The sequence below is a fragment of the Doryrhamphus excisus genome, chromosome 1, assembly GCF_030265055.1.
Source record: "Doryrhamphus excisus isolate RoL2022-K1 chromosome 1, RoL_Dexc_1.0, whole genome shotgun sequence".
Lineage (NCBI taxonomy): Eukaryota > Metazoa > Chordata > Actinopteri > Syngnathiformes > Syngnathidae > Doryrhamphus > Doryrhamphus excisus.
This window is the reverse complement of record NC_080466.1, coordinates 44,229,429-44,301,280: the sequence shown is the minus strand read 5'-3', so window position 1 is coordinate 44,301,280 and position 71,852 is coordinate 44,229,429. Positions and strand designations below refer to the sequence as shown.

Genomic DNA, 71,852 nt, shown 5'->3' with positions numbered 1-71,852 from the left:
AGGAGAAGAGAAGTCCAGGGAAGTGAAAGGAAACCGTAAGAGTCCTTATCGGAGCTGAGATATCACGTTACCGCTCGGAGGACAGATTTGGTTGCGAGCCGCCGAATCCACGGGAGAAAAGGTCTTCTCACACCGAAGGTATCATGATATGATGCCCCCCCCCCCTGTCGGAACAGTCTAGGGACCCAGTCACACCTGTGGGGGGTCTAACAGCAGGTTATCGTACCATCCATTTTCTATACCGCTTATCCTCACTAAGGTATGCTGGAGCCTATCCTAGCTGTCTTGGGAGAGGCGGGGTCCACCCTGGACTGGTGGCCAGCCAATCACAGGGCACATATAGACAAACAACCATTCACACTCACATTCATACCTATGGACAATTTGGAGTGGCTAATGGTATTGCTACTAATGAAATAAATTAAAGTATCCGGCAGCTGCTGGAAGTATTTTATACTCAAAACACATGCAACACATGCAAGGAGCATTCAAAAGACTAGATTAGCATAAGACGAGCCGTTAGCATTCATCCATACACAGTTGACATATACAACTGGCCTGGATGGCCCTGATTGAAAGGACATAGGGACATGGGGACATGGGGACATGGGGACATGGGGACATGGGGACATAGGGACATGGGGACATGGGGACATGGGGACATAGGGACACGGGGACATGGGGACATAGGGACATGGGGACATGGGGACATGGGGACATATAGGGATATAGGGACATAGGGACATGGGGACATGGGGACATGGGGACATAGGGACATAGCCACCTGGTCATCTGTGTTAATTCTAAATGGGGGGGGCACAAGGGGGAAGATGAGCTGGACAGCTGTCTCTGCAGACCCCCATTTATTTAGGAGGACAGGAACATACGCACACACTCCGGACTGCAGCCCGTGTGCGTCGTCCACTCCACTGAGCACGGCGTCCCCGGGGTCCAACACGGCTGAAAAGTCCTCCAACTGAGCCAGGTGGAAGTAGGGAAAAGTTCAACATAGCAGCCGCTAAAGTCTTCTCAAAGCTTTTTCCATTTCTTTCTTCATTGGTGGAGGTTCCAACAACAACAACTGAAGACAAAATGTCTTCCTCGGGTTCATCCATCATCTTTGTCCAGCATTCTGCCTCAAGACGAGAGCTTTGATTTACAAAGACTTCCATTTGTCAGAAATGTTGGGAAATGTGCAAAAAACATCTTGTCACCAGGTCCATTTCAGAGACTTCTTTCCTAATTCACGTGGTGGAGGAACATCTTCATCTTCCTCCTTTGACATACAACATACAGGAGATGGTGGCCCTCCATCCAAACAACATCCTAATTCACGTGGTGGAGGAACATCTTCATCTTCCTCTTTTGACATACAACATCGAGGAGATGGTGGCCCTCCATCCAAACAGCAATCTGTCATGGCGCTGCTCCGCCATCCCTTGGGGCGTGGCCTGGTAGATGGCGCTGCCTTTAATTGGGATACCAGCCTTTCCAGAAACCTGAAACCTCACAGGTGGAACTGACGGACACACACGTGCACACACACACACACACACGCGTGGTTATGTCGTGATATGATGACACGCCACACGCCAGCAGAAGATGGAGTCAAATTGTCCACCAACACAGAGGAGAACATGAAGGCAAAGGGAGCCTAGAAATGGCGAAGGTGGCGTGATGTGAAGCAATACGTGGAGAAGGAAAAGCGTGCCGAAGGCGATGTTAGCAGACCGTGTCGTGTTCAACACGTACGCTTGGTGATGTTTCACTGGCTGACAGCTGATGGATGGAAGTTGACCATGGACGTCATGATGGTCATTTAGTGCTCCCCCGGTATAAAAGCCAGCAGGTAGGCGTCATGTAAACCATCTCTCAGGTTCCCCGTGTAGATGTGATGCACGTGGCCTCTTGTGGAAGCATCATGCCGAAGTCCAGACAGAAGCGAAACAGTGGAGTGAGGTATCGAACCTTTGGATGTAAGCGTGGTGTGGCTACTAAAGCCATTGGCATGAAGGAGCAACACGGGAGCCATTCATGTCCTCCTACTTTCTTCTTTCTGTCTTCTTACTTCAATTGTTTTCATCAGTTCTTTGCATGGACCGGTTGGTCCTAATTTGTATCGATAAACACCAGTCAACGCTTTATTATAAGGGCATGCCCCCAGACAATACAATTGTATCCATCCCTGTCAGCCTGCCTTCCCTGAACGATTTAGCAAAACAGGAATACGACATCAAAAGTGAGAAAATCATCTTCACTTGTTTGCTGTACTTTGGAGGAAGCGAATGTTTGGTCTACAAGTTGAACTTCCTGATGTCACAAACAAAACAGACAGGAAATGGGGACAGGAAGTCCTGGGGTTGATTGTGGATCCCAGGGATGAGTCCAGGGATCCGTTCACCAAGCGCTTAGCAACAATTATGGTTTTAGCGCAGTAAGGTGAACTGCTGGACTAGATAAAGACCGTGTGGGTTTGTGGCCCAGCCTCTGAATAGCCTCAGTCTTCACTGTGGCATCAGTGACCCCCAACTCCTAAGTCCGTCACTTCAAAGACGAGCTAGCGGTCTTGCACTATTAGCGGCACACCGTACGACCTATTTCATCATTCTATCATCAAACGCTGGAGACTTATTGCATTTCTGCGTGGGACAAAGCCGGCCGCTTGAACCTGGCTGGTCCCGGGTGCTGGCCTCAGGCCGGCGTCGCCAACAGCATCCCGCCAAAGATAAATAAAGAAGAAGTGGCGATCAGCCGCAAGTGGAGAGCAGCTGTTGCTAGCAGCGGCGAGCAGAACCAAGGGAAGGCGGAGGTGTTGGGAGTGCTGCAGGGAACACCGGGATGAAAGGGATCAGGATCACATGGTGTCCGGCCAAGCCTGAGGAAGTATCATATGTGACGCGTTCATGTGAGGTGGTCTGGACTGGAGCGGTCCCTGGGACCGCCCGCCGGGGACAAGCTGACAGATACGCAAAAGGAATCCCAAGCGGTTGTACGCACGTCAGCATTATGGATGAGATGAGGTGCCCCCCCCCCCCCCCCCCCTGTACGCTACGTGGGGGGGTACGGCTTGTCAGTGAGGCGGTACGACTTTTCCACCCCGGTCGCCGGCATGTGGACCGCCACAAACAAACCGAAGGTGGACCAGTGTCGATATTCATAATGCCTCATGCTTCATATTGAATTCACTAGCAAGATGTCATAATGTATATACTGCTCATATATTTCATACATACAAACTGTATTTGTATATAATTTGTCCGACGTCACGTCCTGTCCAACCCCCAGCGGAGCGTATTGATAGCAATACATGACTCTTATTTATGTCTGACATGGCTTATTTACTTTATTATGTCCGCTATAGCAGGTAATACAAGCATCACGGTGACTATAGGGGTGTTATTTTGTGTTTGGAGGTCTCTCAGATTGTTAAGTGTATTTAGAAGGTCGTAAACAGGTTTCACACGCTCAAACTAGGAACAGATTTGCTTTACGAAGAAGGAAATATGCCCTGTGGTCTGGAGGCAATTCATGGTGTCAAACGAGGGATAACGTCATTAAAAATGAAAGTAAAGAGAATTCATTCTCTCTTTTTGCTGTTCCCATCCTATTCAGCAACTCGTTTCAACACATCACATCTCCAAACGTCACCGCTCGTCACCGCTCGGTAGCCATCTTGGGAGGCCATTGTTTGTGGTTGGTCCCTTTTAATCCTTTTATCAGAACAACCTTACTCATGCTTTGGAAACCACAAGAGCTTAAAACAAAGCCATGATACAAAGCAGATGTTTTATAGAAGACAATGAAATCATTTGTTCTATCCCAACATTCCTCATGGATGAAAGGATTTCATGAATGAATCCAGAACGTAAAGCGTTCGTATCCATCATCGTCCTTCAAAGACATAAAAGGAAAAGAAAAATGTTGATGTTTTCATGTTTGTATCTTTTATCATCACACGCATCCTCCATCCTCGCTACACTGGTCCCATCGCCATGTGATGCTGTCAGACAGACCCTTAGTGGGGGGGTGGGGGGGGGGGGGCTGCTTCTCCATTCCACCTGAAGCTGTCCCAGCACTCGTGATTGACAGCACAACTCTCAATAATTCATCTGGCCTGAGCTGTGAAGGTCAGGGGATCATCTGTGAGGGGTGCCGAGGAGAGGAGACACGATCATCAAATATTCATAACAGACTATACAACACTGCCGATACGCCATCGCCTCCTCCCAACACAGCACTCCTTTGTCCCAAATAGCCATCATGCTAATACAGTTTCAGCGCATCCATCCATCCAACCATGCATCCATCATCCATCCATCCATCCATCCATCCATCCATCCATCCATCCATCCATCCATCATCCATCCATCCATCCAACCATGCATCCATCCATCCATCCATCCAACCATGCATCCATCATCCATCCATCCATCCATCCATCCAACCATGCATCCATCATCCATCCATCCATCCATCCAACCATGCATCCATCATCCATCCATCCATCCATCCATCCAACCATGCATCCATCATCCATCCATCCATCCATCCATCCATCCATCATCCATCCATCCATCCAACCATGCATCCATCCATCCATCCATCCAACCATGCAGCCATCATCCATCCATCCATCCAACCATGCATCCATCATCCATCCATCCATCCAACCATGCATCCATCATCCATCCATCCATCCATCCATCCATCCATCCAACCATGCATCCATCCATCCATCCTTCCATCCAACCATGCATCCATCATCCATCCATCCATCCAACCATGCATCCATCATCCATCCATCCATCCATCCATCCAACCATGCATCCATCCATCCATCCTTCCATCCAACCATGCATCCATCATCCATCCTTCCATCCATCCATGCATCCATCCATCCATGCATCCATCCATCCATCCATCCATCCAACCATGCATCCATCATCCATCCATCCATCCAGGCGGGGTCCACCCTGGACTGGTGGTGGGCACATATAGACAAACAACCATTCCCACCCACATTCATACCTATGGACAATTGGGGGGGGGGGGGGTGAAGCTGACATGTTTTTGGAATGGGGGAGGAAAGCGGAGTACAAGAAGAAAAGCCACACATGCATGAGGAGAACATGCAAACTCCACCCAGAGATAGCCAATGGAGATTCAAACCCAGGTCTTCCCATCTCCTGACTGTGTGGCCTGCATGCTAACCACTCATCCACCGTGTGGCCTCATACAAATTATGATAATTCCTATTTGGCATGAATAAATCATGTGACGGTGGTCCCAATACCAACGATGAATGATGGATGCCCACCAACAGATCCAGACAGAAGTGTCACCAACATTTGAGAGGCGTTTGTGGACATCAAGAATGTTTGGCATCTTTCAGTTCAGCTCTTTTCAATTGGTGAAAAACCAAAACGTTCGCCTGTAGACTCTGTTGCCCGCGTCTCCACTCTGCAGGACCATCAAGACTGTGAACACGGTCTGGACAGCAGATGGTTTTTAGCAGCTGATGGAAACCCCCGTCTGGGGGGAAAACTATAGACACACAGAATTTTTAAAAATGCATTCGTCTGCCAAAATGTGCAGCGGGGTTGAACCTGAAAGGTCTGATGGATTGCTTCAGTTATCCAGGAGAAAACAAGAGTTGGTCTCACACCCACAGAATGATGGAGAGAAGACCTGGGTACTTGGCTAAATATTTACTACAAACACATGTTTTTTAAACCAAATATGATGGAGTGGGACTTTTGGGGAGGATGGACAATGCGTCATAGAACAATTTGGTGAAAGTTTCTGAAGACATCATCCAATACTGCATCTTCTTCTGGGACCTATTTTTAGCTGGACTGACTATGGGCTTGCACAGACTTAAAGAGCCAATAGGCCTCATCTATGAATCCATCCATCTTCGCTGCTTATCCGAGGTCGGGTCGCAGGGACAGCAGCCTAAGCAGGAAGTCCAGACTCCTGGCCACGGATCCAGAGGCGTTCCAAAATCAATTGAGAGACAGTCTCTCCAACGGGACATTGTTCTTCCCAGAGGCCCCCTACCAGTCAGACGTAGCCCCCCCCCCCCCCCCCCCCGGGGGGGGGGGGGGGGGGCAAGCCGCCTCCACCACCACCAACTTCCAAGTGAAGTTGGCCCCACTGTTGGAAAAGCACTGCGGCAGAGGAATCGTGCTAGGAAGCTGCATACCAAGATGCACGTTCATGTGAGCTCCATCATTGTCGGAAAGCTATGCTAGCTAAGCTAGGAGAGTTTGAAGATGGAAAATCTCATTGGGACTGAGAAGAGACGTCCTTTATTTCACAAACGTCTGTGATCTCTGATCTCTTGTTCTTTCATTTGGGTTTCTGACTTAATCCATAATCCATAATCCATAATGTGATGATGGCTGCACACTGACGTGTCCGAAGAAGCACGCGTGTCGTCTGAGGGTAGGAGGAATCTAGGAGCAGTTGGCTGGGACTCAGCGATGGGAGCCCCAGGTGTTAAACAGCTAAGCGCTTTAGCTGCCCCGGGCGGAAAGATGTTATTGAAGCAGGAAGGCTTCTCAAACAACCCCCCCCCCCCCCCCCCTTTGCAGGCCCACTCAGAGCCCAGAGGTCAAAGGCCACAGCCAACAGCAATGGAAGCCATTTGTTTGGTTGTCACGGCTCAACAGGTGAGCCCGGGTTGGGGGCCCGGGCCCCTGGAATAAAAGAAAATAGCCCCACCACACATGGTCAGTCACTCACCACGTCCACGTCTCCACAAGCCGTGGCTGCTGCCGTTCACACGGCCATGTTTGTTTTGGAGGGAGGCGGGCCTTGTACAAACTAGCGGCGAGAAGAAGAAAAGCCGTGGCCGCCACCACCGATGTTTGTTTTTCTTTCAGTGTCACAAGGTCTGTGCCCCCCCCCCCAAAACACACACACTGCCTGCACCTGTGGACCAACGGCCCACCAGTGGTAGCGCCGTTCCAAAACAGACTTATCATCACCCTGAACAGGCCGCAATGGTTCTGACCGGGAAGGGAGGAATGACGCGATCCGATTCTCCCTCTGGTCTTTCTGGTCCCGGTGGTCCCTCTGGTCTCGGTGGTCCCGCTGGTCCAGATTTTGTCATGACTTTTTTCTTGAGACAAAATGAGAGTTTTTCTTGAACTTCCATCGGACGGGTCCTATTCTGAGGTGATCTGTGAAACGCGTCCACTAGCATCACAGTAAAAGAAGCATCAAGTGTTCATCGCGCCAGATGTCAACCGTCATGGAAGCAAGGGAAGAAACGGCATTCCAGACGATATCAGTCTCTGGGATTTTGGTAGGGAAGTCAATATGGAGCATCTCTACGTATCTGAGGCTTTTATTCACGGAAGGTTCCAGGTGACTTTTTCAAAATATGCTGGGCTTCCAAACCATTTGAGGAGAAATGTGTCTGGAACGGGACCCTTGCCTGAATGACGTACTTATCCAGAGGGACTGGAAGCTCCATCCCAGTCAGGTTAGCGGTCCAGGACGGGTCCCGGTGCTACCATCCCCCGGCGGCTGCAGGGGCGACACATAAAGACATCGTATGGACGCTGAGGTTGCTATCCAAACATGGGCTGTTTGTGCAGATGGTACTTTGGTCTACTAACAAGCATGGAGTCATGGTCCAAAGCCCAATGTGACAGTGGTTTAGATGAATCACCAAAGGGGATCGGTGGCACTTCCAAAGCTGTAAAAACAAGAGCAGACCTTCCAAACATCTGCTAGGTGTGTGGAGAGCAGGTGAGAGGCTGAAATATGCTGAATTACAGCTAAGAAAAATATGGAGAACATTATCAGCTTTTTCCAGGCTTGAGCGTACACACACAAGCACGTATGCTGTGCCCCCCCCCCCCCCCCCCCCTTGATGGGCCGTGCAATGGAGATAATGACATTTAAACACAGCCCTTTCAAGATAAAGCAGCAGTAGAAGCAATGATGGCTTATTTCCCATCTGTCCGTGCTCGGCTCTGCAGCCCAACCCTGAATGCTCCTCAGTGTTCCGAGCGCCGGAGCGGCTTCCCAGCCACAACTCATGGGACCAATTAGGTCAGAATGATACCAAGCATCCAAACCATCCCAGTAATTGGTAGAAAAACACAATCACAACTGGAAAGACCACAGCAACATGTGGAGGAACACAAATACACTCTTCTATACTCTTCTTCTTCTGTACTTCTACAACACTTGGCACAGCGCAGACGCACGACTCTAGAACCCTGACCAGCAGAACAGCGGTCAGGGGGGGGGGGCTCCATCCACCCATGCATACATCCATCCATCATACATACATCATCCATCCATCCATCATACATACATCATACATCAATACATCATCCATTCATCCATCCATCCATCATCCATCCATGCATCCATGCATCCATCCATCCATCATCTATCCATCATACATCATCCATCATACATCCATCCATCATACATCATACATCCATCCATCATCCATCCATCATACATCCATCATCCATCCAACATCCATCCTTCATTCATCCATCCATCATCCATCCATTCATCCATCCATCCATCCATCCATCATACATCCATCATACATCAATACATCATCCATCCATCATCCATACATCCATACATCCATCCATCATACATCATACATCCATCCATCATCCATCCATTATACATCATACATCATACATCCATCCATCATACATACATCCATCCATCATACATCCATCCATCCATCCATCCATCCATCATACATCCATCATACATCCATCATTCATCCATCCATCATCCATCCATCCATCATACATACATCCATCCAACATCCATCCATCCATCCATCCATCCATCCAACATCCATCCATCCATCATCCATCCAACATCCATCCATCCATCCAACATCCATCCATCCATCATACATCCATCCATCATCCATCCATTCATCCATCCATCCATCATCCATCATCCATCATCCATCATCCATCATCCATCATCCATCATCCATCCATCATCCATCCATTCATCCATCCAACATCCATCCATCCATCCATCCATCATCCATTCATCCATCCATCCATCCATCCATCCATCCATCATCCATTCATCCATCCATCCATCCATCCATCCATCCATCATCCATTCATCCATCCATCCATCCATCCATCATCCATCATCCATTCATCCATCCATCCATCCATCCATCATACATCCATCCATCATCCATCCATTCATCCATCCATCCATCCATCATCCATCATCCATCATCCATCATCCATCATCCATCATCCATCCATCATCCATCCATTCATCCATCCAACATCCATCCATCCATCCATCCATCATCCATTCATCCATCCATCCATCCATCCATCCATCATCCATTCATCCATCCATCCATCCATCCATCCATCCATCATCCATTCATCCATCCATCCATCCATCCATCATCCATTCATCCATCCATCCATCCATCCATCATCCATTCATCCATCCATCCATCCATCCATCATCCATCCACCCATCCATCCATCCATCCATCCATCCATCATCCATTCATCCATCCACCCATCCATCCATCCATCCATCCATCATCCATCATCCATCATGAATGAGATGAAAAGGTATTGTCATTAAGGTGAAGGGAACCCTTTTTCCCATCTTCCCAGATCAGTGTCCCCCACAAAGGTTCCTCCTTTTGGTCACTTTGACTTTCATCTCCCTCTTCAGTGAACCAAGTCCTGGACTCGTTGAGGGCTTCATCTCCCTCTTCAGTGAACCAAGTCCTGGACTCGTTGAGGGCTTCATCTCCCTCTTCAGTGAACCAAGTCCTGGACTCGTTGAGGGCTTCATCTCCCTCTTCAGTGAACCAAGTCCTGGACTCGTTGAGGGCTTCATTCTAACCTGCTCCTTTCCCTGGTGGATGGGAAAGGAAGGGAAGCTGCCTTTCTTCTTCCTGCCAGCACCTGCACAGACGGGGAATAACGATATGCAAACTCTCCATCTCCTTTGCCCCACGGTACCTTGCCCATGCCCCCCCCCCCCCCCCCCCCCAAACTTCCAGGCTCCTTTCACAAGGTCTCTATTGAAGCCAGGGAAAAAGGCTCAGCGGCAGCAGCTGGTCGCTCTTCAAGGCAGGTATAGAAGGGCTTGGGAGCTCTCCGCATGAGCGAGCCCGGCCCCCCCGCCCAAGCCCCCCCCCATTCAGCCCTGCCCCGGCCTCCATTATTCACCCAGGCTACTTTGTCAGGGGCAAGGCAGCACGGAGAGAAAGGACGGATCTCCTTTTTTACTCTTTGTGCTCCACGTCGCTATACAAGTGTTCCCTAAACCTCCACTAATGAACCAGCCCGACCCCACAATATGGACCCTTTCTTCTGGATGATGGAATGGCCGCCGTGGCCTGCTGGATGCTTTTGTGGTGTACCTTTACAATACCTTTACAATACCTTTAGAATACCTTTACAATACCTTGAGAATACCTTTACAATACCTTTACAATACCTTGAGAATACCTTGAGAATACCTTGAGAATACCTTGAGAATACCTTTAGAATACCTTTAGAATACCTTGAGAATACCTTGAGAATACCTTTAGAATACCTTGAGAATACCTTTACAATACCTTGAGAATACCTTTACAATACCTTTAGAATACCTTGAGAATACCTTGAGAATACCTTTAGAATACCTTGAGAATACCTTGAGAATACCTTGAGAATACCTTGAGAATACCTTTAGAATACCTTGAGAATACCTTGAGAATACCTTGAGAATACCTTGAGAATACCTTTAGAATACCTTGAGAATACCTTTAGAATACCTTGAGAATACCTTGAGAATACCTTGAGAATACCTTTAGAATACCTTGAGAATACCTTGAGAATACCTTGAGAGTACCCAAAGGAAGTCCATGACAGGGGAAGCTTCTACTGAATGTGCCTGTGTGCACGGAGCAAACTACAGCCTGATTCAGCCACTGTACATAGGCCTTGGGGGGGGGGGGGGGGGGGGGGGCAGTGGGAATCCAGCTGCTAGCAAACACACACACACACACACACACATTAGGATTTGACACGCAGCGACACACACCTGAGATAATGGAATGATGCCTGTCAAGGTCCATAACGTAACGCAGCCCAAGGGAGGAACCATATCACACTTTCTCATGCTGTCTTGATACCTGACTACATTCCAGCCACAGAATTCCACATCTGAAGGATCCACGGTGACCCACACTCCAGGGCTTAGAGTGTATTCAATTGGGGTCAAATCAAATGAACGTTTTGTTCTTCATGTGGAAAGAAAATGTTAGGACACCCCTGGTGTAAAGTATCCAAATATTTGGATATTCAAATTCATATTCCTATTCCCCAGCGTCCAGCCTCCCTCTCGGCATCTCGGTCACCGCTGCAGGCGGCAAGGCGTATTTTCTCCCTTGGACTGCAGTATGACTTTTGTACAAATATTGTTATGCTTTCATCTTATTCTCATGATATTTTCAATATGATAACTATATTCATCCAGATCTTCTAATATTACAATATTTTGTCTTCTTTGTTGAAAAAAGACTGCTCTTTTTCCATTTTTGCTGATGTTTGTTGAACAATTAGTGCACTTTATTACTCTTTTTTATTGTCAGCCACCAGTTGAAGACCTGCCTGGCCAGAGAACGAGCAGTGGACCGAGCGATTAGTCATATGGATCGTCAACGAAAGTCCTCAGCGAGCGAGGGTGAGAAAAAGACGTCAGGAGATGTCCTGGTGGTTGAAATGCATGTGCAGTAAAAACAGAGGAAGAAAGCGTGCTGGCAGACACAGACGTACAAGACAGAGGCCACCTTTCAAAGAGGGAAACAAGAACATTCCTCTCCTGGCGTGGAACACAAACAGTTCCAGGCCATCGCTTCTTTTATGAATCTTCCACTGACAGGTTTATGAAAACAAACACAGGAGATACACAAGAGATGGCCGTCCTCGCCGCCTTGCCGCGCCGCCGTTTGTCTGCGTGGTGTCGACACGAGTAAACACCTGCTGAAAAGACGTGGAAGGGAATGGGAATTCTGCTCATACCTTCAACAATGCATACCTTCACTGCGGCTTAAACTGTTAGCATAACACACAGGGCGGGCACCTACAGCCACGCCCGCCACCTGATGGGACAGGTCGGGTCCGGGATGTGGAATTGTTGTTTCTGTCATCACTCGCCACCAGGCCACCGAGAACCGAGTCCACCTGGAGACAGAACCTTGGTACAGAAATCATCCCCTCGTTAGACAAACCCTGAGAAGAAGCCCAGACGGAAAATAATGGCACTGACGGGGGCCAGCACTTGTGTTTGGACCCCCCCCCCCACATCTGCTCACCTCCGGCTACTATCATTCCATTCACCGCCCGGTTCAACCTCGGCAAGGAGGCTGAAATACGCCGGAACCTCTGAGGTTTGACACCACCCTGCGCCGCCCTGCGCCGCCACCTTTAGGGCCCTCTAGGGGGTCGAGACCCCAAGAGTGCTGATACAGCATTCAAGATTTAGACAGTACCAAAATGTGAAATGTTTGTTCTTAAACCTGTTAGACACCAAAAGATGCATTCAATGAGGCAGACCTTCTGGGAAATGTTTCCGTCTTGCTGGAAATGATATAATAACATATAATATAATAATAAGCTTATGGTAATAACATCACGTTAGTCCAATTATTTGACTGGGGGCTCATTTTATTCAACACACTCACTGAAAAGCTCAAGTGTTTTCAGGTCATCAAATGAAAGTCCAAGCCAAGTCCAAGTCACGGATGTCTGAGTGGAGACATTTGCTGATATTGTCAAGATGATCAAGTCCAAAGTCTGACTCCAGTCCAGCCATCAAACGTTCCCCGCTGCTGTCTAACAGACTGCGTCCCATTTGGAGGTGAAATATTCCCAATCCAAACATTCCGCATGTGTACACAGGATTGGCTTTGCATTTTAAGATGTCTGAAAGGCTTTTGAATTTACACTAGACTGCAATTAGCATATCCTGTCTGCGCCACACGCACACAATCCCATTTGCTTGCCTTGCAGGTAGGATTCTCTTCTTCTTGGTTGTTGCTCTAGTCGAGGGGTCGCCAAACCCCCGATGGCAATAAGACATTAGGAACGCCCTGCCCTCCCGCCGACATGCCGTCTCGTACGCATTTTGACCGCACCCCCCAGGCATGCACGGTCCCTGTGCCAGCTCAGGCCAGACTCTCGCCTCGTAAGCCGAAAGTGTTGCAAGATGCTCCTCGGAGCTGCGGCGACTCGGATCGTTAAGGCTGACAGTCGCCCGCGACATTAAGCCGTCACGCCAAATAAAGTTGGGCTTCGCTCACACAGCTGATGCCACCCCCCCCCCCCCAAAGAGCCACCAAAGCAGTGCCCAAAGTGCAGCCCAGGGCCATCGGTTGGACTTGGGTGGTGGAACCTGCCCAAGGTCATGAGCCAGAGCAGGCATCTGGGGCTCCCAAAGGTTGGCCCCCACTTCTCCAGCTGGTGTATGTTTGGGCTGGGAATTGGAGTTATTCCTCAGCTGGCTCTCCTTTTCGACAAAGACGCATCCTTCCCGTTTTAGACGGGAATTTTAACATGATTTCAATGTCCACATTTCCACTTTCACCCTGGCCAAATGGCAGCCACCCCTGTGAAGCGCCCCTTAGCAGGACCGGACGGACACATGACGGCTGCCATCATGAAGTATGGTCCTATCGTTCATCTCGCCTTCCTCCATCGGGAACACGGTCTCAGCAGGCCGTGTTTCTGCTTCCTGTTAGCCAAGCGTCTCCACGCCCCTGCAGCCCCCGTTAGCCGTCCCGCGGCAGGATGGTCGCTTGGCGGCCTTTCACGCCTCTCTCTTTTATAGTTGATGAACGGCCGCAGCAGATGCTTTGTTATCTTTGAAGATTGCAGAAAGACAAGCATGATGAATCCAGCTCAGGCCGTGCATATCCATCATCCATCCACTCGACACCGTGATGTCTCTAGCTCCCCTCCGCAGGAAGACCAAGCGTGAACGTCTGGTGGATTTGTTCAGCATTTTTATGGCAGCTTTGCACTGCAGAGGAGCTGCTGTTTACCCAGCATACGTCTCCCCCAGCTGTGAAAACACCCATACTGCCGCTGTCACAAAGCTCTACAAAGACCAGGGACCAGGACTCATCTGGTGGGGCCATTAACGTGGAGGACTCAGGTCCACTCTTCTCATCGGGAAAAACTCTACACAACACGCGAGCCTTGGAGTCCATGAGTGGAGTGGAACGTGTTATGGTGCATTCCTTTCCATGGGAATCCTGTGCACCACTCATGCGCACACGCTAATAAATCTACGCAACCATCACCTCAAGATGGCGGCGTGTGAAATGTCTGAGGCTGAAGGCAAACAGGTCCAGTTTGAGGGGAAGATGGATTCAAGTGTGGAAGACAGTGGACACACTTTCCATTCTATCATGGAAGGCTGAGGGGCTTTCTACCGGGGTTTGGTTCCACGCGGGTCATTCACTGGTCCCCTTGAAGGAGATCCCAAAAGCACCTGATGCATCTGTCTGTTGAAGGAGCATCAAATACTACGTTTTAAAGACCTCTTTTCATACTGCAGATACAAATACGATAAACTGCAAATATATAAGCTCTGGACATTCTAATTGTAATGTAAAATGACCATTTGGTATTTGCTGACGTTAATGCTAGTTTACATAGGAGCTGGTCCTCTGACACCGTGGTAGACCTACGGAGAGAGAAGGTAAATCCTATTCATCCGTTCCAGAAAGTCATACTGTACACCAGCCAGAAAATGTATGCCAGATTTTGGCAAACATTTTGAAAGTTGAATGTTGAAATCCTTGCGAACCAGGGCGGACACTAACCGAGGTTCTACTGCAGGTCCAGAATATTACCAAAGGCTACGCTCATTTGCAGGCAATTTGGAAGACGTTTTATGTTCTTGAAGCCTTCTCTCGTAGAAGCCTTCACTCAGCACGAGTAAGAACCTTCATTTGGGCAGAAGATTGTCCCCTGTCTTGACGGACAGCCAATGGGATCACTCTTTTGGGTCTACCACCCGAACCCGAAGCAGCACTGTAGTCTCGTGGTACACATTGAAGTCACGGTGTGAAAGGGTCTCGTTGCCCAGACAGTTTCCTGGTCTCGCCTGTGGCCCACTACTCCCTCGCACTTGTTGCAATGTGAAACCGTTGCTATTCTTTGGAAAAGGAACGAGGAACTGAGCAAGTAAAGTGCCTGCAGTGCTGCAGGTGTGAATATCTGAGTCCCTGCAAGCGTGATTAATAGCAATGAAATGTGGGCCTTCTCCCAACACGAAACAATCGCACCGGCTCTTATGAAAGTCAATCAATACAACGTGTCAGTGCCTGGAAAAAATGTTATGAAAAAAATGATTTGTAGGGCCAGGAGGCTGACGGGAACGCTGATTTATTGCAGATGTGCATTGCTGGGGCGACTCTCACCATTTTAGCGCCGTGCTAGTCTATGGCTATTGAAAATGTCATTTTGTTGAAAGAATCGCTTGCATGGGCGTGCCTGCATGTTCAAGTACACCGAGCACACTCAGGTGAGCACGCCATGCATGAGCAAATCATAAGCAAATAGAAAGCAGGAAGTAGCCTGCTAAGTAGCCTCGTGTATTTCACTATTCCATCCGACCTGTTTGGTTTGAAACGTTGATTTTGGATATGTCCTTAAAGGTCATTGCTACATGGACACAGACGCGATTGGATGACAATCTGATAAATTTGCTGCAATTCTAAACAGAGCTTTAGCAATAGCCCAACAATTCAGCAAAGTAACAGAATATCATGCAGAGTGTGTTTCCTGGTCTTTTGTCAACTTCATTACTCCAGCAACATAGTTAAATAACATAGTGGGGGTGTATAAAACTAAAACTAAATAACTGTGATTAAAAAAACAAACCAAGTTCCTTATTTAAGTACCGCCTTTGATGATTTAATCGTTTCTTTGAGGCCTCGCATTAAAAAGTAATGGCATTTTAAAACCGGTCGTGAGATTATAGCTTGTTATAAAGCGATTAGCGGAGCTGGCCCTTTAAGAAGCAGCGAGAGTGAGTGATAGGAGGCGGGGTTTCAGCTTTCACACCCCGGGTGGGAAACATGGGCGGGCCCTGACACCGCTGACTGACAGCAGCTCAAAAACGCTCCAACGCTGCGGTGCACGGAGAGCCCGAACCAACCAATAAGGGCAGAGCTCTGTGGACACGTCATTTGCCAATAGCCAATCGCATGGAGCCAAAGCAGGACCCTGGGATCGCTGTTGTGCTTCCAACGTGGGACTCCGCCGACCGAGCAGAAAAAAGGAAAAGTAAGTTAGAGGACAAAACTCACGGTGGCGGGACTCGGTCTTGTTACTGCTAACCGGAATGTTTTGGTTTTGGGACTACGGTCTTCCACCGAGACGCCGTTGGACCCGGACTGACCATCTATTGGCGTTTGGGTGCATTCCGAAGTTGGAGCAGGAGCTTTGGATTTAAGGAGTCGAGGCTGAGATTTGGACGTCAACTTATATGGGCTGACTTTTGCTGTGCGTGGACGTGAAAGCACACGGACACCAGTCACCGTGAAAGTTACCTTTGCCAGCGGTTATGGTCACCGTTCACTCTGTTGAACGTTTGCAAACATGTCACCATAAGTTGGTGGCCGCGCACAGAATGGTAGTTAACGCTGGTAGTTAAACTAGTTAGTGCTATAACTAACTACAAGTGCTAAACTCCGGTAAACCAAACCCGACTCTCGAAGCTGTGAACCACCTCTACGTTTGGAGCGCGCCTCGGACTGGTGACAAAGTTGGGAGTGCGTCCTAAGCGAACGCTGGTGTTGCCGCTCGGGTGTGGGATTTTAGAAACTAATGGACGTTTGTCATGTTTTAAAAAGTGTCTTTTCTCCGTGCGAGGCTGCACTAGCTCCCGGTTTGCGGGTTCGAGGACTGAACTCGCCCCCCGCTATTGAAACTGGATACAAAATGGCGGCCTCCCCGGGACGATTTGGATGTGCTTCTCGTGTTTTTTATTTATTTTTGGCACTCCAACTTTGTATCGCCGGTGGACGGAGTTCCGAGTTGCGGTGTGTCCAGAACTGTACCTGCGAGGGGGATTCGGTGGACTGCAGCAATCTACAGCTGACAGCTCCGCCCGTGGACCTGCCTGCCCGGACCGTCTCCTTGTAAGTCAACCTCTCCGTGCCTCGGCTATTTATTACTCAGCCCGTGCCGTCATTCCACTATGCCACCATGCCAACATGCCATCATTCCACTATGCCACCATGCCAACATGCCACCATGCCATCATTCCACTACGCCACCATGCCAGTATTAATGCACATGAAGTGAACCTTGCAATGGCCCTACTGGTCCAGGTCGTGGAGATCACCTGTCACTATTTGCAAACTACTTGCTGAGACCAGAGCCAGTCCACATCAGTCCATATTTGTCTTGGCATAAGCGTCAATAAAGAGCTCCTTGAATGTGTTTCTTATCTGGAGGTGATGTTCAGTTCCTTGTGTTTCTCCAGCGTTTGGAGGCCCCAGATCAGCCCATATTTAGTCCTGCGGGTGTACTGTTGTCCATTGCATCATCTCCAGATGCTGTTTTACATCGCTGAAAGTGAGCACGTCCAATAATGGCTGGAAGAACAATTTGAACCTTTTTGTTGCATTTGTGCGCAGCAACAGCAACCCAGAGAAGGTCCTGGGAATGACTGTCATTCCGATGGAAGTACCCGATGTAATTAAGCCTTTATTACAGCAGCTGTCGTTAGCATTACGAAGCACTTTGAGTCGCTTTGACTTGGTTGTGCTTGACGTCCTGCTCTAGGTACTAGGTACTCTAGGTACTAGGTGCTCTAGGTACTAGGTGCTCTAGGCACTAGGTGCTCTAGGCACTAGGTGCTCTAGGCACTAGGTGCTCTAGGCACTAGGTGTACTAGGTGCTCTAGGTACTAGGTACTAGGTACTAGGTGCTCTAGGTACTAGGTGCTCTAGGTACTAGGTGCTCTAGGTACTAGGTGTACTAGGTGCTCTAGGTACTAGGTGCTCTAGGCAGTGACAAATATAGACGTAGTCTATATTACATCTTCACGTAGAAGTGATCCTTTGGAAAAGTCCTCTTCAGCACGTGGACAGCAGTGCTGGCACCTTGGCCATGTTCAGGTCTTCATGGGATGTGGGGGCCGCTGTTGGCTACCTTATCCGTGACGGCTGCCTCCGGTTGAGTTGTTGGCTGCTAGCCTCTCGCTAGTTCAACTTTTCTTACCTGCGGCGAACCCTAACAGGCTCTGCAGCTTCAAGTGATTGTTTAGAAACGGCGCCTTACATGTTTACTTCATGGATCCCAGCCCTTTATAGGCTTTTTTCAAGTACCACAAATAGACAAGAAGGTCTTCATGAAGTACTTTAATGTGCAAAAACACTCATACAACCGGCATGTGAACAAATTATGATAATTACAGAATGGCTGGGGGGCGTTCCAAATCAGAAGTAAAAATATGATTTGTGTCTTTTTTTCCATTTTCACTACATGACTGATTTTGTTTGGAGATGTTGATGACCTGCGACGCCAAAGTGGAGTTTGCATACTTCCACAGCCCCCGAGCTTGGCAAACGGTGGCAAGTGACACCAAGGGGGGGGGGGGCCGGCTGAGCTCCGACAAACTAGTCAGTTCAGTTCACCCAAGGAGGCTCAAAGTGTGATCCAGTTTTGGAGTGCTAACAGATGAGAGAAGAATGTACGCTGGCTGTCGCCATGTTTTGGTTGAGCTAGTTTGTTGCAAAGATCCAAATAATCTCCATCAGCTACACACGCCGTCCCGTATTTCTAGCTACAGTATTTCTCTTTGCACGCCTCAAGTTGAAGCAGCGTGTCGGTCAAATGACGGAGCAGTTGTGAGTTCTCCTCATACCTGGAAGCGCCCTGCAGCAGCGGGGAATCAGGAACGGGCCAGTGGGAGTCGAGACCACTCGCCTGGTTCGCCTGCCTACGCAATCCAAAGTGCTGGACAACCAGAACATGATGAGGTTTTGTCTGGCGATAATCAACCAATCAATTAGTCACACAATGGGTGAAAAGGAGCCGGCCTCCGTAGTATATGGAGTACTACTACATGTACGTGTTTCCTTCATCTCTCGCCTCCAGGCGGCTAGCAACAGGCTTCGCTTCTTTGCCTTGGTATCTTTGCCTTGGTATCTTTGCCTTGGTATCTTTGCGATATCAAAAGGATGATTGAACGTAGTGTGTATATGCGTACGTTCTGTATGATATGAGAGGTAGCCCACCCCTGTCAATGTGCCCCTGTCCTGTGGTACAATAGTGCCTCTGACATCCAACGAGTGGACCACCACTCTGGGATGTTTGCCTGTTACTTCCTATTGATGCACTAATGCCATTGAAAGCAGGTTTCCTGTCGTGCAGTCACATATTCCTCTCAGGAGTGGCGCCTCATCTTATTTTCGGCCATAGTAATGTGGATAAAAAGCACTTTGGCCACGGCACCGCTGGCATAATGGGATTTTGCCAGTTAAACATTATGAAATTTGACTGTGATTTCGGTGATGGGCAGACTGGCTTTCCAATCTTATTTGGTACACAAAGCGCAGTCTTTTGGAGCATTTCTCCTTCTTGTCACCGTTCACATCTCAGACGCAGCTCCAAGAAAGTCTGGTCTCCAGCCAGCGGAAGCCAACCATTGAATGATCCTCTTTGTAGGCCGGCAATTCCCATGTGGTTTCCCAAGTTCCCCAATGTGCTTGGCATACTCTGCTGCTACTTAACCCCAAACCACAGCCCAAACCTCACGGAGCAGCCTCATTGGTCAACACCAGCCTCCACAGTTGGCTTTGGCGTCTGCACTCAGGAAATGAATTTGTGTTGGTGGTTTCCTGATAGTGGCTGGCGGCGGGGTTGCGGACCGGACAGCACAGGGAGGGGTTCCAGATTACCTGGCCTCTTGGGAATGCGGTATGAGGGATATCGGGAAGTGGCGGCGCTGGGGAGTTCTACACGTCCTGCATGTAAATGTTTTGGCAGCGTCATGCGCTCACGCCGGTCCCACGTGTTGCTGAAAGTCCCGTCACTAGTCAGAAACTCCAACCGCTGCCACACGTGTCCAATGCCACTGTCACATTGTCGGCTGGTAATTTGGTGTCAAGATGGGCAGACCTGGAATGTTGGTAGGAACATTCCAGCAGACACGCAGCAAAAGCAGCAGCTCTCAGCAGGACTTAGCCCTTGCGGTTTGGGGGCCATTTCACACTACGCAGCGTTGTAATCTGGTGGTGTTGGGAGTGATTATATAGCACGTTTGTTTATTGCCACAGTTTCCCTTGCTGTGTGGCTGGCGGGTTCCCTGGCACATATTTTAAAGGCGCAGCATGGGTGTCAGATGGGTTCCAGATCACGTTGTCCTTGGCACTTTTTCTTTTTATCTCCGAGATTCTTTGGTGGGAAGTCGCATTGGAAGTATAGTCCCGATTGCTGTCATCAACTAATGTAGCTCGTACGTTTAAACACATTTGGAGAAGGCTGGAGAACTGCTAGGATGGACCGCACGGGCACATGCGCTGGTTTTAATGGAACCAAACAGCTGCTGCCACAAGTCATTCTAAAGGAATCCGTCAGTGGGATAGACGGGCCTTTTGTGAAGACACTCAAGGGGAGAGGGCGCCTGTTTCCCTCTCCCCCGAAGTCTACAAAGTGGGTCGGATCAATGAATCGTCATTCGACATGTGGTAAGCGTTTGGAAATCAGAAGAAAATGTTGGCATAAAGAAGTGATGCAACTTCCACAAAGTGGGTAATAAATGATCAATAACTTACATATACTTCACCTTCAACCTGAGGGGGTCATGGTACGTAGCTGAGATGTTTGCACAGGTATCCTAAAGAGATCATTTCAAGGTAAACATGGTGCTGATGATGAGTGTACATCCTGTATATGAATACAAGATGGGTCAGTGTTGTTGCCATCTGGGGCGTCCAGGCTGGCGTCTTTAAGTCCGGCCGTAGGGTCACGCTGTGCCTCCGGCGATTGGAGTCCTTTCTGCCCAAATGTGTGTTTGGACAGCCTTGCCTGTGTGCAATGAACAGGGGTGCACGTGGCCCCAACATGTGGCCACCCATCCTTGGTGGGAAACCTTCAATAACTGACTTGGACTCAGAGTCCGGAGGAACGGCTACTTTGGGACTCGGGCTGGCTTAAACCATTATTTTTGTAATCCATTAATCTAGAAAATAGTTCTTTGATGCATGGATTCATCTAATGATTCATTTTTAAATCCGATTTGATTTCGATTCCATCGATTATCTCTCCATAATTTGACATTAAAGCTAATGTATCTCCATGAATAAAATATATTTTTATGGAGAGGTTCAAAAATGAATACAACAATAACGTGCACTGTGGAATCCTATAATAACACAATAATAAATTAAACTTTCTTTTAATAAATCTATACACAATATGAATAAAAAAACATATAATAAAAAAAAATAAAAACATAAATTTAATTAAAAAAAATAACAGCAGCTGTGTGTGTTCCTGCTAGAGGACTTTATCTTTCCCTCTTGCTTTCCACCACCACTCTCTCTCTCCGTGTGTGTGTGTGTGTGTGTGTGTGTGTGTGTGTGTGTGTGTGTGTGTGTGTGTGTGTGTGTGATGCTCCAAAGGGAAATACAATTCTTCAACAATTTGGTGAGATTCTGTAGCACTTCATAGTCAGACAGCAAGATGCTTCTGAAATAAAAGCTAAAGTCCAACATTAAGGTTCTCAACCTGAGATGGCAGGGTAAAGTTATTATACTATTATATTATTTATAAATAACTATTTATTCAGTCATCTTGACCTTTCCACTTTTGGTCAAAGCTCATCCGCCTGTCTCAGCTTTCTACATAATGTTTGTACTACATCATGTACTGTATGCTGTATATATCATGCACTGGAATACTGTCTATAGTTATTCCACAGGTGGACATCACAGAACTCATATTTAAGTCATTTATCAGAGAAATAACAAATCTTGTTGTCAGCTCATGCTTTTAACGTCACTTGACACTCATGGTGGGCAAAGTTGGCACTAGTTAGCCATGATAGGACCAGGAAGAGCAATGATGATGTACGCTACCTCTGGATGTGCAAGTCCCGCTTCTGTTGCCGTAGCCGCCCAGATGCACGCTGTGACATCACTCGACACCCCAGGGTTTCTTTTGGTCCCCGAGCGCCCACAGCCCAGCTATTTTTCCTGACTTTAATAAGTTCAATAACCAACTTGCTAAACCGGCTACTTCCACCATCACAAGGTTGGCTCAGGCCGTGATACCAGGTTGGATGTTAAGATGAAATTAAGTACTTTGGAAAGAACGGGCGGGCCGCAGTCAAACACGTGGCGGGCCAGATGTGGCCCCCGCGCCGTAGTTTGCCCACCTCTGCGGTCGGTGTTAACCGCTGCAGACCTGCAGAGAAAGCCATTGTGAGTTCATGCCACAGTTGGCTGAGAGAAGCCGCGGCACATAAACAAAAGGACCGGTTTAGTTTGTGTGCTGTGGCCTTTAGCACCAGTAAGGCAGGTTTTCCACTCAAACGGGACTTTTCCCAGCCATGCTGTTTATACGCGGTCAAAGTGCTCGTTTCCAAAGCTGCATCTTGGACAGGCTGGAACTGTCCTGAGATGGAGGTGTGTGTGTGCTCCCCGGGGTGGGGGGTGCATGTTATGCATTTCCATATTCCTGAGGCTCAGGCGGATCATGGCTGTGATTTTATTCATCTTCTCCCACTTACTGGAGCTTCTCCCTAACGAGGTAATTGGCTCCTGTTGCAGGGGACACCCATTTAGTGACAATGGGAGGTGTCCCATTAAACCACCATCACACACCTCCCTGTCAAGCCTGTGCCTGGGGGGCAGGCACGGGCTCTGCTATTATCTCGTCACTGTTTCAAACGAGGAGGATCACTCTGGAGGAAGCGGCCATTAGCAGGAATCAAGAAAGGGAAGTCTGGCAAGTGACACCAGGCTCCATTTGCATGAAACCGTATTTGTTACAGGTTTCTTTATTCACAGTCTAGTTTGTTGTAGCCAGGAGTTCGATTCCAGGCCTATCTCTTTCCTTTTTCATGTTAGAAATGGGAGACAATGCTGACAAGAAGTCATTTTCCAATCAGGATAAGGAATGTGGTGCATCAGGTGGGAGTGTCCCTGAACAAGAAGTCATCTCTCAGCAAGGCTGCTAAACATTCCTGGTTTGTCTCTCACGTCTGGACACAAGGATTGGGGGGGGGGGTGGAGCTGTGGGCCCCCTTTGTCTCACCCAGCAGCAAAGACCAACACTGCAGCCCTCCTACTGCCGTACTGCATACTGCATACTGCATACTGCATACTGCATACTGCATAGTGCAGGACCCACTTGTCTAACGTCATGATTATGACGTAAGAAGCTGACTGCTACATGCAGATGTGGGTGGGTGCCCCCCCCCCGACTCGTCATAGGTAACTCTATATTACTGGACAAATCAATCTCTAATAAGCCTTGTGAAAGTGGAGTGGGTGTTATTAAAACTAATGTTTGACTGAAGTGCAAATTGACTGGTGCAGATAAATGTCCTGTGGGTGAGCCGGGGGGGGGGGGGAGTCATCGTATCAATAGTATTGATCTTGACCTGCTTCACCTCAACAGGATGATGTAACGCTGTGTTTTGTGTATGGGTTTGCCCTCCTGGCATCCACCAGGCAAACTGGTGCTACTGGTTTATTTCCAATACTGCATGAACGCATATGACTGGTATTCCAACAAGGAATACACAGTATCGCTTTTCACTCTAAATGCTATCAGGGTCATCATTTCAAATGCATTGACATCACCTTCAATTTCCCCCCCCCCAGAAATCTTGGCCACAACAAGCTGTCTGCCATCGACGTGAACGCGTTCGCCAAGCTGCCCAATTTACGAGAGTTGTAAGTATTCATGCATCACATTTGGATGTGGAACAATCGGGTACATGAGGTACCCGATGTACATGAGGTACCCGATGTACATGAGGTACCCGATGTACATGAGGTACTGGTCACCGGTGGGACAAAATGAAAGGGATGATGCTGCGTTCTATCATTCAGCTTGGTACAGTATTGTTGCTGTGTGATATCGTATGTACTTATGTATGTATGTATGTATGTATATATATAAATATATGTTGACTAGTGAGCATGAAGGCCAAAGATGTAGGACACCAACAGAGCCATCATAAACAAAGCGTCTACAATAATCCCAGTTTGCTTGGCAAAGGTCGCAGGGTACTATATGTACTATATGTGGGGAGAAACCTAAACGTAGTAAATACGTAAATACTGTGAAATTTGCAGAGCCAAGGTTCAGACCTGCAGGATGTCAACTGGGCAAGTTTGCGGTCGCCACTTCCTGGCAGCTTCCTCATACGTTACTTCGACTAAGTCCAATTGAGAATAAGTGGCGGTTTTCTAAATTAAGCCGTCCTCCCACCACCTGACACTGTGGCCAACGCCGGACTTATAAATATTTGATACGGCGAGGAGAGGACTCGGCTCGGTTTCACTCGGCACCGCAACACGCGGGACGGAACGGAACAGGGCGATACCCGCTGGCCGCATCGCCGTCAGATCGGTCACACGCTCCTCCGTATCGTTGCCGTTATTTTGGCTTTTTAACGGCCCGGCTTGCTACCGACGTGACCTGTGGTGTTTGAAATGTTTTGATTGATTATTTGTAATTGAGTGAAAGCCGATTGCGCTTCTTGTGTTGAACTTGCAGGCGGCTGGACCACAATGAGCTGACCTCCATACCCGATTTGGGCCACGCCGCCTCGAAGATGGTGTCCCTCTACCTGTGAGTATCACCTGAAGACCTGCTCTTACTGGAGTCTGGGTGGCCGGCCTCCTGGACACGCAAATCCTCACCTGACTTTTAGAGCAGCATCAACATGTTGGAGTCTAAAGGCTATCAGTTTCCACTCCAATTCACAGTGAAGGGTCAAAGGTTAAAGGTCAAAGGTGTTGTGTCCAGCAGCCATACAGTACATGCTGTGTGAGCAGACCGCTCGCTTGGGGCGACTGTTGGCGTGAACTTCCGACTTGGTCGCTCCAAGTCGTGAAATTGTGCCTGTGGGGGCCGCCTCCATCGGCATCTCGCTGGAGATTTACTGCCGTATTTGGGAGGGGCAAGTATGCGCTCGTCCTTGTCAAAAATATAAGCCCGGCAGTCAATCAACAACCAGGAGTTACCAGCGTAAATTGATATCTTCAACGTGTTTAATACGCCGCTACATCCAACCTGTGATCTATGGACGTGTTCCTGGTACTTGCTGAAAGACCAGACGGAATGTCAAGAATATAAGACGTCCCTAACAAACGCTGCAAGTGGAAGGTTGTCTGAGGTACCAGCTAAAAGGTTTGCAACCGCTGACACCGACATGACTTCTTAGGCAGGGAGAATCGTGTTTTATTGCGCTTGACGAGGAGGCTATCTTCTCTCCTCTTCTGGTCTTTTCCCGTCCACCTCAAGTGAGCGTAGTGCGAAGTGCGGGGGTCACGCCTTCCCGTTTCCCCTCTGTGTCATCCGCTTCCTTCTCAGAACTGACGGTGACGCAGTCATGCTGTCCATAAGCTGCCGTGTCCTTCTGCTGCAGGACATTGGAGCTTTCATGACCCCCCCACCCCACCCCACCCCCACCCACATTTCTTTGTTCCTTTCTGCCGTGTCCATCAGAGACACCCAACAGTTCCTTCATCTTCCTCACTTTTCAGACAGAACAGAAAAGCTTTATTTGCTCCAAGCATTGAGTAACCCCCCCCCCGATCAGGGGGTCTTTTTTTGGCACGACCTGGAGCCTGTTGCCGGGGTAAGGCCCGTGTGTCAGATGGGAGTAGAGGCGAGGGGGGGGGCGGGGGGTGGAATATTTACAAAGCCAGCAGCTGCAGCTGTCCGTCACATGGCTTTACAGTAAACGGGGGGGCGGGACAAGGGTGACATCGCTCTATGTGGGGGACTCATGAAGGCCGGGGAGCCATTCCATCCCATTCCATTTCCCTCTGTCAGCATTCTCCGTAAGGAAGTCCAGACTTCCCGGTCTCCGGCCAGCGCTCCGCAGCAGGCGGGGGGCGATTCATACAATTCATACAAGCTCATGTCAAAAAATCACAGCAAGAAATGAAAAAGGCGTCAAACAGACTTTGGATGACTCCGCCTTCCCAATGTCGGCCATGTTGTCCCAAAGGGAGCAGCTCGGAATGAAACGGGCTGGGGGATGGTTCCAATTCTAATTCTCTCTTGGTTCCGTCGGGAAGGGACCTGCTAGCCGCCCTCCCAGACACTGGGAACCTGCTGGGCTATGCAAATGAGATGTCCAAGGGGCGTGGCCATGACATTTGCTACGAAGTCGAAGGGAAAGTCAATCAGGTCCAACATGGAAGGCTGCAACCGCACTGGAGTGCCTTTCCATCCCAGATGTCACCGGCCGTGTGATCGCGTTCCATAAACGCTACTATTGTATTTGCAGACTTCAAACACGCTGAGGCACAGCTGGGCTCGCCATCGTGGGAGGGGGGCCGGGCTGGGGGGGTGGAGTGCTGGAAGTAGAAGGAGCGAGAGAAGGAGAGAGAGAGGTCAATCTCCTCCACCAGTTTGAGACTGATCTGTTTTTCCCAGCAGAGGTCACCAGCTGCTGACCCGCCCTCGCGTCCCCCCCTCCGCCCCCCCTCCGTCCCCCCTCCCCCATTCATTCCCTTCATACTCGGCTCAAAGTAGCCACTGTGTGTTGCTGTCCCATGCGTGCATTTTGCTGTTTGCACGCTTCATCCTTAAGCATTTTAGCCTGTGTTTTTTCAGGTGGGACGCCCCCACACCCCCCCGCCCCCACCCCCACACTCACCAGTGAATGACTGTGGGTCCATTGTGTCCGTGTGTGTGTGACAACGGAAGGAGGGACTGACCTTGTTTTGAGTTTGACTGCTCAACACACCTTCTCTTTCCTCCGCTTCCTTTGGCTCTTTCCGAATATCGCCGCCACCGCCGTACCCAAATAATCATGGCCTGATTTAATGGTCCAGTTCCTGCATCTTGGCCCCCTGTTAGTTACCACATACGTAGTTTGCTCCACCTCCTTTATTCCGGATCGCTGCTTCTGAAAATGGGAGTACATGAAAGACTCCCGAGACCTACGAGAACTACCTTCTGGGACCTGTGGAGAAGCTCAGGCTACTGGGAATAGTTGATTAGCGGGTGAAATACTCTAGGCTGTGCGTACTGGTCTACGGGTCCACCCTAACGTGGACTTCATGAGGGGGAACAAAACCACAGTTGATGAGTGAAGTATCATACTGAGGTCTTTGTATGGTTGGTGTTCTCCAAAAATCCTTTTTGTGTCATTTTGCAGACATCATAACAAAATCAGTAGCATTGAGGGTCCACGGACCAGGGACCTTGTTTCTCTGGAGACCTTAGACCTGAGCAACAATGACATCACCGAACTACGAGGACACTCCTTCCCTGCCGACCTCCAGATTAGAGATTTGTAAGTATTGCTGGGAGGAGCAGATCCCGTCAGACTAGATCCCGCCATCCTGCCGCCCACACGCCTGATGTGCTGCTGTGTCCGTGCCCCCCCCCCCCCCCCCCCCCAGGTACCTCAGCAACAACAAGATCGCTACATTGGAGCAGGGAGCGCTGGACCATCTGGGCTCCACTCTCCAGGTCCTGAGATTGAGCCGAAACCGCATCAGTCAGATTCCCGTGAAGGCATTCCAACTCCCGAGGCTCACCCAGCTGTGAGTACCACTGGATCTCCATCAGTTGATCGACATGAGATCGGTTTCACGTCCCGCGGAAACGCTACATTTTACCGTCGTGTGAAGGTTTGGAGTTCGACTCGTGACAAGTTTCTAATGTTTGGATGCTGCCTTGTTGAAGCTCTGGTTTATGGATCTAACAAGGCAAGGTGACAAGGTCACCATGGAAACATGATGGGTGCAACAGGACTCTTTGGGCAGATGCACCAGGGATGGTTGTCAGTTCGATGCTGATAAGGTTTCAAATGTCGTGTAGTATTATTTTATTCTATTCATTCTTCTTCTATCACTGTCAGGTCGTATGAATCCCTCATTCACGATCATGGGTTACAGACGGAGGTTCTTAATCTACGTTCCCGATCAAAACATGAAATGAATGTAGAGCAAATATTGTGAATCCATAAAGTTATATATTTTGTGTGTGTTGTAGCGAGCTGAACAGGAATCGTATCCGCCAAGTGGAGGGTTTGACCTTCCAGGGCCTTTCCAGCTTGGAGGTGCTGAAGCTGCAAAGGAACAGCATCAGCAAGCTGACTGATGGTGCCTTCTGGGACCTCGCCAAGATGAAAGTCCTGTACGTATCTTTGAGAAGAAGTAGAAGAAAAGCAATGCTTTCAGACATCAAAAATGGAGCCATTGATGATTTCTCACCAAAGAATGATCCGATTCGTTTGAAGCAACCTGCAACTGCACACAGGAAAAATAACCTCTGGCTTACCTGGAGGTAAAGCCAGAGAATTGAAAGCTCTTCATCTTGATGATGAATTCACACTGCAATAGACGCCAAGCTAAAAAGCTAAACCGCCAGGCTCCAGCATCTTGTCCTTCTGTAAATCTGTCTATGTTGTCCGTCCATCCAACCCATCTGATGTGTTGCTTGATGCTACCCATGCAGACACCTGGACTACAACAGCCTGACGGAGGTGAACAGCGGATCCCTCTACGGCCTGACTTCTCTTCAGCAGCTTTTCCTCAGCAACAACTCCATAACCCGCATCAATCCTGACGGCTGGAAGTTCTGCCAGAGGCTAAGGGAACTGTGAGTACCTCAAAGTTGGCCTTTTGCCTGAAATGTACAACCCGGCTAACTTAGGGCCGTGTTCTAATCTCGTGACGTAAGCTCTAGTTCATGATTGGCTCCTGTCAAAGAAAGAGCTACCTGGTTCACTCAGAATAAAGCAAGAACTTCTTGGTTGCGGTGCCATTCAGTACTGTCTCATTTAAAGCCATAACGCTAGCCAGATCATCTCCTTCCACAAGGCTGGAATGACGTTGGCGTTTGCACTCGAGGATAATCCCGTTCATCCCATCGTCCATCCCACCTGAGCTCAGCAGCTCCCAATCTCTCCTATTATGATATCAGGATATAATAATATGTGTTTCTTTATGTTTTTACGATCCCGTGGGTGATCCTCCACTGGGCCTGTACTGGTAATCACACCAGGATCACATTCACCCTGGCTGAAGGACGAGGCATTATCGGAGATGCTTCCCTTGTCTGTTGACATGGTCGTCACTCGCTGCCGCTAAGTGCTCGGCTCAGCTGAGGCATTGCTAACCTAAAGTGTGTTTGTTGATGCGGAGCAGCAGGACGGCATCGTGGGTCGGACGGCTTTGATATCAGTTTACTGTCCGTATCGCCAGGCCACATCCTGCTCGCATGGCGACTCGCACCAATGACAAATTGCCCCCTGCACCGCAATATGGCTTTATTTGAGTTACTGTCATCCTGGACTTGGGGGGGAGGGGGGGGCGGCCATGACGTGACCTGGCTGTAATGAGGACACGTCAAGGTTTATTCACTTTATGGAGGCGTACCGCTCTAACTAGGAGATACCAAGTCGTCATATTATGGTCATATTGGTCATATTATGAAAAAAGTATTTTCTTTTATGTCAACATTGTTGTATGAAAATGACATTATTTGTCCTCATATTAGCAAGTTTTACTTTTTTATTCTTAGTCTTCTTTCTCTCAATATTATTATTATAATAGTATTATGACTTTATTCTTGTTAAATTTCTAATAAATTCTATCCTAAGAATGTGCCACGGGCCACAAATGGCCCCCGGGCCGCACCTCTGACACCCCCAACCAAGACTTTGCCAAAGGCTCAAGAAGGACTACTAGTGGATGTTAGGAATGTCAAATGTGTTCCTTTTCTTCTCCGTCGTTCATTTAATGTCACAAAGCGTCCAGGAGACCTTGAAGGGGCCATGAAGGCCACGTCTGATCATCTTTGGAGCTACTTTAGTTCTCTCATCTCCTTCCAGACCTCACACAGAACATTTGTGTTTTTCCACTTTCTGTCCTCTCTTCTGTCTCGCTCGTGCTTCTCCTCTCCAGGAATCTGTCGTACAACAACCTGACTCGTCTGGATGAAGGCAGTCTGGCCGTGCTGGGGGATCTCCACAGCCTCCGTCTGGGGCACAACTCCATAAGCCACATCGCTGAAGGAGCCTTCAGAGGCCTCAGGGCTGTACGCATCCTGTAAGTCTACACCCCTGGTTTGCTGCGAGCAAGGCCAGGTCCCTGGGGGCGGCCCCCACGATAGTAATGAGGTGGAGAGGTGCCACAATGAAACTGATGATGAGATGATACCGCATGTGATATTTCACTTTGCCGTCCTACCAGCTGATTTTAGAAGGTGGTTAAGTTGGCTCACATCGGTCCTGGAGCCTTTGTGTTCCGGCTTCACCTTTGTCACCGTTTCTGTGGCAACTTTTTGTGTCTTTGTTGCTTTGTTTCTTTTGTCCGGTTGTGTTTTGGTCTTAAGGGGCTCCTTGTTCCTCGCTCCCCTCCAGAACATTGGCATCCCTTTTGGAAAGCGGGTGACAGGTTAACACTTCTTGCTCCTGGCTCTGTCGGCCAAAAGGGCCAAACTAGTTAGGAAAAACCACTGTGGGGGGAGGGACACCACCGGGGGATCAGCGTCTGGTGTTTCTCTCACGGTGACTCCTTGTTTGTCTGCTGTGTGAGATGGCCGCCATTACACCGTCTCGTCTCTCACTGGACCTGCTGGTTGTCTTACCTTGGAGGTGAGACCAGTTTTAGAGTCAACATGGAGGCGGGACTGTGAGCTGGACTTTTCCCGCCCCGCCATGCTGCTGTCCAAGCAGTATTTTCCATGTCAGACCAGACGCTGGCGTGAAGGTCATCTCGCAGGATGCCGTGTCAGGGGGTGGAGTCCCGCTTGGAGCTAGGCTAGGTCCGTGTGAATGGCGTGCCGTGGCCACTCCCACAGGTCTGATGCGCCAATGTTGGAGATGTACGCGTTAAAGAGGCCGCTCCTGTGAGGCAGACCTAATCTAATCAGCGCAGGGGAGGGTGGCCTAGCCTGGGCCCTGAAAGTTAGCCGGGGGAGCTTTAATTGGGGCTGCGCTGCCGGGCGAGCTGGCATTGCACCGGAACCCGCAGAGGGGTGTGAAAGCCCCAAACAGGCCGGTCTGCCCCGTCGGTGGGCCACGGGGGTTGTTGGCCCATCGTACGGCCCTCACCCTTCACCCCGACCTCCCCGCTTCCTCCTACCCACGGTCCCTTGCTCCTCAGCCCCCCCCCCCCCCGGCCTTGCTTTAACAAGCCAACAGCCATTCACAGCCAGCCAGCCAGAAAGAGTAGGAAATTGGCAGCCCCGGTTTGATGGCCAGTGGGGGTTGAAAAGAGTGAGAAAGAAGCGGCGGGGGGGGCGGGGGGGCGGGGCATGGGAATGACGTTACTATGGAGAAGCTTTAGAATATCATGGTTTCCTCTGCCACCTTCCAAGATAGTTCTTTCTTCCCCGGCTTTGTGAGAGGAACCACTGAAGGCAAGTGTTTAGAAAGTCCTGAAAGAAGCCATTGCTAAGCTTGCCCCCCCCCCCCTCGCCCCCCCCAAGACTGTTGGCTGGGCTACACCTGCCACTGTCAGACAAACAGACCAACACTAAACACTTGCTGCCAATACCCACTCGCTCAACCGTTCTACACGCATTTGCCTGCGCACGTACACACACACACATGCACGTACACACACACACATGCACGTACACACACACACATGCACGTACACACGCACATGCACGTACACACACACCAACATGCATGCTCCTCTGCCTCTCCAAGGAAAGAATGCATGTGGGGGGCGAGTAGGGCTGCAGAGAGGCTCTTTGGGCCAGGTGTGTGTGTGTGGGGGGGGGCAAAGGGAAAGTGGGTGAGGGGGCAACCCGTGGGCTCCAGACCGGCTCTGCCAAGGCTGTGAGAGGCTTCAGTTCTGGCAGACTGAACTGGTTCTCCACCTCCCTCCTTCCACTCTTTCATCCTAACCGCTCCTCCCTCCTTCCCCGCAGGGAGCTGGACCACAACCACATCTCAGGCACGATAGAGGACACCAACGGGGCCTTCTCCGGACTGGACAGCCTCAGCAAGCTGTGAGTCCCGCCTCCTTTGTAGCTCCTCCCCTCGTTCCAAGGCTTGGTTGGACATTTGGGCGGGGTCAGGCCGTACTTTACCTGTTGGCCTCATCCAGTCAGCCAATAGCAGACGTCTCTTTACCGGCCAGCATGGAGGAGTGCGGCCTGCAGAAGGCGATGCACGTGCACGCGGGCGTGCACACGGGCGTGCACCAACGGCGGGCAGTGCCAAGACAAATGACAAATCCTTGCTGGTGTATTGGGAGAAGATGTCGGGATGGGAAGTGTTATGAAACGTAGAGTTGTTTACGTATTTCAGCCGCCACAAAAGCAAAAACATTAGCTTCAAAATTAGCCTTGAATTTTCTCCCTTTTTGTAGCAAACGGATGTTTTCCAGAAACGTGGCGACGTTCTACTGCTGATTAGTACCAACAGTAGAAAGATAAAAGACGGGAGTCTAATCTTTCTTTTGGCTCACAGTGAATGAGCTCCGAGCGTTTTCAAGGCGGCCTGCTTATTTCCACTTGGCCAACGTATAGGTCCGTGGATGTGGGGGTCTGGCATTGAGCATCGGTAAAGCCATCTACCTGCGGGATGAAAGGGCGGTGTCCAGCCAAGACGCTTCCCAGTGTGAGCGCCGCGGTGGGAGAATGGACGGGAGAAGAGGGAAGGGAAAGGGCTTTTCTTCTCCCTGGCGGGGGTTGGCTCCCCGACAGGCTTAGCTCCATTTCTTCCCCGGGCCCGTGCTCCCCTCGCCCCCGCTCTCGAGCTGGCTGTTGTTGGGAGCTGAGAGAGGGTGAAATTGGGGGCCGCATTCAGTCGTCAAAATCAAACGCCTCACACGCCCCCCACCCTGACCCCGTCCTCTTTTGTCAAGTGTTGGCTCGGCGGCCCGCTGCATCTTAAGCCTGCTCGGGGGGGGGGGCTGTGCAGAAAAGAAAAGGGGGTGGCAGCACATCAAAGTGTACATACAATACAGCTTATTGTCTTATTATTATTATTATTATTATTATTATTATTATTATTATTATTATTATTATTATTATTATCATCATCAATAGAACTCATTCCTTCAAAATAATAGTTGGCATTTTTGTCCTAATGGATTTGTTGGGAACTCTTCCTGGTTGAAGGCTGGGTTAGGGTCAGGGTTGGGGGGGGGGGGGGGGGGGGGGGGGGGGGCAGAGACTAGACACCCCCCTCACATGCTTGCATGAATACCCCCAAAGTCTGCAGGGTCCTTGCTAATAAAATTCTAATAAAGATAAAAGTAGTCTTTGAAGAGCGGCACAGAGCCCCACTCGCTTAAGCACACACACACACACACACACACACACACACGTGCACACACACGTGCACACGCACACGTGCACACACACACACACACCTCTTTCACCTTCCTCTTGGCTAATCTCCACACAGTTCAAATTTCCAATTCTTCAATCCCTTCCCTTATCAGATTGAGCCTTGCTAATTGTGCTGCACTCTGTCTGCCCCCCCCCCCCCCCCCCCCCCGTCCCCACCCCCTCTCTCCCCACCCCCCCACCCCCTCCGCCTATTGACACCCTTTATGTTTGGAAACGTCAGAACTCTGTTTGGAAACAAGATCAAGTCGGTGGCAAAGAAAGCCTTCGCCGGCCTAGAGACCCTGGAACGCCTGTGAGTATTCCACTCGGGGGGGGCTCTATTAGTCCCCACCTGCCTGTTGCTCATTAGCCTAGCATTCTTTTATTCCCTTCCTTCTAAAGCGTGCAGGTTCATCTCAATCCCGACCAGGAAGCTCTTAGGTTCTTTTGTTGGCTGGAACTTTGAATCGGAATGTCCCATCCACATTGTTTGGCTTCCTATCCCGTTTTTTCATCGTCTCGCCGATCTGATCCAAATGAACTTTTTTATAATAAGCTTTGGTTCCAAATGTGAATTTGTGGAATTGTGGAATATAGTTATGAAAATAATACAACCAAAGTATGCAGGATTTCCTGTTTATTACGCAGCCTTGCTCCAATATTGTTTGTCCGTCAGTCGGGTCCCTAATCCCATGAAAGGTCCAATAAAAGTCCATCCAATTAGAGACCACATTGGAAGCTAAAAAAAAGACATTGGGGCTAGCTGGATATTTTGGGATGAAAATACACGAACACGGTATATTAATAACACAAGACGTACGCTAACCAGAAAAAGCGAGACAAAATGGAGCCGTGAATCTTCCAAAAACACCAAGGTTGGACCCTACTGGAAAAACCTTTGTAAGATTCTAAGTCATTGAGATGCACCTGTATGGAAGGACCTGGTAATGTATGGTAGTGGTAATGGTTATGGTAATGGTTATGGTAATGGTAATGGTCATGGTAATGGTTATGGTTATGGTTATGGTTATGGTAGTGGTAATGGTTATGGTTATGGTTATGGTCATGGTAATGGTTATGGTTATGGTTATGGTTATGGTAGTGGTAATGGTTATGGTAATGGTTATACTAATGACAACAAACAGCATGAGTGAAGATTGGGCTGTGATCCAACAGGAACCTCGGGGAGAACGCTATTCGCTCAATCCAGCCCGATGCCTTCAGCGAGATGAAGAACCTGAGAACCCTGTGAGTGTTTTTGACAGGCTGCCATGATTGAGGTGCCCAAACCCGCCGAATGCGAGGCCCTGAATCGGCATCTATTCTCCCACACGCTGGCGTCCCAAACACTCACCCAGCCATCTTTGGTCCGTAGTCTCATCCAGAGCGACAGCTTCCTGTGCGACTGCCAGCTCCAATGGCTGCCCGGGTGGCTGCGGAGCCGGGGTCTACAAGCCGCTGTCAACGCCACATGCGCCCACCCTGGAAGCCTGAAGGGCACCAGCGTTTTCCAGGCTCCGCCCAGCAGTTTTGTGTGTGGTGAGTATTGTCTTTGGATCGGGCCAAGGTCGGGGTCCATTGGAGCGTTAGGAAGGACGCCGTCGGTAGACTTGCATCAAACAAGTCCGATTCCCCAAATCAATGGGTCCTGACTGAGATCCCCGTTTCCATGCACGACTTCTACGTCAGCCCGTGGCCACACCCCCTGTGCCTCTGAAACTAGCATTATTAGCTGGGGGGGGGGGCGTGTGCACACAATCCCAAACAGGAAGCCGCTTTCCCCGTCATCATAAGGTGTTGACATGCGTTTTGAAAAGAGTCCAACTCTTTGTAGATATATTTCTATATATTTCTATTCCATGGCGCACGCTGGTTTACTAATATTCACATCCACTTAGCTCTGGTCTTTCACGTCTCATTTGTTGGTGAAGATCCACGTCAGATGTTAACCCGATTATTTCTTCTCCCCACCCCCACCCCCACCCCTCTAGATGACCTTCCCAAGCCTCAGATCACGGTTCAGCCAGAAACCACCGTCACGGTTCTCGGAAGCAACGTACGTCTTACCTGCACGGCCGCGAGCAGCAGCTCCTCCCCCATGACCTTCGCCTGGCGCAAGGACCAGGAGCTGCTCCGCCACGCCGAGACGGAGAACTACGCTCACGTCCGCACGCAGCGCCACGACGCGGCGTCCGACGGGCCAGGAAGCGTGATGGAGTACACCACCATCCTGCACCTGCGGCACGTCACCTTCGCTCACGAGGGGCGTTACCAGTGCATCATCACCAACCACTTTGGCTCCACCTACTCCGGCAAGGCCCGCCTCATCGTTAACGGTAAAGCGCCAGTCTTTACGTTGACATCATTCATGGGGAGGGACAGTGGAACCATGCGTTGACGCCCCCTGGTCCGGCTGACCCTGGTGGGCCTAACCGAACCCGGTTGAGGCGCCTTTGCTGGCGTGCGCCGTTGATGGACGTTGTGTGGTCTGCTTTGTGTCCAGTGCTGCCATCTTTCATCAAGACCCCCAGGGACGGCACCATCAGGACCGGCCACACCGCCAGGCTGGAGTGCGCCGCCGAGGGCCACCCGGCGCCGCAGATCGCCTGGCAGAAGGACGGAGGCACCGATTTTCCCGCCGCTCGTGAACGGAGGATGCACGTCATGCCCGACGATGACGTGTTCTTCATCATGGACGTCAAGCCGGAAGACATGGGCGTGTACAGCTGCACCGCCAAAAACACGGCAGGGACCGTGTCGGCCAACGCCACCCTCACCGTGCTGGGTAAATATCCGCACGTCCGCCCGACCCAGCGTCCGTCGTTTTCCCACATCTCTCGTCAGTAGCGGCGCCCGCGTGTGGGAAACGCTGGAATGGTCGGCTTCATGTTTTTCTTTTCCTCAGCAGCTGTGGCCTTGCTGGGGTCAGGGGTCAAAGGCCGCCGTTGGGGGTCAAAGGGGATTGGTGGGGGAGCAAGAGCGGCTCACAGAGGGATGTTTGTCAGGCATTCCCAAAACAACCCCCGCCCCCCCCTCGCCGCTCTGTGGGAGCAGTCATGGCTGCTTCACTGCAGGCCCCAGTGCTCCCAGCGCGCCCAGCGCTCCCAGCGCTCCCAGTGCTCCCAGTTTATTGGCGGCTTCACCTTGTTGATTCCGAGAAATGGAGCCGCTCTCCCCACCGACATCAACCTGGGAAGAATGGAGAGGAGAAGCAGGGAATTGTTGGCCTACGGGAGCGTGTCTGGGATTGGGATGGCTGGAATGTACTTGAGGCCGTTGGAACTAATCCACTCGGAAAAGTCAAACGTAGAAGAAAGCTGCCGTGCTGACGGACTCCCGAATCGGAATCTGGGATGTTTGGCTTTGAAGGGAAGAGCGAGCGGCGTGGAGGGGGGTTAAGCGGCCTTCAAGGGGGCCCCTGTCTGGAAAAACTGTGTCTGAGAGAAAAATGGGAGCGCTGGAAAGGGGGGGGGCGTGGGGGGGGTTGTAAGGACCGTGGAGAGAGTGAGAGAGGATTGATAGAAAAGAGACAGACGACTGAAGTGGGTTAAGTGAGATCTCTTAATCTGTGAGGGGGAGTGCTCACACACTCATAATGGGGGGGTGGGGATGGGGGGGGGCACCGGCATCATTGTTCCCAGGAGGAGCAATGCTCGTGAGATGTTTGGCGATGCTAGCAGACGGCCGCATGCGTCGCTCCGGCGTCCAGGCGGGACGGGTGGGTGCAGGATTTGGGAATAACGTGTCCCCCCCCCCACAGAAACGCCACACCTGGCCCAGGAGCTGGAGGACCGCAGCGTGGCTGTGGGCGACACGGTGGCCCTGCAGTGCAAGGCGCTGGGCAGCCCGCCGCCCCGCATCACCTGGCTGCACGACGACCAGCCGCTGCGGCCCTCGGACCGCCACCACTTCACGCCCGGCAACCGGCTGCTGGTCATCGGCGCGGCGGCGCTGGAGGACGCCGGCCGCTACACCTGCCTCATGTCCAACACGCTGGGCACGGAGCGCGCTCACAGCCAGCTGCTGGTCACGCAGCGCCGCGGCCCCTGCGCCCCGCCCGCCGGCCTGAGCACGGTCACCGTCGGCATCATTGTCATCGCCGTGGTGACCAGCATCGTGGTGACCTCGCTGGTGTGGGTGTGCATCATCTACCAGACCAGGAAGAAGAGCGAGGACTGCAGCGTCACCAACACGGGTGAGAGCGTCTGCGAGAACAACGGAATATCATCTTAGTAGCAGAACGTTTTTCATATGATGAAAAACAAACAACGGTTTTTAGACTGTTGGGTTGAGGAAAAACTGATCCCAGAATAAAGTGAAAATGTGGGAATAAAGTGGGAATTATCATAAATTAGTACAAAATTGATGAAGAAAGTTGAAATATTTGGGAAAGGAGGAGGACAAGGCTGAAGTTGATCCTCCTCCAGGAGATCCCAAACCACCCATCAGGATCAGCATTGGCCCAGTTGGCCCTGAACAGGCTATGGAATTCTGGGCATCGTGTAAAAGTACGTTCATGTAGAACCCTCCTGGTGCTTCTGACTCCTACAGATGAGACCGTTGTTCCTCCCGACGTGCCCAGCTACCTGTCCTCTCAGGGAACGTTGTCCGAGCGCCAGGACGTGTGCATCCGAGTGGAGGCCGCCGGTGGCCCTCAGCCTAACGGACATGTTGGAGAACCATCAGGTACCTCCTTCTCCTGAACTCACATTCCGTTTGGACGTTTGGACGGGCACGGTCCGTTGATCTGATCCAAGAGTCTGCTGGTCAAACCATCGCGTTCGCGTCCCGTTTTCATTAGGAGGGGGGCTCAGCAACGTGGCCCCCGATCACTGGGGGCATCAATCATTTATGCTAATTAGTTTGCTCTCATTTCTCATCTTCTATTATTTGACATCTCATCTTTTCCAACGAAGAGCAATAAATGTTCCAACTGATCAATGAAGAGACCGCCCCTCCCTGGTGGACCCCCGCAGCCATTTCAGCCATCCTCTTGTCACCCCCAGGTTTCGAGGGTCCAGTCGTGTGCACAGATTGCATGGAGACCAGCAGCCAGTACTCCAAAGACCTGGACTACCAGAAGCAGGACTTTGCTCCGGCGGGGGTTACGGAGTACCACCAGCACCCTTCCCCCCCTCCTTACTCTCACTGTTACCCGGGCGACCACACGGCACCGCTGTGCAACGGCGTTCCAAAGGACACTCAAGGATTTTCCGACAATCCCAACGGTAGAAAAGGTGAGACGACACACTTGGCTGGAATGTGGGAACGTCTGAGATGGTCCTTGTTGATTGATGGGCTCCTGACAGTGTAGCGGTCTGGGGGGTGGGGGGGGGGCTGTCCAACTCCAGCCGTGATCAGAGATGGTGTAAATGACGGGATCATACCCGTGGATGCCAGACTTTCCAGGTATGCCGGCGTAGCTAACCAGCTTCTTCTTCTCTACTTCCGCAGCGAGCGCCAGAGGAGGAACGTCGTCGGCTCGCACGTCGCAGGAAGATTCTTACCACCCTCCAGTGAAGCTGAGCGGCCGCGGACACGGGAACGTTGACTGTGAGCCTGAGCTCAAGCAGACGCTGCTGTCCAACGGACACGCCCTCAGGGCGTCGCCCAATGAGAGCGCCCCCCTAAGGAGAGCCAGCGACTAGCGGCGTAGCGCAGCTTGAGCCGCGTTGACTTTTTATTGTCTTTCTTTGCACTGGGACATAAACTGCTACCTCATAGCGAGGCAAAACCGCCCCCCCCCATCTTGGGGCGGGGGGTGGGTGATCCGGAGTTTTGAAGGCGGAGCTTGTGTGGGTGGCGTCCCATCTGAGCGTTACGTGCTGTACATAGTTTTAAACAACCTTCCGTTGGGAGGTGACCACTAAGAATTAGCTCCGAAAAATGTGACTTGAAGCGTGTAAATGTCGGCCAGCGTGCAGGACAACTGTACATAAGAGTATTCTTATATATATATTATATCACTTTTACACAAACACTATTTGGATTTACGTGCATGACAAAGAAAGGAGTGAATATTTTTCTTCAAAAAAAAAACAAAAACAAAGAAACCCCCCCCCCCCCCCCCCCCCCAGCCCTTTTCAGCTTTTACCAAGTCCGCTGCGGTGCCTTATTGCATGTCAAAGGAAACACTGGTTTTTACTGAGATTGCAAACTCAACACTTGATTGCACTTGTCTTCCCTTCGGTCATCCTGCCAGTCACACGGCATCACGCCACCAGATGGTTATTTATGGATGTGGAATGAAGGACCAGCTTGGGAGCCGCCATCGTCACATGATGCAGTCACATGATGCAGTCACATGATGCAGTCACATGATGCAGTACCTTGTTTCTCTCTGTCGTCAGCTTCTTTTTTAACGCTTCGCGTTCTCCACTTTCAACGGTTGAAAGTGAAGCGGCGAGCCTTTTGTTGTGGCCAGCATCCTGAGCCGGTCACTTCAGCTCCTCAAACGTTTTATCTGAACTGTGACCCCATCCGGGTGTACTGATACAGATGCTGAGGGATGCGCACACTGGATGGCAGCGATCACGTGACCAGGCTAAAGGGACAAATGACTCGGTTGAAAGTAATTTATGAATAAAACACCTTGGATGTGAAAAAGAATGGATTACGTGTCTATCATGGCATTGAAGTGTGTAATAAAATCACATTTGGCTTTATTAAAAGTCCTACTTCTTGTTTTCGCCGCAACCAACAGCCGGATGTAACCCTGTGCCTAACGCTCAGAGTTCCGCAGTGCGCTTGAACGCCTCATCATATGCACAGCAGGTAGTACAGGACACAGGAAAGACCGCAAACAAGACGTTGTTAGTTCTGTGCGTTCCGTGAACAAATACAGTGAGATGATTACTGAATGTTGGTGTTTATTTCACGTATTTAAGTATTTCAAAATAAATACTCCATACTGTTCTCCATGTCAGGATGGAAAACTAATCCATGCATTGCAATCTTTATGTATTATTATCTTCACTGGTTTTCTATGCCGCTTATCCTGTGCAGGGGGATGCTGGAGCCTACCCCATCTGACTTTGGGTGACAAGGCGAGGTCCACCCTGGACCGGTCGCCAGCCAATCGTAGGGCACATGCAGAGAAAACCCACATCCGTGGTTTTTGATGAACCGGTCCGAGCAGATGACAACCATGCTAGATGTTCACGGAGGTGGGAGGGAGAAGGAACACAGCGGATGTCTCCTGCTGACTGAGGATATGCAGGAAGAGGAATAACAACGTCAACGCGAATGTTCAAACTTCATCCGCCGGGTGCAGAGGCGGCAGTGGCGGTCCGGACAGGACGTTCTTCCACACGTTCATGGAGGCCCCCGGGACAGTCTCAGCTATCAGTTCAGCTTTGGCTACGGCAGAAGAGTGCGCCGCACTTTCTCGTAGGCGCCCAGGAAAATGAAGCCGCCCACACTGATGGAGGTCATCCTGGGTATGCTGCCTGCAAACAGCCTGCAGACCAAGAAGGGAAGCCGATATGTTAGAGTTGAACTTCCACATTGGAGTTCCGATACGTAAAATTCTCCAATAAAGACCGCCGTTATGGAATCACATGACATAGCCCTGCCAGAAACCAGCCCCAAATCGAACTGGAAATCTGTGAAGACTTTTTGAATGAAACTTTTTACCCCAGACCATCACACTACCACCACCATATTTTACTGTTGCTTTGAAAACACTCGCTCGGACTTTCCTTGTTCAGGGTCTGACGTTTGCCCGGCGAAGTGAAGTCCGATCGGAGCGCAACGTACGGTGCACTGCAGTGTCATGTCGTGTTTGTAGAAGGCATTCGGAATGTGGAGCCGGTGCTCACACACCTGAAGCCCATCTGGAGATATTCCCTTTCCCAATCCGCCTGCAGAGCTGAGCTCCGCTCGGCGGATCGTCTGTCACGCCGCTACCTGAGAATGTGGGCTAGCGCTGCAGCTGGCCAGCGTGAGAGAACCACCGGGAAGGTGTTGTTGCAACGCTGGAAGGATGCAATGTGACCTCCCCGGCACCTCCCCGGCACCTCCTGGCTTCACGCAGCTGTTTTGGGGATTAGGCTTTTCCACCTCTGGGCCCGTCTGTCTGTCCCTCACTGATGGTCAGATGACATGCACACATGTCCATCCAGCCCCCCCCCCCGGGTCCAGGGTCAGCCCCCACAGCTGGCTCACGCTTGTGGGGGTTTCTCCTTCCCTCGCCTTTCCTGCTGCGTCAGCCCACGTTTCAACACGTTCTTCATACGGCCTCTCCTCTTTGCTGGTCTTTGCTTTCACTCTGACAATGGCTGACAAACGCTCTACTAGTAGTAGTACTAGTACTAGTACTAGTAGTAGTAGTAGTAGTAAGTCTTATCATAACAGAATGTTTTTTTTGCCAAGCACCAAGATTCCAACAGTCCTTGAACGTGCTACCAAAGACGCTGTTAAACCCACTAAATGGATCAGGGGGAGGTGTTACGTCAGCAGAACAGCACACCTGATTTACCCGATTGGTCTGGTCTGGTCTGGTCTGGTCTGATTGCTGTTCCCCAGGATCCTTGGGGGCCCTGGAGGCTCCACCACAAGAGAACCCTGCCAATCGGCACGTTTTGTAGACCCGCTGCTAAGTGGTCCGCTAAGCAACGTGGTAGAACATCAGCAGGTCCACCAAGGTCTACTCACCCGCTCAGCCCTCGGCTCTTCCACACGTCACGGAGCACCAGTGGGATGTTGCCGCTCGCTGTGGTCGATCCAGCCTGGGAGAGAGAGACAATGGAGGCGTGATGACGGATAAAACGGTCTGCTTCCCTTCCTGCTCCTCGGAGAGAGACTCTGTTTAGTCTTCCTCAACCCCCCCTTCTTGCTCATGGACAGCTGTGTCGGCGCAGGTGACACCTCCGACACCCCCCCGGACACCCCCCCCGACACCCACCCAGCAGCCAAACACACAACAGTCTGGTGCTGCTTATTTCCACAATACGGATTTTCCTGGCCGAGAGCTCCGAGTCCATCAGTGAAGGACGGCAGACCGCCAGGATGGGTCAGCAGCCCCCCAGCAAGGAGGGAAGGGGTCAAGTCAGCTGACGTGGAAAAGCGGCAGCCAGGCAGTACGTGTGGCTCACCGAGCATGAAGGAAACAGTGGGAAGCATCTGCTGGGAATCCTGACGGCAGATCGGCCGGAACGAAAGGATTCCCATCCCGCATCCACATGAGAGGATGTGCTCCTCATGGATGTGGAGACTAGAATGCCCGATGCCGGAAGACCAGCTGGCCGCAGCGTTAGAGCGTCCGGCTCCAGCGGGAACACCAAGGCGTTCCCAGATCCTAAACTTGTGACATTATCAGGATGAAATGTTCCTTATTGTAGTGCAGAGTGGAAATGTTTGATTTTTTAAGTTGTAATTTTATATGAAAAAAAACTAAAAGTAGGAAAATCCAGTTGGGAAAAAAGAGGAGAAAAAAATTCCGGGAATAAAGTGGTGTAACATTTCCCAAGATGAATAGCGGAGAAAGCGGGACACAAATGGGAATGATAGCATAGCTTAGCATGTTAGGGTAGCATGCTACCCTAAAGCTGGGTTGGCCAGTCAGGTCTGGTGCTTGTGTGTCTGGTCCATCGCGGACCGGCCGGCTGTGCTCAAACCCGTGACGACTTGGCGTGTGACTAAAACATAAACAGGAAGTCCGCCTACGCAGCCTCGCTAAAGTCTAAACACGCCACGTCGCCGCGCTGGTGGGAAATCACGGCAGCTGCTTTTCAAATATTGTTTGATTCCCAGTAAAGCGCCTCTTTAGGGCATCGAACCTGGTGTGCTACGTTCATTCCGCTAGGTCATTCCAACTGGGGAGGAAAGCTTGGACTACTGCGGGGGGGGGGGCTGATTAGAGTCAGAACACCCTACCTTGCTTACACAGAAGACCCGGTGAGGGAAGCCAGGCAGTCAGAGGAGGACGAGGATGAGGAGGAGGAGGAGGAGGAGGAGGAGCAAAGAAAGAGGGGGCTAAAAAAGGGAAGCTCCAGGAGTGTGTGTGTGTGTGTGTGTGTGTGTGTGTCTACATGTGTGTGTGTGTGTGTGTGTGTGATGTGGAACCTCCTGGTTCACCTCTGAGAGACAAGCGGCCTTGAGCTGGGAAGTGGTCTGAGGGTCCAGGCCGGCCCTCCCCTCTAAGACAAACCAACATGTCTCCCAGCACGGTCGGATGGGATGATGGATGCATTGTCTTCCCTGTGCCCCCCCCCCCACGCCGCTGCGTTGCGAGGCATCACCTGATGGGGGTGCATACCTTAGCGAGCATGATCCTGGTCTTGGCCACGTCAAGAGGAGTGGTAAGAAACGCGGCCACCGCACCTTCGGGAACACAAACGTTTGGTCAAGACGCATAAAAGACAAAAGCAGTAGTGGACATCTGGGGGACATCTGGGGGACATCTGGGGGACATCTGGGGGACATCTGGGGGGACATCTGGGGGACATCTGGGGGACATCTGGGGGACATCTGGGGTGACATCTGGGGGGACATCTGGGGGACATCTGGGGGACATCTGGGGGCCCACGGCTCGTTCACGCTAGCAGTTAGGCCACCATGTTGAGATGGCCCATTTTGGGAACGTGAACCACGCATGGTGCATCCGTCTGCTCCAACTACGTCTGAGTGAAATTCCTTCATGAGAACCTTCACATAAAATGATGGCTGCAGTTGTGTTGCTTTGCTTTTTATGAACGACCATTGATGTCGGTTGTCTACACAACATGGCCGCTGGAACGTATTTGAACGTCAAACAACGAGACCGACGAGCTGGTGCCGAGCCGTTGTGTCCCCACGTGCAGTCATACATAACATGCTATGATATGCTATGATATGATATGATATGATATGCTATGCTATGATATGCTATGATATGCTATGATATGCTATGATATGCTATGATATGCTATGATATGCTATGATATGCTATGATATGCTATGATATGCTATGATATGCTATGATATGCTATGATATGCTATGATATGCTATGATATGATGACTAACACCAGCTAAAAAGGACCAAGTTGCCATTACCAGTTGCCTTTACCACATTACCAGTTGCATATACCACATTACCAGTTGCCTTTACCACATTACCAGTTGCATATACCACATTACCAGTTGCCTTTACCACATTACCGGTTGCCTTTACCACATTACCGGTTGCCTTTACCACATTACCAGTTGCATATACCACATTACCGGTTGCCTTTACCACATTACCGGTTGCCTTTACCACATTACCAGTTGCCTTTACCACATTACCGGTTGCCTTTACCACATTACCAGTTGCCTTTACCACATTACCGGTTGCATATACCACATTACCAGTTGCCTTTACCACATTACCAGTTGCATATACCACATTACCAGTTGCCTTTACCACATTACCAGTTGCCTTTACCACATTACCAGTTGCCTTTACCACATTACCAGTAGCCTTTACCACATTAGCGGTTGCCTTTACCACATTACCGGTTGCATATACCACATTACCAGTTGCATATACCATATTACCAGTTGCCTTTACCACATTACCAGTTGCCTTTACCACATTACCAGTTGCCTTTACCACATTACCAGTTGCATATACCACATTACCAGTTGCCTTTACCACATTACCAGTTGCATATACCACATTACCAGTTGCCTTTACCACATTACCAGTTGCCTTTACCACATTACCAGTTGCCTTTACCACATTACCAGTTGCCTTTACCACATTACCAGTTGCCTTTACCACATTACCAGTTGCCTTTACCACATTACCAGTTGCATATACCACATTACCAGTTGCATATACCACATTACCAATTGACTTTACCACATTACCGGTTGCCTTTACCACATTACCAGTTGCCTTTACCACATTACCAGTTGCATATACCACATTACCAGTTGCCTTTACCACATTACCAGTTGCATATACATTACCAGTTGCCTTTACCACATTACCAGTTGCCTTTACCACATTACCAGTTGCCTTTACCACATTACCAGTTGCCTTTACCACATTACCAGTTGCATATACCACATTACCAGTTGCATATACCACATTACCAATTGACTTTACCACATTACCGGTTGCCTTTACCACATTACCGGTTGCCTTTACCACATTACCAGTTGCATATACCACATTACCAGTTGCATATACCACATTACCAGTTGCCTTTACCACATTACCAGTTGCCTTTACCACATTACCAGTTGCATATACCACATTACCGGTTGCCTTTACCACATTACCAGTTGCATATACCACATTACCGGTTGCCTTTACCACATTACCAGTTGCCGCTACTACCCGATTCCCATGCTATCTTGTTTTTAGCCAAACCCTCACTAGTCTTCCACAAACCACGTCAGGCCCCGGTGCTCAGGGGGTCACACAGCTGCAGGGACCCCCCCCCCCCCAGACACTCATCCAGGCTGAGAGGGACCATAAAGCCTGACCCGGCGTGCCGTCCATCGGCTGCCATCTTCCTTCTTGACAACGCCAAGTTGCTGGAGTGCAGATTTCCAATGGAATGCTGATTTTCAGTCTGGAATTCCGTCCTTGCTTTTTCCCTCCATTTGTCTCTGAGCCAACCTCTCCAGTGGATTTGCTACGTGAGTGACCGTGACTTTTACCATCAGAGACCACGTCTGTGGACGCCCGGTTTGTCCCCCTGACCGCCCTTTCACCGATGCAGCCATCCCTCCCCGACCAGCATTTCCCATAATCCCCTGCACCTGCAAACGCTCCGCATACTGCAGCCTGCCAAGAGTGGAGCGTCTGACCTCTCCTCCGTGACCAGCAAGTCTGGAAGAAAGAGAGGAAAGTTGAGGAACAACAAAGGAGAGGGAATGAGGATGTGGGAAGAACCAGCTGGAGCAAATCTTTGAAGGAATATTGTGAAGGAATATTGTATTCCTGAAGGTTAGCGGTGCAGCTATGCTTAGGGTTTAGGAAAATACGAGTACTGGAGGACTCCAGCATGCAGTACTACACAACCACAACACGTGTACTCCATAAAAGGAAGGGTCTCCTCCTTGGCCAAATGGTCTCCTGGCATACAGGAAGTGAGGACAGGAAGTGCCTGGGTGTGAACCTCCTCCATCAGTCCCGGTCATACGGGTGCTGCTGATGTTGGTCAGTACAACCTTCATCCTCGATGACGGTGATAGTCATGTGATTTGGACCGGTGCGGCCGGGTGTTCTTCTGTGGCGTTTTGGGTTACTTTGGGATGGTGGACGGATTTAGAAAGGAACTTTGGGAAAACTCCAGCGAGTGGTCATCATCGCTGCAATGGGAAATGCTTCATATGGATTTGGGAAGCGTTGTGGCACCTGGATATATCTGCAGAGTGAAGTTCATGTATGGTGAAGTAACCTTTTATAGTGTCCGGGAATTTCTACTACTGGACTGAAGTCACTTCCTGCCAGCGAACCACCGTGCGGACAACGGTGGTCGGTTGGAAAGATGCAAATGGTTCAATGACGTCGCCTGAACTGCTTTTCTCTCAACCTTCAGGGTCTACACCCTGTTTCTCCACCAGGTTTCTACGACAGGGTCTACGCCAGGTTTCTACGCCAGGTTTCTACGCCAGGTTTCTACGCCAGGTTTCTCCACCAGGTTTCTCCACCAGGTTTCTCCACCAGGTTTCTCCACCAGGTTTCTACTCTAGGTTTCTACTCTAGGTTTCTCCGCCAGGTTTCTACTCTAGGTTTCTACTCTAGGTTTCTATACCAGGTTTCTCCACCAGGTTTCTCCACCAGGTTTCTCCACCAGGTTTCTACTCTAGGTTTCTACTCTAGGTTTCTATACCAGGTTTCTATACCAGGTTTCTCCACCAGGTTTCTACTCTAGGTTTCTATACCAGGTTTCTCCACCAGGTTTCTATACCAGGTTTCTCCACCAGGTTTCTACTCTAGGTTTCTATACCAGGTTTCTCCACCAGGTTTCTACGCCAGGTTTCTACTCTAGGTTTCTACTCTAGGTTTCTACACTAGGTTTCTACACCAGGTTTCTACGCCAGGTTTCTACGCCAGGTTTCTACGCCAGGTTTCTCCACCAGGTTTCTACGCCAGGTTTCTACGCCAGGTTTCTCCACCAGGTTTCTACGCCAGGTTTCTCCACCAGGTTTCTACGCCAGGTTTCTCCACCAGGTTTCTCCACCAGGTTTATACGCCAGGTTTCTCCACCAGGTTTCTCCACCAGGTTTCTACGCCAGGTTTCTACGCCAGGTTTCTCCACCAGGTTTCTCCACCAGGTTTCTACGCCAGGTTTCTCCACCAGGTTTCTACGCTAGGTTTCTCCACCAGGTTTCTCCACCAGGTTTCTCCACCAGGCTTCTACACCAGGTTTCTCCACCAGGTTTCTCCACCAGGTTAACCTCTTTGTAAAATGCTGGTAGACAGCCGGGCGGCCTCGGGCCCTGCAAGGTACGATTATGTGTCGGAGGGCCATCCAGCTGGAACACGGAGCAATTAAAGCTATTTTCTTTGTCGGTCCGCCCCCCCAAGCCTTACTTGTGAAAGGTTAATCTGCTGCATGTTACCCCCCCCCCCCCCATTTCACACACGTGTTCATCACAAAGAGCATGTGTTCCCCGAGCAGGGATGCTTCCCGTGTGTTCCGTTAGACGGCCAACTAAAAAGGACATTTCTATTCCCACATCTTCCTCCTCCTCCTCTTGCTTCATAGAAGGCTTATTCCGAAAGAAGTGACATCATGGATGACATCACACCAGCATGTCAGACCAGACCACAAAGATCCGAGGATCCTGCCCCTTTTGGGTCATTTTCATATTATTATTTACCCCCTTCAACCAAACATGGAAGCAATCAGCGTCAGAGGAGGGGTGTGGCCAAAGCAGGGGGCAGGAAAAAAGGTGGAAGGACAAAAAGAGAAGGATGGGTCCTGAGAAGGTCTTTGACGGAGGACAAGTGGTCCTTGTAGATACCACAATCCAAGTCAGAAATGAAGTAGAAATATATATAATTAATAAATAATAATATCGTAGCGTACACAAACGGGCAAGCACACACGGCCGTGCCGCGGATTTCCAATCCTAGCTGGGTTGTTGCCCCCCCCCCAACATGGATGTCCGCCTTTCATGCCCCCTGAGACATGATGTCACTCCAACACAACGCTGTCTTCTCAAAGACAAATGGCTTTTAATATGAGCACTGTCACGCAATGGAAGGGGCCGGGGGGGGGGGGGGGGGGGGGGCACGAGGGGTGGGACACGGGTGAGAGAGACACATTAGGAGACGTCATTCCATTGGAAAGCGGAAAAGGAGACAGATACTCAAATGGATTTGCTCACAGTTGGTGATAAATTGTCCTCCAGGTTAATGGCAGGTGAAATAAGCCATAAAGCATCGCTGCCACTATTCCGGAATAGCAGGCATGCTGTGTGTTAGTCACTGGGAACCGTGATAAGACGATGGATGCAACAAAGGAACAGGATGTGATACAAACAGACGTACCTTGAAATATTCCCAAAGCGGAAACTGCACCAGAGAGAACGGGATCTGAAAAACACAAAGTTGCATCGTGTTTAACATCTGCAAGAGTATGGATGTTCATCTTGAAGCTCAAGTCCATCTCCATAGCCCCCCCCCCCATATCTGCTGCTGTTACTGTGAAAGCTGCCGCCTTCCTTCTCACCGCGGGTGATTCATGAACGAGGTGGCCTGGCAGGCCTGGATGAACGTGAACGCAGCATAGAAGGAGACAACTAGAAAGGAAGAAAAGGAGGACGCCCGACTGATGGTTGGAGTTGCCACTGGAAACGATGACTCAACACACACAGGAAGTTACTGATCAATGGTGACCACATGTGGACCAGCCGCCACACGCATAAACGCACAATCCCAGAAAGACGATGGAAAAGATGATATTAGTGGAAGATCACATGATTCCAATCGTTTCATCACAAACACACAAGCGTGTTTATGGCGTTCAACGGCCAATCAAACGCTCCGACCAAAATGATCTGACCTCATATAAACAACACGGCCAAGTCCGTCCACAGCAGAAACTGAAACAGAAGCTTCACTCCAACTTAAAACGGATTCCAGCTTGGCTTGAGAATGGGCTGTTTCAGTACTGCTCTGGTGATGAAAGTTGGGCTGAACCGGGTTCGGGTTCGGGTTCGGGTTCGGGTTTGGGAGCAGGTCGGTCCCAGTTGTAATAGAAAGTAAATAGCAGCATTCCCATTGGAATAATAATGATGTCCCCAGGAACGGTAATAGCTTGAGAGCAATCCTTCTTACTTATCTAAGTGGTATTAATCAAAAGGGTAATCATAATACTACAGTAAAATGGATGAAGTTTTCACAGTTTCGGGGGATAAAGCTGAGCTGGCACGAGAAGCTACAATAAACACGCTAATCCTTTCTTTGTCTTCTCCATGCAGACTAAAGGAAAATGCTCTAGTCCTCGGAGATGTTGGCTAATCTGATTGCATGAAGGTCTCCTGGTGTCCTGCCAGCACGATATGAAGTGTTACACAATGAGGAATGAGACCTTCCCTAGTTTTCCGGCTGTGAGCGGAGAGAATGAGGAACAAAGTGCACCTGTATTTTATTACAACCCCAAAGGGTTCTGCAATGTTCCAAGCGAAGAAGACAACCAAAGAAAACAATTCACAGACGGCCCAAATGGAGTGAGACTATACCGCACGTGCCGAGCTTGAAGTTCATTAAGAGCAAAAGTAAGCGAACTTCTCCACACCCATTTTCAAATTTGATGTGGCCTTGACATTGGAAAATGGCTGAAGGAGCAAAGCCTCCGACCGAAATTGAAGGAATAACGTACTGACCTGAATCTAAGACGACCCCTCAAACTCAAGACTGAAAAGTCCTCCAATCTCAGTGGGACACTTTGGTCTGAACTTTTCCCCCAAATTTGACTAACGTGACCGGAAAAGAAACAGACCAGCTGCTTGTTTGTTGCCATGTTCCTACCGTATTGGACATCAGTCAAAACCAACAGGATTCTTGGAGTGGTATAGAAGAATACGATTGGCTGAGAATTCAACCCAGTGGGGTGCGGACAAAGCCCCTTGCCACACGGATGGTCATGGATTGGCTCCAAATCTTACGTACTCGCTTGGCGTGGACTGCAATAAAAGCTGGTACAGCGATTACGTGGAGCTGCGTATTTTCTGGCACAAATCCTGTCAAAAGAAGGCTGTGGATCTTGGCTATATAGTAAGAACTTTGTTCCGGAATCTCAGCGGCATCTGCTCCCAAAGCCTGCAAACATCTGTATCATGCAGCTGGCTTGCAGGGCGAGGACTCCACGGCCCGGAAACACAAGAGCAGCCCGACGTCCTGCGTAGGGGCATCCTACATTTTGGCATGCACGTGATCATATTTCATCGGACGCATGGAGCAGATGATCAAACATGACAGCGCCACATGCCGTGACGTTCCTGTAGCACATGGATATAGGAGATGCTCCGCAGACCCCAGCTCTCTCAGTGTATTTGCCAAGTGTATTAAGCGCAGACTGCATTAGTATTCCGAGAGGCTTTGGCCTGTCACAGGTCCTTAGGCACTCAGTGGAGGGCGGGAAAAACACATGTCAAAATATATTTCTCATGAGCCTGACTGCAGGACAAGCCAGTTGGCTGCAATTTGACAAACGACTTTTAATAGGGCATCGCACACCTTGCACATACTGATGAGGTTCTACAAAAGAGAGAGAGAGACGCTGGATGTCAGAGACAAGTAGACCCGTATAGAGGCGCCCGGCCCAACAAATCAGAGGCCTCATCCATCTCTGCCAGCAGACTTCTTCTCCCCGATCTGTCATCCCTGGAAGTGTACACATGGTACCTGCTGGTCCCAGGAACAGATAGCTGAGTGTACTAGTCTTCCAATATACAGTACGTCGGCTCATCGCTGTACTTTTGGCAAACTCCAAGCTGACCTTGCTAATTCCTGGTCTCGGTCTTCTGGTGTAGCCGTTGTACTTTTGTTCGTGAAGTCTTCTACATACCGTTGATAGTGACACCCTCCTGCCCTGATGTCAAACCTTTGGGGGTTTACTTTACTCTCACCATCTTTTTGTCGTCAACTTCTACCTGTTGGACATCTGCTACCACGTACACTCGTGGTTTCTTTCCACTTCAGGAGATTCCAAATGGTTGCACTGCATCTGACCAATGTTAGCACCGGGTGATAAATAACAGCAGATCATTTCTACCGTATGATCCCAATGTTGACCTGGAATGCCGTGTGACGAGGAGGCGGCATCGCTGAGCAGTGAAACCCCACATGTGGCCGCAGAAAGGCATCGGGAGAGCGAAAGTGAGCCACCTGCAAAGGTAGAGTGCAGTGGAAAAAAGGGGCCGGAATCGAACCTGGAAAATAGATCAGGTACAAGTATGTGCTGAGTCTGTTCCACACTTGCCACCAGATGTGGAGTCAATGATTCATGAGCTGGAGAATGTTGTTGGATCCCGTGTAAGCACTTGATACCCAATGAGCACTTCCAATCCATCCGTCAAACTGTCCCAAAGCCCCTGGATTTGGAAACCACGTGAATCATACCCGATGATGCACTAGGAATGTCATTTCTACGATGAAGGAACAAAACTAGATGGTGAACAAGCTGGGATCGATAGAGGATTGAGATGGCGATCGTAGCGCTGCAGCACATTGTGGCGAGTCCTTTCCCACTAGGGTTAGGGTTTGTGTTCAAATAATATCGGAAAAGACACCAAGAAGGTGAACACAAATCCACAAGGCCACACCAACACCTGAGTCTACTGAGTCTAAGTCCACATTCATGATCTGCTAACACAACATGGCTGCTAGATGGATTGGCTTGCAAAGTGAAACAAGCGTACATAAACACTCCGACACGCACCTCCCACACCAGCATTCTGCCACACCCACATTCCATCCTTGAAGTGTCACAAAAGTGTGATGATGGACTGAGACTCGTCATGTGATTAATGCTGACGTAGGGCGTACCGGCCAATGGTGCCACATGTTGACCCACTTCACACCTAAAGCACCGCACCTTTGGCTGGTATGAGCGCACTTCCTGCCCAAGCAGAGTATTGGCCAGGTAGGCCAGGTAGGCCAGGTAGGCCAGGTAGGCCAGGTAGGCCAGGTAGGCCAGGTAGGCCACGTAGGCCAGGTAGGCCACGTAGGCCACGTAGGCCAGGTAGGCCACGGAGGCCACGTAGGCCACGTAGGCCAGGTAGGCCAGGTAGGCCAGGTAGGCCAGGTACGCCAGGTACAACGTAGCCCAGTCAGAGCATGACTGTAATGCTCCTCACATTATTGCTGATGAAGGAACCAACATCAATAAAACACAAAGCCACAGCACAGTCACTGGCCTAACACCTGCACGTGTGTGCTTCTAACCATAGAGCCAAGGCTGTGTAAGAACTGATAGAGTGAATAATGTCCAAAAATGTTGCTGCAAACTAACGTATATAAAGCATTTAGCGGCCGTTTCTGCTGAAACCAAATTTGTCACAGATGAGGGAATGTTAGAACCCCCCCCCACTCTGCAGGAGCAGGGGCCGTTTTAGGAGCGTTCGGCCTTAAGCGATTGGCAATCACTCATCCGAGCCTTTCCAACTCCCTTGCGCTGTAAAAACTAGAACGGGTCTGACTGCACTTGCTGAAGAATTCCACCTGACAGTTTTGTTGCCAAGGGCGCCACAGAATGTGTTTGTGTTTTTAAACCAGCCAAATGATAGAAGCTAAAACCCGTAGCAGCCAATCAAACCTGCTGCTGGTCTACGAAGGCCCGCGCAGGGTGGTATTATTTAGGAGGAGAATGGAGAGACAGGAGGCCGCGGCTGAAAAGAGAAGGTAGAACGGAGAGAAACAACAGAGGGAGAAATGCTTCCTTGGAAGACCGGAGCATATTTATGTTGCGTTGGTCTGCAGCCTCAATCGGAACCTGTGATGGGCACAGGAAAAGTCCCTGTCGGGGGCTGCCGCCAATGCAACTCCGCAGCCAAACACGTGAATTCATGCGCCGCCGCACACGTTACGGAATCCATCACGGAGCAGCAGATGTTGTTCCATGCAAGCCCAGCTGGCGTATGAACATCATTCTGCAGTAGAATATTTGGCCTTTGCTCATAAAGCTAACCAATCAAAAGCATATCGAGTGTCCAGGTCTGTCGGAGCCCCCAGTACGGTACCAGTGCATGCTCGGCACTGACGGTGGGCGTGGCCTGACAGAACGATAAGGGCATGCTGGAGGTGTCAGTACCAACAGGTTCAAGTGCCAACAGGAAGTACGGTACTGGGGCAGAGTCTTAGATCATCAAGTGATGAATCTGGCGTAGTCTACCAGTCAACCCAATGGTTGTCTAAAACCAGTAAAACCAGTAAAACCAGTATTAGCAGTTGTTGGCAGTACCGTTTTGCATTTAACAATCCTAATATTTTGAATTTGAACTGTATATGCTAAATTGTGCATTTGCATAAAAGCAGGTTTTGTTTTTGCGGTTTAGTGGGACTTCTCTGGGTGGAGTTTGCATGTTCTCCCCCCTGTGGGGGCTTTTCTCCGGGCACCCCCCCCCCCATTCCAAAAACATGTTAGCTTGACTGGCCACTCCAAATTGTCCATAGGTATGAATGTGAGTGTGAATGGTTGTTTGTCTGGGATAGGCTCCAGCATACCCCACCCTAGTGAGGTCAGCGGCATAGAAACTGGATGTATGTTCAGTGGTGTGGAGTCTGCGTGGTGTGTTTGTGGAAGCGAGCCAAAGGAAAGACGAGGACGCTGGAACAAATCAGGAATCAATATGCAGCAATCCTTATCCTGATCGCTTCCAACGCACCAAATGAATGCCAATGGCCGCATCCATACATGGACGACCTGTAAACAGACACGCTATGTTCTCTGGGAGCAGCGTCCACGGCAATGAAAGATGACATTCCAGCTGACCAATCGCTGCCCAAGGGACAAATGAAAGTTTTTTCACGTGGTTGCATCACACACGGAGCCAACCAGCCGGGAATCAGATAGGAACACCAGCAGCACAGCTGGAAGTAACCGAACCTGGCAGTAACCTCGGAAAGGTGCACACACACATGAGTCAGTCAAACAAAGCCCACATGGGCCTGATCGATCCGTTGCAGGCCTGAACTACGTGATGATCATCTACTCCTGCCTTTTTACTGCCAGGCACGGAATACACAGAAAATAAATCAAGGGGAAGGTCTTGGCAAACATCGACTGTGAGAACCAAACTTCGACATCTCACTCTGGACCATTGGTGGGCAAACTACGGCCCGGGGGCCACATCCGGCCCGCCAAGTGTTTGAATACGGCCCGCCCGTTCCAAAGCATTTCATTTAAAGTCAACATACAAGCTGGCATCATGGCTTGAGACGACATTTTCATGGTTTGGCTGTTTTATCAATTTTGTTATTTGATGCGGCCTGTTGTTTACAAAGTGCTCCTGAAAAAAGGGACACGAGCACATAATAATAATAATAATAACAAATAATAATGATAATATAAAATAATAACAAATAATGTAAAATAATACTAAATGTATTCTTCTTATTATAAATTTATAACGCACTTTACATCATAATAATAATAAAAATAATAAAAATAATAATATAAAATAATAGTAACAAATATCAAATAATAATAAATGTATTCTTATTATTCTAAATTTATAACACACTTTACATCAAATAAATTATCTTAAAGTGCACACATAGCAGATTACAATAATTTCGTTATTTGATGCGGTCTGTTATTTACAAAGTGCTCCTGAAAAAAGGGACACAGGCACATAATAATAATAATAATAACAAATAATAATAATATAACGTGAAAAAAATTTCTTATTATAAATTTATAACACACTTTACATCAAATAAATGATCTCAAAGTGCACATATAGCAGATTGCATGACACTTTTACAGATACAATAATTTCGTTATTTGATGTGGTCTGTTATTTACAAAGTGCTCTTGAAAAAAGGGACACAAGCATATAATAATAATAATACAATAATAATAAATAATAATAATAATATAAATAATAATGCATTTATTATTATACATTTATAATGCACTTTACATCCAATAAATGATCTCAAAGTGCCCATAAAGCAGATTGCATGACACTTTTACAGATACAATTAAGATATTTTAAGATATGCCTTTATTTGTCCCTCAGTGGGGAAATTTGTAATCATTCAATCATTCCAGGTGGCCTCTTACGTGTAAAATATCGAGTCTGGCCCCTCGTCAATTTTGTTAAATCAATGCGGCCCGCCAGTCAAAAAGTTTGCCCACCCCTGCTCTGGACTAACCTGAGTAACGGATCAACCGACGACCAGCCACGCCAATCAGGTTACTAGACAGTTCAAAGTATTGGATGTATTTAATGTAGTATTTCAAGACTTCAACGGCTTTGTTATGGACAAAAGCTTAAAGTCATTATGATGCAATAAAAGTGTTTTACAAACTATAAATATTACAGGTAAAGAGAGAGAGTAGAGAGATACAATGACATTAATGAAAATGAATGAATGAATGAATGAATGACATGAAGTAGTGTTCCATCCTTAAATTCTAAGCCAAGGAGTGAAGCCGGTGCCATTTCCCCATGTACGGTTTCCTACTACTTTTTGAAGGTGCTTTGTGGTTGAACTATGACATAAAGAGAAATAATTACGCCTGATTAAAGCATCATGGTACTAGCGACTTTTGCACAGCACGGTGTCATCAAGCAGAAACGCTGAAGGTGAAAACCCTCAGCCATCATGAACTCCCACTCGGCCTGAGCCGTGAAAGTGGAATGAATTAGTTTGAACCGCTAACCTCGGCTGGAGAGAGAGCTAAAAGCTCTCACTGCAGCTGACACTTTATATTTCTTTCTTCCGTTGGACACCAAAAGTGACGTCACATCGTGCCCCCCCCCACAACCCCGGCTGTCAGGTGCTCAATGGAAGGATGGCGGTTACGCAGACGTAACGGGGGCGTCGTTGGAGGGGTTGGGGCTCTTCTGATGACAAAGAACCAGCCATCATTTCATGATCTGTGATTACAAAACAATGGAAGGCAAACTCGGATAGAAGATGTTATGATTATTTATGAGATATCAATGGAAAGGGTTATTAGTGCCGTATATCTTGGCCATTTGTTTTCATCCCGTTTCAGCTTTAATTCCATGTATGGATCTCCTGGGGGCAATAAAAAGCACCGTGGACGCCCCTGCCATGCTTTAACATCAGCTCAAGTCCAGTAGAACAGTAGTCCAGTAGAACAGTAGTCCAGTAGACCAGTAGACCAGTAGACCAGTAGACCAGTAGACCAGTAGAACAAGCATCCTAGAACAAGCATGCCGTCGAGGGAATTCTGCATCACTCCCAATCTGGTTTTACCGGCATGAGATTTCAAACTCCAAGGGCATATTGTTGCAGCTTATTTCCTCGGACATGACATCCAATCCAGTCCTGGTCCAGGTTCCCCGTTTCCAAAAGCTACTTCCTCCCACACTGGCTGTCTGGCCTGGGTCTGCATGTGATTAGAAACACGTGCGGAGCGCCCCAGGTTTTCTGCGTGGATTGACACAAACACGCATAAAGTTGTGGGAAGAAAGCACGGCCTCAAGACTCCTGAAAGTTCATGTCCCCAACAATCACAAAGGGGAGGAGCTAAAAACAAACTGTGACGTGTAAGCTGCTAGCGGGTCACGATGCTAAGAATGCTCTGCTAAAGTGCAGTACGCCGTGAGTTGAGCTTAGCTTAGCGACAAGGCAGGACTGGCTTGACTTGGGATAGAAATAAAACACACTTTTTAATACTTGCACACAAATACAACCAGAAGAGACTCCTTATATGGGCATGCCCTGGTACAAGCTGTCCAAGTTGAGTGGGACCAATCATAACAGAGTGGGCGTGAGTGGATTAACACAGTTTCCCGTTTTGGAAATCCAAGGAAATCCAGCTGGAATCGGTTCAGATTCTGGAAGATCTAGAAAGCTTGTTATGGTGCCCACTACTCAACACAATGGGAGCATAATAGGTCCCCACAGGTTTCCCTTGCTCCAACTCCAAAAATACTTTGTTTCTAAATCACGAGTGGCTTCAAGGCCCTGATGACCGACGGTCCACAGGTCATCTCAGGCCTCCAACAGGTGACACAACTCTAGTGCACTAATACAAGAGAGCAAGGAGCCGGCCGCCATGACCTTCACGTTCCCTTGAAGACAATAGACGTAGCACTTTCTCATTTCGACTATTGATGCCTCCTTCTGCTCCCTCTGCTGTCTTCAGACGCCTGGGGGTGCATGGACATAAGACCTGAAGGATCAGTGTCTACTGACAAGGATATGAGAGTGGTTCATCTCATCTCTCCAGTCTCATCCTGCAACACAACCAATGAAGGAGGCTGCTTTCTGGAAAAGGAACGCCGGGGTCAGCTCCCGGCCGCTGCTTGCCGATTGAGATGGTTTTAGCATCCGAGCAGAGGAAGTGGAAGCCCCCCCTCCACTGCTCTGCATGACGGCTATAACTCAGCCTCCATGCTGCAACATCTGCCACTGCACGTTCTCAACACCGTGACGGGAGCTTCTTGGGATGCTTTTAAACCTGCTATGATACGGTCAGCAAACGTCACGTTGTCCCGGGGCGTGTCCCGGGGCGTGTCCCGGGGCGTGTCCCGGGGCATGTCCCGGGGCGAGTCCCGGGGCGTGTCCTGCTTTCACGTCCTGTCCTGGTCCTCTGGGGCTTTTTGTAGTTTTGATGGAAACTAATAAAAAGGTGTTGGTTTTCATTAGTTTCCACTGAGCCATTAAATGAACTAATACTATCTCTTTTTTTACTTTCTGTTCTTGCATGCCCATTTTTATGATACAGAAGATCTCAATGGTTTCATTCCAGAGATTTTTAGGCTATTTTTGCACCACTGAAACTTATGAAAACATATCTATATCAGGCATAATAAAACATGTTGAGTAACCTCCAAGAAGATTATGTGTCTTAGGTTATATATAGTACTCTTATTGACTAGAATTAGGATTATTATTTGAAGACTTACATTAGGTTAATTGTTGTATTTTATAATACATAAAAATGGAATTATATCAAATGTGTAACAATAATTTCTTATTTAATTCATTTCAAAGGGCAAGCATACTATAAAAGATAAGAACATTGAAAGCATCTTTAAGTAAACAATGGCGGGCCGGGGCGGGCCGGGGCGGGCCGGGGCGGGCCGGGGCGGGCCGGCATTCCTTAAAGATGAGCTGCAATCCTGACAAATTCCTCGGAAAAGGGACTATGTCACATTTTCACGTCTTGAATTGCCTCCCTTGTTTCTAAGGTGTGTGAGCCCCCCCCAGGCAGCCAATCTGGGCTGGAGGGGCCTCAGACGCTGTCAGCTTCGCTTCCAACCAAACACTCATAGCCGCCATAGCAATAAATGATACCTAATAACTCATCTCCGACTCATCAGGCCAAGGCAAATTTGTGCAGTTTAGATCAGATTAAACGTCACCTTGCGGGGATTTAGAGGAAAAGGAGGATCCATAGTCGGTGGAATGGCCTCTACGCTGAAGGGTGGAGGAGAAAGAAGAAGCCATCAGATGTGAGCTTATGCTGCCACCTAGCGGTGAGGCAAGGCGACGTCACAGCAGGCCAGAAGGCAGCAAGTGGCCCTGCTAGCACACATCATCCGCCATTAGCCACTGGGGCCTTTCACACAGAATGATGTCACCATGACAGACAACACTTGAGAACCACTCGTTCGGAATGTAGAATCTCGTCATTTTTCTTGCAGCTGGAACCGAAAAACTGCTTTTCTCGGAAGGAAAAGCGCAGGAACAAAAAGGATTTATCAAATGACCAAATTGACCACGGACCAATACGATGTGAGTTACACGAAGGTCACCCCCTCCCTGAAAAATAAATACGGAACACTGCTGGCAAGCAGGACGGCTGTCTTCACCCCTCCCACCCTGGTGAAAATGGCTTTTTAGCGTGGAACCAGTTTTGGAGTACTTGACTCAAACCTGCGTTCTATTAGATGGAGAAATATGAATGCATTGGGAACATTTATGGGAACATAAATAGACATTATTTTGAGACGTTATATCCCGACAATATCTTATATTTCATGACAAAAAATGTGTGCCACTATGTAGCTGATGGAAGGTTACCCAGCATGCCTTGTGGGCTGCTGAAAATAAAAGTTAGGTTTTGCATGTATTTCTGTTTGTGAGTGTTATTTTGATACTATTTTGCTTGTGTTTAACTGCACTGTGTTCTGTTTGCATGGACCTGTGTTGGTTTTGTCCACGCCTGAGTTAGCCAGGCTAGGCTAGTTTCAAACAGCACGACTGAGCATCAAGTATCAAAAGTCCTGCCCTTGGGGGTAGATTACTTTCAAATGGTTCTGGTCTGCCATCAAAGGTCACATAAAGCACCCCGTTATTCCTTCATTCCACGGATATTTTAGGAACTATTTTGATTCCCACAGTCATCCGGGACAAAGCGCATCCCTTTTTTTTTTCTAAATATGGGACTATTCTGTTTTTCAAGGGACAGTTGGCAGCCCGGGCCTGCGTCTAAAACCCGCCCACCCTCAACCCCCCCTAATGCGCCATCATGCCCATCACAAATGCCTTCTGAAGGTTGCGTAATGACTATATAGCACAGGTAGCACCCCAATTAGTTGGCGGGCAGGGGTGTTAGGCAGCACGCCGCAGCACATAAACAAACTTATCTTGACAGAGTCGCTCGGCCAAAAGTGGAGGATAGGTGGCTTGCGAAGGGGGGGCAGAGAGAAAATGAATTACCTTCCTGACAAACGTCAAAGCCAATCACCGCGCGGGATGCTCTGCTGTTGCTGCGCCGCATATCCCTGCCGCCGCGTTGCGATTCATCTGCCCGTGTTAGTATGCACGCAGGCCGCGCGCCAGCCTACAAATGTATTCATTTATTCAGAGTCCCTCCGAGAAATCACAGTGTCTTGTTGTCCTTTTTTCCCCAGCTGTCCAGATGGAATTTGCGTGAATAACATCAGTTTAGTGAGGCAGAAAATAAGTACAGGCCAGCACAGAGGAGGGGACTAGATTACGTTCTGGCCCACCCCCGCCCTCTCCCCAAAAAGACAGAAAGACAAGTGTCACCTTCATATACTTGGCTGTGTGTCACACTTTCTCAGATAGCGGGCCAGCAACGTGGGAGGCATCACCGGGACCGAGGCGGGACTCTACTTTTAGATATTAGCTTATGCTATATCTTAGCAACCACTGGCTGCCATTTAGAATGGGAGAACTCCATTCACTCCTTCACTCGTTCAATCCCAGCCATTGTTCAAAAGTAGCGGCCACTTTAGTGGACTTGAACTTGGACTTGAACTTGGACTGATTTTGCAAGGCACAGCAGCCACACAGGCACGGAAGCTGCCGGAAGGAAGATGAGACACCCGTCTTTCATCAGAAAAAAGCTTTCGCCTTGTTGAGTAATCAGCAGTAGTTTCAGGGAAATATCAGTTCCCAACAAAGAAGGTGAAAATACATAAATAGATTTTGCCGTTGATGGACTTAAATGTTCTTGACGTTAGAGGTTGGTGCCAAGGGTGAAAACAGTAGCTATGAAAAATGTGATTTCCAATCCAAGTAGTGCTTGTATCTATGACTGAGAATTAATCTTACATTTCATGGGCCAAATGGCAAGGTTTGTTCCGGCAGCATTTTTGACAATCCTTCAAAGTAAGAGTCCAGAAGGATGTACATTTTGCCAGGCAAAAGCCAAAGGTAGGCATCCTTGGATTAGCGGCCCATCAGTGGATTGTCCTTACAGCCATACAGTCTGGATGGTAAGCGGCCGTCCTCGTGTTCGACCGGCACACCACGCAAGCAATGGAATGAAAATGGAAATGAACCCACCTCTCTGAGAAGCGTACTCCTGAATCCTCTGTACAAGCCCCCAACACCCTGTTATCGGGACGGAAAGAAACACAAACATAAACATGGCTGCACTATAGCAATGGGAATACATCATGTCAAACTGGAAGTGTCACACAAAGGTTCAGGTGATCCGTATCCGGCAGTGCTTGCATATACGACGTACGCCTAGTTTGGCACTTTTTAGGGTAAGATCTTAGGATGAGTACTCCAGAAGTGAGAGGAGAAATAAAGAGTGAAGGAACATTTTTGATTGAGTATGTCGGGTCTGTTTATACGGCTGCTCCTTGAACCTTGACGACACGGGCATAAATACAAAACACCCAAACCCGACAAGTGGCGTACCTCTTCTCGGAGCGTAGCCAACAGCACGTGGTATGTGCTGGACGAGGGGGACGCCTGGGTCCTCTGTTTGACCACCTCCGTGGGCACCCGGATCAGACACGCTACCTGCAGGGCAGAAAGGGATTTCATGTAAATGCATTAAAATGCATACGGCACTATCCAATGAGAGCTTGTGGGTTTCTTTTTGCTGGTGGCGGGGGCCCCAACTAAGGGGTGGTTACAGAGAGCCAGCAGGCAAACATGTGTTTGTGTGCCATATTTCAGCCAATTAACATGGCGGAACAAACAGCAGACATGACACCTGAGCAACAGGTAAAAAGGTCGTACGTCAGGCATGCTGTGTCTGTATCCAAGCAACATGTGCTGCCATCACACACACACACACATACACACACACACACACACACACACCTCAGGTCCCACAGTTGGTCCCAACTGGTCAACCATACCGGTAGCAAAGACAGACATGAATATGTTGGTGTCATAACCCCCTCCACCCTGAAGCGGCAACTAGATGATCCTGCTTCTGATGGGGGGGGGGGGGTGAGCCCCCTCCCTGCGGCGCGTCCCCTCATCACGCAGATGCCAGCCTGTCAGCGTGACTCCCACCATGCCGCACAGTAGGAAGGAAGGCACAAGGAACTTTCGCTTTCGCTCCATCTCCTGATTCTGATTCAGGCCTCAAAAAAGGTTTGAGGAGATGGTCTCTTGAGGAGCAGCTCTTAATCGCTACGTTATAGGGGGGGTGAAGGCAACCCACAGCAGGTCTTATTCACACCCGTCAACCACTGATCCCGTCGTACACCACGAACAACTTGGCTGCCAGAAATAGCCTGATGTGTGTGAAAGTAAAGGACAGCTTTAGTGTCTCTCCATCAGGGGTGTCAAACTCCTGCCATGGGGGCCGAGGCGCGACAGGTTTTCTTTCCAGCCGGTCACTGAAGCAGGTGATTTGAATGATGAACCCTCCTTTGGTTTGAGGGAAGGAGCTGGTCTATGAAATCCCCTGCTGGAGAGACTCTGTGGACTCTGTGGACTCTGTGGACTCCGTGGACTCCGTGGACTCCGTGGACTCCGTGGACTCCGTGGACTCCGTGGACTCTGTGGACTCCACATCAACATAGACCTGCTGCTTTGTCAGTGGGGAGGATTGTATTAACCATAACCTTTCTAATGCTGGGTGACGCTTCAATGGAGAACCAGCTGAGATGGAGCCTGAAAGGCCTTGCCTGATTTAACCGTGGAGCAATAGCACCACCCTGTGGCCGAATGCCCACATTGCAGAGCCCCAGGCCACCAATGCATTGCATTCCAATTGACCAACCAGTTGGTGGAGTAACCATTTATGGTACATCGCTCGTCATGTTTTCCCTAAACTATGGCGACTAAATCCAAATAATAATGCCAAGTAAGTACTAGATATGCTCAATATACTGTATATTGTCCAGCACATTATTACTGATCCCCATAAATGAACATTATGCTTATTTTACTGAATGCCAATGTCACAAATAAACACTGTTTGTACAGTGTAGTGTAGTTTGTGTAGTTTGATGAGGTGTCATTTGCACGCCGATGATCATAATGGCAGAAAAAAATGACATCATGAGATCACATTTTTGTGCCAATATCAGCCAAAAAAATAGGACAGGCCCGTAGCTGCAAATGTAGATGCTCCGCTTCTAAGAAAAGTGCAAGAACCCACAACAGCAGAAGCACCAAAAGAACACAAGAGCAGTGAAAGTGTGAATAGATTCTAGCGAATAGAAGTCAAGTTATATTGGACGCTTATTGCATGTTATTGCACAATTTGCTGCACAGTTATTGTACAGGATTTTTGGATCCATTTTCTTATTAGTACATATTAATTAGTTATATCATCAAATCAGTAAATTGGGTTTTACTCGCTATTTGGAGGGCCTATGTTAAAGAGCAAATGACTTTTGCCAAATTAGCATAATTACCATAATTGAATGATGGTATATATTTGTCTTAATGAGGAGAAAGACAGGCTGGCAAAATTTTATGCATTTTAGGCAACCTGCAAAGTATAATCAAGGATATATAATCAAGTATAATTACTCCCCCTGGTTATGCACGCCAATGGCTACCAACCAGTAAGTAAGTATTCGCCGTCTGCCAGCCTTTCTTCTCCACTTTTCAATACTTCCATTCCCAGTGCAGCCCCCTGACATTTGTCATCGCTTGACCACCAATTCTCATGAAGCTCAGGAGGAATACGGCAATACAAGAGAGCCGGAGAAGGGGGGTGGGGGGTCATGTAGAGAAAAGCAAGGTGCGTACGTATCTCCCAGCTCCCCAGCTTTGAAACAATAGCCAATAAATCACAGAGAGCGGTGGCGCTCCGAGGCACATATTCCAGTGCCAACATCAAGTAGCTGCCAGTTTTACCACCAAAGACCCTCCCCCCTGCCCCCGCACTGTCCCCCCACCCCGTCATGTCACACTACATTTTACAGCAAACCCTCCTGCAGATGTGTAGTGGGGGGAGGGGGGGCGTATGGATGCAAGAGAAGGCCGCCGCCTGGCTTTGACAAATGAGCTTTCACGCCAGACGTCGAGCGAATGGGAATGAAGATAAATCTGATCTAATGGCTGGATAACAGCCTGCTAGGGTCTGACAGCCACCATCATCTTACACATTCTTTACGGGGGCGGCCCACAAACATGGAGACACTGATGTTCGCTGAGCGTTTCTTGGATAACTTTGGATAACTTCCTTTCAATGACACACTTTTGCTTTGCATGCTAACGAGCCATTTTAAAAATGATGGCAGTTATTACAGAGACAGTCATTGATATCTATCTATTTATTCTCCACATTACTATTACTATTATTATTTATTATTATCTTCTTTTGTGTCTGTTATTATATGGGAGCCAGGCAACGTCATTTCGTTGGCAATTTCACTACTGTGTTTTTGTGCAATGACAATAAAGAGTCTATCTATCTATCTATCTATCTATCTATCTATCTATCTATCTATCTATCTGATGAATGCAGGTCGGCAGAATCAAAACACAAATATTCAAATTTGTCAATTCTGTGTAGTAAATGTATTTGGCGTGTGCCTCCCAACTTTGGGCTCCCAAAAGGAACATTTATTAGACGCCGTGGCTTTCTACAGCTCCTCTAATGTCTACGTCTGACATGGCTGTTCTTGCTAATCAGGCTACAAACATCAGAGAAAGGTTCTCCAGAGGTTCTGCAGTACACGACTAAAACAATGAAAATCCCATTCTTGACTTTGACGTATTCACCAAGACGATGTTTCAATGGGCCTTTGCCGTCTTAGCCGCTCATGGCCTCCTTGCCATCTACTGAAAGATGCCATTTCCAACTTACCATGGAATAAGGTCTTTTCTATGCCATGTTCCATGGACATTCCCAGAAAAGTCACACACAGCTGGGATTGCTGGGATTGCCGGGATTGCCGGGATTGCATAATAGAGCCAACATTCAGGCCTCGGATACGTCGCAATCGTAAGGCGGTGCTTTCATGGCTAAGCCCAAAGATTACCGTCTTTGAAGAGAACACAGACTCCGGAGGGATACACAATCTGCTCTGCGCTCCCGATTTGACTCTTTCATGTACTCAAATCCCAGGCAGAGGGAAAGGGGTTCACGCCGGTCGCGGCCTGGGCCTCACCTTTCCCACTTAGCCGGGTTGAGCCGGTAACAAGAAGTTGATGCCAAGAGTACATTCAGTGACGGCTCTATTCAAGTGAAAGTGCTGACTAGATAGGCACTAATGTGAGAGTCACACGAAGGCAACGTGCAGCCACTGCAGAGACAAAGACTGTACCCCCCCCCCCTTCAAGGACGCATCCCATTTCATAAACATGCAAACACGCAAAAATGACATCAATCCAAAAGCCATGAATACTGAAAACCCCGTACTGTGGGGTAGCGGGGGGCAGGCCCTCCTCGTACCCCCATCGCGCTACCTCTACACTTGGTGCCAATATGAACACCAGGTGCCCACTGCGAGTGACTGGGAGGGGAAATTACGCTGCCACTAGGCTTCAGTCCCTGGTGGAGTCTGTGGAGGCCGGCTGTGGAAGTAAATGAGTCTACGGATGTTGTTTCAACCCAGCTGGTGGGGTAAATGCGGGGGTAGGAGAGGAAGCCCACTCAACTCAACCAGCTGGACACGATGGCCTTAAAGGGGAAGTGCACTCTTTTTGGAATCATCCCCATCCTCCACCATCCTTATGTCAACACATACGTCTTTGTCTTTTCTGTGGGTTCTAAAGATATACAAACAGGTAAAAAGACAGCGCTAACAATGCTACATTTACATGATGTTCCCTGCATGTGAGACAAGCCCCAGTGCCATTGCTATTATTATTGCTAATAACATAGTTACACCTAGGAACTAATGACTGGCAGAGCACCAGGCTAGCGACTAGCTTCACCATACACACTCGCTCCTCGGGCGTCAGGCCACGAGCAAAAGGTTGAAACTACACGTTGGAGCTTCCGCTACTGCTGCTGTGTTTTTGTCTTCCATGGAAAACTTCATGCTAGGTGTAGCGTTTGTTTCTGGGTTGCTATGTGAAACCAACGGGAATGCTTAAACAACCAAAGCGCGGCAACATCGTGGAAGTATTACATGTGATCATGAACGTGCTGTTGCTAACGGTTGCAGCAACGTTCTAAAAGGATAAAACGTTTTGGGGGGTGTTTTAATAGCGGGCATTCTAAGCTGTGCATTGATGAGCTGCTTCTTTCTCGCCGTTATTAGATCTTTCGAAAAGTGAAAGACGTGTGTTGACGTCTCACGTAAGCATCGTGGATGATGGGCAACATTCCACAAAAGTGGCGTTTCCTTTTAAGGCGGGGCCACCTACACAAAGGCAACAGCGTAGAGACTAAAAGGGGGGGTCAGCCCTGACTTACCGTTTCACCCAAGGAGGCGGATAGCATGTGAGCGAGCGGCGCCACTGACGGCTCTGCGAGCGCCCCATGAGAGCCAAGGACGGACTTTGCACAGTCGTAGGTGACGAAGAAGGCAGACGCTGAAAACATGCAGACAGAACAAGATAACTCAAATAGATTACTGAATACTTCGTTAAGTATCGACTGTGGTCTATTATTAGTTCACAAATATGCATATTTCAGCCAAATCAACTAGCATGCAAATACAAGGCATTCACAAGATGTAGTATTCCACACTGGTCACCGAGTGTCAGTCATGTTACTGTGATGTTCCGTTAGACCAGGGGTCAGCAACCCGCGGCTCCAGAGCCGCATGTGGCTCTTCAGCCTCTTTGTTGTGGCTCCCTTTGCAATGCTTGAATATTTTTTAACACCACAGTGGGGAAAAAGCATGTCTTTGTAATGAGTTTTAAAAAATCCAACTTTGTGTGAGTCCATGAATGCATCCTGACTGAGTTCTGACTGGTGATTGGATGAGTACAAGGATGAGCAGACAGGATGCTATGCAGTTCTCTCTCACAGGTAAACATTAAGGAAAATACTTTATAAATACTTTTCATACTTTCCCAAAGCTATTTGACAATTCTAAAAAATAAATTAGAGATCATATAAAACAGCGACATTGGAACTTCAGGTATCAGGTAAGTTTACAGTAATTTACACATATATTTATGTAAGTTTATATTTAATATAATACTAGCAAGAGCACTCCAACTTGTTTTTTTCTTATCTGAACTACTTTGATAGCCCCAAATTCCCTCCAATTTTGTTTTAAACATACTATGTTTTGCGGCTCCAGGCTATTTTTCTTTAGTGAGCAAGGGGGTGAAATGGCTCTTTTCATAATAAAGGTTGCCGACCCCTGCGTTAGACACACAAGCACCAGACTTTGGCGTCGGAACAACAGGCTTTTATGACCGGTATGAATTACCGTACGGCCGGCATAATAATCCCGAACACGGACTATCGCTGCGGCCGGAACCCACGCCAAGCTACAAGTCAACTCTGAACGCTCCACTTCCCTTCCTGTCCACCCCCAACCCCCACTCAACTCCCCGAGCACGGAACACATTTTAGTAGAAGTCTTATCAATGTCTTAAATGGCTTATTTCCTCTGGTTAGGTTTCCTCCATTGGGTAACACGAGTGGAAAGACGACTATAGGAGGTCTGGAGGGTCTACTTATGCTAACCGCCATATTTAGAAGGCGGTAAATAGCTTTTCCATGCTCTAACCCAGAGGTGGGCAAACTACGGCCCGGGGGCCACATGCGGCCCGCCAAGTGTTTGAATACGGCCCAAAGTATTTCATTGAACAACCTGGCATCATGGTAGTACCTTGGTACACCATGGTACAAGTACATATAGCTGATTGCACGACATTTTTACAGATACAATAATTCCAGGTAGACTGTTACGTGTAGAATATATAGTATGCCCCCCCCCCGTCAATTTTGTTAAGTCAATGCGGCCCGCGAGTCAAAACGTTTGCCCACCCCTGGTCTAACCACAAGATATTGCCTTTGTAGTGTGGAATCCTAGCTTGCGACAATTGACTTATCATCATACGAGCTTCAAACACACAACTCTCCAGGTGCTTCTGTTAAGTGCCAAAGAGCATTTACATCCACTATGTCATTGGGGGGGCTGCCAAACGTTCCGATACTTTCTACATCCTCCATGCGTGGCGAGATCTCACTACAGCTACGTTCTCCGCGGAGGAAAAGAGCAATTTGGGGAATGCCAAAAATGGCAAAACATCCTACATCTGGTTGCGACCTGAGCTTAAACTGTGAATAATGGAGGATTACTGTATATGAATGACTTTGGTTTTTCTTATTACCACAGATATGTAATTCTCAAGAAACACAAACCACCATGATGGCCTTCAACAGCACAATGCCGGATTTGCTACAATCAGAATGACCGTCTTACCACTGGGAAAGGAGCCGAGTGCAGCAGATGGGACCCCTGCATAAATGCCCCGGAAGCCCCCAGCCCTGTAGAACCCTTGCTGGCTCTGCAGTCTAGTCTTAATAGTGTCCAGGGGGAAGAGGGCGAGATCCACACACATCCCTGCGCTGCCTCCAGCCTGGATAGATGAGGTCAAAGAAAATATTGTAACCAACAACGGAACTACAGGTTTGTGTTTGCCCCAAAAGCATAGTACAAGAAACTAGTTTTTATTGAAAGTCCATTACTTTCCTCCAATGAGGGGAGCTTTATTTTCTATATGGCTTGTCTTCATTGCAGTCAAAGGTGAGCTGGAGCCTATCCCAGTCAATCACAGGCACATAAACACCAAAAAAGCATCTGATGCCATGCTGATTTTCTACCATGTTGACAAACACGTTACACTCTATGGGGGGGGGGGGGGGGGGGGGGTGCACCGACAGTCACCAGTGGTCTTAGACCGGACCACAACTGTGCCAAGTACAACCTTGACCTTGATCCTGATCTTAGGAGTACTAAAGTGACAAATTCGTGTTTTAGTGTTACAAGGTTAAGCAATAAGAACCATCCAAAATTCATTGGTCAATTTAACATCGAGTCAATAAAGAGACAGCTTTTGTGTCATTTAGTAGCTGAGTGGATTTGTTAAACAGTCCCCAACCCAAAGTTCCACTGACAAACCCACAGTTCCGGATCAAGAACGATGTTCTAAGAACGGGTTAAAGTCACTACTTTGAAATGAAAGATCGGGAAATCCATACCACAAGGGACGCGACGAACTCCCGTCTCTCCATCTTCAGCTCTCGCAGACGAGCAATTGACTGCTTTGCTATGTTTACATCTGTTCATGTTTTCACAGAGAACATGCCTGCCAAGGACGCTGCCATGTTGACGGAACGACTTCCGCCTTGCGTCATGACGTCATGTAGTCACATGACACAAAAACCATTACACGCAACTCAGGCACCTTCTGCTCTGCCAAAAGCCAAACAGCCGAAAGATCACAATGGGTATTGTAATTTTATTGATATGATAAACGCTTGTTTTATATGCTAAAATGAACAAATAAATGAAAAGTATTTTGATATTTGATAATTTCGTTACTTTAAAAAATATTGAAAATAAAAAATGCACCAAGTACAATAAGTGCCTTATAATTTCCAACATAGTGTTTACATATTTTTAGCTAGCCAAGCACTTATAAAACACTAGTATTATATTGTGAGTTACAGTACATGCTTTCAATGCCGTACCGCAGGGGTGTCCAAAGTGCGGTGCAGTGACCATTTCAAGACTGCACTTTTTTTTCCTTCGCATTTTGTAAAAATCTATTGTAAAAATGATTATATATGAATTCATTGTGACCTAAAACACAAAGCTAAGATGCTCAGGTAGCCTAGCATATATCAACCTACAATGATTTTAGCACCTTAAATTGTTCTGGTTTGGACATGCTTGCAGTGGCCATTGTTGCGCTTTCATGACCTTGTGAACAGGATGTAATTTAGTAAGCGTTCAAAGGTTGGCAGCTTTCATGCACCCAAAGGAGGATGTGACCGTCTCCGACAGCAACTGAAACAACAGATGCTTCCTTGACGGGTCCCTTTGCTGCACATCTTCTTCATGAGTTGGTGGCTTGTGTCCTAGGTTTGACTTTGCTGTCCCATCTTCCGCCCCCGCCGCTTTCCAAGTGGGCTGCCTGGCAGACTGGGTCATAACCAGTCATGACTGGGTCATAACCAGTCATGACTGGGTCATAACCAGTCATGACTGGGTTGCTGCTGGCTTGGCTCCGTTCTTCTCATCAGTGTCCTCGTCATCATCAGGCTCCAATGCTGGACTACAGTAACGAGGGGCTGAACTTTGTTCTGACAAAGAGTAACAAGCTCAAGGCTGATGCAGGTTTGGGTTGTTGGACCATGAAAGGGTCAGGTGGGTCTTCCATAACGCCTCCAATGTGTCTGCATCAGGAAATGTTTTGAACCGAGAGCTGCGATAAGACACAGCCAGCCAGTGAAGCGCTTGATCGTATAAATAGTCAAGTCACGTGCTCCTGTGACCTACCTTGTGCTCATCTTCTGCCAATCCACACGGCACTCCTGGACCTCACCTCTCACTGATGACGCTGTCGAGCGCTCAGGTGAATGTGTTCTTTTCCAATGACGGGGTTATTTATGGGCTACTGTCAGCGAGCAGCGTCTCCTATTAGGGAGGCGCAGGCGAGGGGCCGCCACCTCTTTATTCAGCCCGGACCCAATGATGTCTGGGCTGAGTGCGCCCGGTCTGAAGCGCGGTGCCCGTCATCCATCTTGTTGAAGCGGGTCTCTGAGGGATCCCTTCCAAAGTGAGGCTCAGCTGGATCTGCCCGTGGTTTCTGTCTGGCTGTCCTGATATGTAATAAGCCCAAGGAAGGTTATATCACATCCTGATGCTCTGCTCCTGGTCTTTGTTGCCTCCCGTCTGTGCCCAGGGGTACACGGCTGCTGTGTCGACTACTTTCTTGGCAACACTGCAAGCAAAAGGCTGCCGTTCTTCTTGGTGGAGGTCACTAGTAAAGAAAAAGAAAGTCACAAGTGCGGCGGCTATAGTTTCCAAGATGCGGTATTGGGTGAAAATAGGAAAAGTACGCCAAATAAGGCAAAAGGGTGGTTTAGTAGAAGGTACTCTACTTCTACTTCTATCTGGAAGTCTGTCTGCACATTCCAATACATTCATTCATATGTCATGAAATGTTTTGTTTTTATTTGCAGAAACCTCTCACTTGGAAGCGGACCTCATGCAAGCATGGAGAGACATTCCATGTATTCCAAGTATTGATGAATTAATAAGTATCCATGTGTTTGTAAATGGTAAGTATTGATGAATTAATAAGTATCATGTGTTTGTAAATGCTAAGTATTGATGAATTAATAAGTATCCATGTGTTTGTAAATGGTAAGTATTGATGAATTAATAAGTATCATGTGTTTGTAAATGCTAAGTATTGATGAATTAATAAGTATCATGTGTTTGTAAATGCTAAGTAATGATGAATTAATAAGTATCATGTGTTTGTAAATGCTAAGTATTGATGAATTAATAAGTATCATGTGTTTGTAAATGCTAAGTATTGATTA

At 48.9% G+C, this 71,852-nt stretch overlaps 2 protein-coding genes across 5 annotated transcripts; one reads left to right on the top strand and one right to left on the bottom strand.

Annotated features, from left to right (window-relative positions):
- Window positions 1-16,213: 16,213 nt before the first annotated feature.
- On the top strand, window positions 16,214-40,231 carry lrig1 (leucine-rich repeats and immunoglobulin-like domains 1). Of its 3 annotated transcripts, XM_058081082.1 has the most exons (18): window positions 16,216-17,191; window positions 23,894-23,965; window positions 24,795-24,869; window positions 27,415-27,552; window positions 27,662-27,805; window positions 28,257-28,400; window positions 28,722-28,865; window positions 30,173-30,316; window positions 32,151-32,231; window positions 33,802-33,873; window positions 34,737-34,808; window positions 34,936-35,099; window positions 35,552-35,896; window positions 36,064-36,345; window positions 37,321-37,755; window positions 38,112-38,246; window positions 38,567-38,797; window positions 39,015-40,231. In XM_058081082.1, exons 1-18 carry the CDS (start codon window positions 16,878-16,880, stop codon window positions 39,206-39,208), a joined length of 3,186 nt encoding a protein of 1,061 aa, XP_057937065.1. In that variant the 5' UTR covers window positions 16,216-16,877; the 3' UTR covers window positions 39,209-40,231. The 3 variants fall into 3 exon arrangements, with proteins under 3 accessions (XP_057937066.1, XP_057937065.1, XP_057937067.1); XM_058081083.1 differs by lacking the exon at window positions 23,894-23,965 and having other exon boundaries at window positions 16,214-17,191; XM_058081084.1 differs by lacking the exons at window positions 37,321-37,755; window positions 38,112-38,246 and having other exon boundaries at window positions 16,218-17,191.
- On the bottom strand, window positions 40,229-69,644 carry slc25a26 (solute carrier family 25 member 26). 2 transcript variants are annotated; one of them, XM_058081088.1, is made up of 10 exons: window positions 69,498-69,644; window positions 68,719-68,875; window positions 66,747-66,865; window positions 61,823-61,927; window positions 61,460-61,507; window positions 49,040-49,084; window positions 46,297-46,366; window positions 43,819-43,883; window positions 42,216-42,289; window positions 40,229-41,019 (listed from the first exon to the last, which is right to left on the bottom strand). In XM_058081088.1, exons 1-10 carry the CDS (start codon window positions 69,528-69,530, stop codon window positions 40,920-40,922), a joined length of 816 nt encoding a protein of 271 aa, XP_057937071.1. In that variant the 5' UTR covers window positions 69,531-69,644; the 3' UTR covers window positions 40,229-40,919. The 2 variants fall into 2 exon arrangements, with proteins under 2 accessions (XP_057937071.1, XP_057937072.1); XM_058081089.1 differs by lacking the exons at window positions 43,819-43,883; window positions 46,297-46,366.
- Window positions 69,645-71,852: the final 2,208 nt, after the last annotated feature.

What these genes read in the sequence shown, in the direction of transcription:
- slc25a26 (XM_058081088.1), bottom strand. Translation starts at nt 69,530, where the DNA reads ATGGAGAGACGGGAGTTCGTCGCGTCCCTTGTG. An exon ending in ACTCGGCTCCTTTCCCAGTG is followed by an intron (nt 66,866 to 68,718) that starts GTAAGACGGTCA and finishes GCATGTTTTCAG; the next exon opens with CGTCTGCCTTCTTCGTCACC. An exon ending in GGAGTACGCTTCTCAGAGAG is followed by an intron (nt 49,085 to 61,459) that starts GTGGGTTCATTT and finishes TGTGTTTTTCAG; the next exon opens with ATCCCGTTCTCTCTGGTGCA.
- lrig1 (XM_058081082.1), top strand. Translation starts at nt 16,878, where the DNA reads ATGGACGTTTGTCATGTTTTAAAAAGTGTCTTTTCTCCGTGCGAGGCT. An exon ending in GACCTCCAGATTAGAGATTT is followed by an intron (nt 27,553 to 27,661) that starts GTAAGTATTGCT and finishes CCCCCCCCCCAG; the next exon opens with GTACCTCAGCAACAACAAGA. An exon ending in CAATCCCAACGGTAGAAAAG is followed by an intron (nt 38,798 to 39,014) that starts GTGAGACGACAC and finishes CTACTTCCGCAG; the next exon opens with CGAGCGCCAGAGGAGGAACG.